Source organism: Triticum aestivum, chromosome 6B (assembly GCF_018294505.1).
Source record: "Triticum aestivum cultivar Chinese Spring chromosome 6B, IWGSC CS RefSeq v2.1, whole genome shotgun sequence".
NCBI lineage: Eukaryota > Viridiplantae > Streptophyta > Magnoliopsida > Poales > Poaceae > Triticum > Triticum aestivum.
Genome location: NC_057810.1, coordinates 718,120,580 through 718,192,668, shown reverse-complemented (window position 1 = coordinate 718,192,668; position 72,089 = coordinate 718,120,580). Strand labels below are relative to the sequence as shown.

Below are 72,089 nucleotides of genomic sequence, written 5' to 3'. Positions count from 1 at the left end.
CTCAAGATATACACGCCAAACAACGCTCACCAAAAAATTCATCACTCCCCAGTATTCAATCACTTGTCATGTTCTCTTTGAATAAGATAGGATCATTTGACAAGTAAGCATCACCAGCGAAGGCCTATCTGTCTGTGATATCAAGTTATCAACCACGCGATATTGCTCGGTGGACATTGATTGCCGTTCGATCAAAATCGAGATCGATACGTGTGTGGCGTGTGTCATGTTGGTTCGGTGGCGCGATGACTCGAAGACTCTTGGCAAACAGGGAAACCCGATGATACCCGAAGACTGTGACACGCGGCGTGCGTGTCCTGGCATTGATGCCATATGCCACCCCCTTGTCAATGCCATGTGTATCGTCATGTTCCGGACCGCTATCTCGCTCAACTCAAGACATACACGCCAAACAACGCTCGCCGACAGATTCATTACTCCCCCGCATTCAATCACTTATCATGTTCTCTTTGAATAAGATAGAAGCATTTGACCAGTAAGCATCACTAGCGAAGGCCTATCTATGTGTGATATTATCAACCATGCGATATTGCTTGGTAGACAATGATAGCCGTTCGATCGAGATCGGGATCGACACATGTGCGGCGCGTGTCATGTTGGTTCGGTGGCACGATGACTCGAGGAAACTCGGCGATGCGTGAAGACCGCAACACGCGGCGTGTGTGTCCTGGCATCGATGCCATATGCCACCCCTTGTCAATGCCGTGTGTATCATCGTGTTCTGGACCGCTATCTCACTCAACTCAAGACATACACGCCAAACAACGCTCGCCGACAAATTCATTACTCCCCCGTATTCAATCACTTATCATGTTCTCTTTGAATAAGATAGGAGCATTTCACCAGTAAGCATCACCAGCGAAGGCCTATCTGTTTGTGATATCAAGTTATCAACCATGCGATATTGCTTGGTGGACATTTATTGCCGTCCGATCAAAATCGAGATCGATACGTGTGTCGCGTGTGTTATGTTGGTTCGGTGGCACGAGGACTCGAGGACCCTTGGCAAACATGGAAACTCGGTAATACTTGAAGACCGCAACACGCGGTGTGTGCGTCGTGGCATTGATGCCCATGTGCCATCCCCTCGTCTATGCTGTGTCTATTCACTACAAGAAATATGTCAACTTGTGACCTTGACTATTGGTCACTGAAAGGTCATTGTTTTTCATTTGCGACCTTTTTTTGACCAAAAACAGAAGGTCAAAAGCTGGCGGTCGTCAACTGACTATAGCGACCTTCTCTGTGAGAAGGTCGTGGACGTTTACGACCAAAATATTCCTACTGTGACGTTTTGGTCACTAGCAACCCCCCCAGGCCACGTAGGCATCCAACGTGGCAAGATGATGTGGCACAAGATTCAGCCCGGTCCAATTCGGTTTTCTACATGGGCCTAGCCCAACAATTCAGCCTATTTGTGTTTTTTTTGTCTGTCAATTTTTGGTTGGGTTCATGGGCCAAGCCCAATATTGCAACAGCCTTTTTATTGTTGGGTTGTGGCCTTTTTGTCTAAATGAATTTAGTTTTTCTTTTTTTCCCAAAAGAAGGGTCCACTAGTGAGATGGGTCCCAGTTGTCATCGTCAATTGGCTGTAGCCTTTTCACGCGCAGTACAAAGGAATACAATTTTGCACATATATATTGTTGAGAAATTTTCATAATTTTGCTGTCAAAGCAACATGTACACAGGAATACAATTTTGCTATCAAAGCAACATTTCAAACGTACATCTTCATGACATCGTACATAAAAACCAGCAATAAAAAGATTACAATATGCCATTTGGCTCAGATCTTGCATGCGCAGCATCTCACATTCATGTACAAGAGAGGAGGAGGGGCTTGAGTTGTCCTGAAGGATACGCATTCCTGAAGGACACAAAAAGTAGAGGTATTATTTTGGACAATAAGCTCCAAGACAACATTGTAGGCTATTAACATAAAATAAGTTATTATCAGGTTAAGCCTCCTTAGTTTAGTGATTACCATGAGATAGATAGCAGTACATTTGTTATACAGAGCAGCAACAATGAAAATAACAGAAAATTAAAATATAAGTGTGGCGGCGCCTAGAACATTTGCTAGAAAGAACATGCTTCCACCTTGTTTTAACAGAACTTTTAAACTTAATAGTAATGTGCATCCATGGCATCATCAGTCTTAACCAAACCAGAGCAAGTAAAGGAGCCAATAGTCCTAATTCAGGTCATGTCATCATATCAGGTATTGCATAAAGACATGATTCACACTTTCACAGATGTGGTAGACAGAGATGCGGAAGCCTTCCTAAATTGGCGCAACTCCAATTAAATTAATCTTAGAGGAAGGCAATAAGCGAACAGTCTTAAGATGTAGTACCAAACAACAGTGAACACTAATGGGAAACATCAACCTCTCTTTTGTTTGCGAATGGGAGATATCAACCTCAGTTTGCAGCAAGACATAGTACACAGTTATCTCTTTTCTATGAAGACATGCACATTTTGATAGCCAAATGAGATAGATAGCAATACATATGCCAGCAAAAGTGTGCACATGTGGTCTACTGAATTCAAGTAAAAAATGCATTCCGGACTTGAAAAGAAGAAGGGATTGCTAAGGGATTGCTAGGTGTCAGTGGAACTGATTAAAATTAAGTGCGTTCTGCCCCTGATAATGTGTGGTCGGTTATGAAAACTGCCGCACATACCCCTGTTCCATCCTTCGTGTTGTAGTCACTCCCATAAACCGTCAGCGCAGGCCGCCTCCCAACAGCGACTTGCTGCACATAGGGCATCAGGTTGTTGGGGACTCCAAGTGGGTCGTCCCTAATGTAGCCACTCGGGTGAGCGTCGACCGGGTTGAAGTACCTCAGCAGTATGATCTTCCAGTCAGGGTCCGAGCACTGGAGGTCATGGCAGATGTCTTCAATGACAAGCTGCACAAGCAAAATCATCGACAGGAACTAGATCAGACTCTCTCAATGTACTTAGTGAGCAGCCACGCAAGAGAAATATCATTGATAGGCGACATAAAACAAGCGCTACTACTGGCTCTGGGTGGTACCTTTGTTCGACTGTAAGGGTTGGTCGCGGAGAGTGGGAACTCCTTGGTGCAGGGCACTTCCTTGGGCCACCCGTAGACAGTGGTTGATGAAGAGAACACAAGCTGTAGAGATGAATGAAAGCAGTTTATTAGCATTCAGATCAGATGATGATGACAATCATTCGATTTGGTGTACTTAATCATATGCCTATACTTGTTCCTTCACCAAGTTACCAGCATAATTAATTTGTGCTAGTGGGCTGCAAATCTGCTACATTTTATTGTGCAATGTCAGTCAGTTTGTGTAGCAGAACTGCTAACAATGAACCGAGCAAGTGCATATACACTGATCGTGAGCACGACCAATTTTTTAATCAGACTAAACAATTTCTAAATTGCTCTCACTCGCTAACTACCTTTGTAAGTACCATGCATCGATCTCTGTCTACTTAATAAATCTTTCTTATTTGACTAGTTAAGACTAAACTTTGTGAACTAATTGCTTCCACAACTTATTAACACTACCTATTACGTATTTGGAATTGCCCCTGCAAGCATTATCACAAACACCTACCAGGCAAAATCCCTTCCACGTGTGAAGTCGAACACACACTCGGAAAATCACACGGCAACTACTACTTGTCAACAAGCAGCCATCGTTGCATACATCCTCACACCATCCAATCTACTACAGCAGGCGCTCATCCGACACAGGAATCGGGAAAACAAAAATTGAACTAATAGAGGATGCAGGAGGAGGGGGGACGAGGGAGGAGGGAGGACGAACGGCGGGCGGAGGAAGAACTTGGGCATGATTAATGAAGCCAAGCGGCCACATATCAGTAAGGTCTATGCGGCTAGCACCTTGTCCATGTCGAAGCTGGTGTGGCGGCAGCACGACGGCCAAGTCCCATCATTGTAGTCCGGACACAACCCGTCTGTTCCATCAGCAGAAATCGAACCACACCAGTGAGGAATTCACATCGACTAGGAACCGAGAAAACACAAAATTAAGCATGATGTTCGCCATGCACTTACAGATCGTGAAGGTGTGGAGTGCCTCCGACCTGCAATGAGGAACACGGAGGATAAACGGTGTAAGCACATATGCGCAGGAGGGGAGAATCGAATCTCCAGAGCAACAGAAACCGCACCCCATCCGACCCGAACGAGAGCCCCCGCACGCACGGATGAGGCCGTGGTGGGGAGAGAGGAGAAGAGGAGGCGGAGCATGTACCGGCAGCAGCCGTTGACGGCACAGCAATGGCGGGCGATGCTCTTGGGCGTCCTGCGCAGCCCCTCTCGGCGGTCGTCATCGTCGATCCCCACCAGCAGCGCGCGCACTGTCAGCTCCATGGTGTCCCCCGGCGCCTTCCCGCTGCCGAGCTCCACCATAAGATCCTCCTCCTCATCGTCGTCGCACACACACGCGGCGATAGTGGCGAGGTGGGCCTCCTCGAGCGCTCCCATGGAGGCAAACGGTGTCCTTCATGCGCGCCCACCTAGTGCTGGATCTGGCCGATGGTGCTGGATCTGGCCGCTGCTGGATCTTGCCATGGCTGTGCGGTGCGGCTATGTTTAGGGCACGAGCGAGGAGGGTCCGACCGCGGCCGTGGGAGAGGAGGGGAGGGGAGTGGTCGCCGGTGGCCGGGGTTGGCGGAGAGGATGGAGGTCGGCGGCGGCGGGTTGGGTGGGTGAGCTGGGAATCGAGAGAGACAGAGGAGGAGCGGCGCTCTCCTCGCCTCTAGTGGGTTTCTAGCCAGTTGAGGGGGGGAGGCGTGGAGACTCGGGCTCCTCGCCGTCGACGCAGGGGTGGAGGCCGGCCATGGTGCGGGGGCAGGGGGCAGCTAGGGTTTTGGTGGAGAAGGGGACAGCGGTGGCGAGAGAGAAGGTGGAGAAGGTTGCGATGGGGAAGTGGGGGCGTGGGGGGTGTGGGGGTTGTGTTAGGGCTGGGTGGGTGAGAGGGCGAGGACTACCGTTGGATCCAGGAGCATCCAACGGTGCTTGATGCATGATCCGTGTGAGATGGTTATGGCCCAATCAGAACGCAGCACACGTGTATGACGTTATGACCATTTAGTATTAGATGTTATGACCATATAAAATTGGTCGTGGTCAAATAAAAATAAAGTGTAAAATCATGTCAGCATTTTATTTTTTTATGTTTTGAGTGTCCAAAATGATTTTTTTGTGAAGAAGCTATCAAATATTTACACGAGGTGCATCCTGGAACTCCAAACAATGTTGTCTAATACAGTTTTCATTTTCTTTGCACGGAAAATTCATTTTTCATTTTCCGAGTGCCCGAAATGAGTTTTTTTGTGAAGGACCGACCATATATTTGTTGCAAAATTGGACCTAATAAATTTTATAAAATACTAGGCCCATATTAAATGCACAATTGACAAAATGGTTGGGTGTCAAAAATTTTGATCCACCTCTGGTGAAAAAGACAAATTTTCGCCGATTCAGCTGGAAGCGGGTCAAATTTGAACTGTAGCTACCTCGTAGTTTGCTCTTTATTTTTTCAAAAAATTATTTTTAGGTACATAAGTATCTATTTAATCAGAGAAACACCAAAAAAATTCCAAGATTCAACCACTAGCTAGGAATGGTCATTCCCGCCGTTTTGACCGCATTTTGAAACGTGCATAAAAAATTAAAAAAAATCAAATAATTGGAAAACCTTCGCATTGTGTCATTATATGTGGCCAAGTTACCAGGAAAAATAACAAACTTGTAATACGGAAATTATTTTAAAAAAGTGTTCACAGAAACGAGCTATCACATGTGAAGATTCATGGCTATCAAGCCAAATGATCAATCTTATGGCCGTATTCTTGGCATAGTTTGTTCAAATGATCTGATATTGTGCAAAAGGGTGCATATTGGAATGGCAAAAAATTTTGCCTAAGGAAGTTTTCATTTTCTTTGGACGAAAAAACCATTTTTCATTTTCCGAGTGCCCAAAAGGAGGTTTTTTTGTGAAGGACCTCCCAAATAATTGTTGCAAAATTGTACCAAATGAATTTTATAAAATACTAGGACATATTTAATGCAAAATTGACAAAATGGTTGGGTGCAAAATGTTTTGATCCACCTCTCGTGAAGAAGACAAATTTCCACCGATTAAGTTGGAAGCGGGTCAAATTTGAACTGCAGCTGCCTCACAGTTTGCTATTTTTTTACAAAAATCATTTCTAGGTACATAAGTATCTATTTAATCACAGAAACACCAAAAAATTCCAAGATTCAACCACTAGCTAGGAACGGTCATTCCCGCCATTTTGATCACATTTTGAAACGGGCATAAAAAATTAAAAAAAAAATCAAAAAATTGGGAAACCTTCGCATTGTGTCATTATATGTGGCCAAGTTACCAGGAAAAATAACAAATTTGCAATACGGAAATTATTTTAAAAAAGTGTTCACAGAAACGAGATATCACGTGTGAAGATTCATGGCTATCAAGCCAAATGATCAATCTTATGGCCACATTCTTGGCATAGTTTGTTCAAATGATCTCATATTGTGCAAAAGGGTGCATATTGGAATGGCAAAAAATGTTGCCTAAGGAAGTTTTCATTTTCTTTGGACGAAAAAACCATTTTTCATTTTCTGAGTGCCCAAAAGGAGGTTTTTTTGTGAAGGACCTCCCAAATAATTGTTGCAAAATTGGACCAAATCAATTTTATAAAATACTAGGACATATTTAATTCACAATTGACAAAATGGTTGGGTGCAAAAAGTTTTGATCCACCTCTCGTGAAGAAGACAAATTTCCGCCGATTCGGCTGGAAGCGGGTCAAATTTGAACTGCAGCTGCCTCATAGTTTGCTATTTATTTTTTACAAAAATCATTTCTAGGTACATAAGTATCTATTTAATCATAGAAACACCAAAAAAATTCCAAGATTCAACCACTAGCTAGGAATGGTCATTCCCACCGTTTTGATTGCATTTTGAAACGGGCATAAAAATTGAAAAAATTGGGAAACCTTCCCGTTTTGTCATTATTTGTGGCCAAGTTACCAGAAAAAATAACAAACTTGCAATACTGAAATTATTTTAAAAAAGTGTTCACAGAAACGAGCTATCACGTGTGAAGATTCATGGCTATCAAGCCAAATGATCAATCTTATGGCCACATTCTTGGCATAGTTTGTTCAAATGATCTCATATTGTGCAAAAGGGTGCATATTGGAATGGCAAAAAATGTTGCCTAAGGAAGTTTTCATTTTCTTTGGACGAAAAAACCATTTTTCATTTTCCGAGTGCCCAAAAGGAGGTTTTTTTGTGAAGGACCTCCCAAATAATTGTTGCAAAATTGGACCAAATCAATTTTATAAAATACTAGGACATATTTAATGCACAATTGACAAAATGGTTGAGTGCAAAAAGTTTTGATCCACGTCTCATGAAGAAGACAAATTTCTGCCGATTCAGTTGGAAGCGGGTCAAATTTGGACTGCAGCTACCTCATAGTTTGCTATTTATTTTTTACAAAAATCATTTCTAGGTACATAAGTATCTATTTAATCATAGAAACACCAAAAAAATTTCAAGATTCAACCACTAGCTAGGAACGGTCATTCCCGCCGTTTTGATCGCATTTTGAAACGGGCATAAAAAATTCAAAAAAAATCAAAAAATTGGGAAACCTTCGCATTGTGTCATTATATGTGGCCAAGTTACCAGGAAAAATAACAAACTTGCAATACGGAAATTATTTTAAAAAAGTGTTCATAAAAACGAGTTATCACGTGTGAAGATTCATGGCTATCGAGCCAAATGATCAATCTTATGGCCACATTCTTGGCATAGTTTGTTCAAATGATCTCATATTGTGCAAAAGGGTGCATATTGGAATGGCAAAAAATGTTGCCTAAGAAACTTTTCATTTTCTTTGGACGAAAAAACCATTTTTCATTTTCCGAGTGCCCAAAAGGAGGTTTTTTTGTGAAGGACCTCCCAAATAATTATTGCAAAATTGGACCAAATCAATTTTATAAAATACTAGGAAATATTTAATGCACAATTGACAAAATGGTTGGGTGCAAAAAGTTTTGATCCACCTCTCGTGAAAAAGACAAATTTCTGCCGTTTCAGCTGGAAGCGGGTCAAATTTGAACTGCAGCTGCCTCATAGTTTGCTATTTATTTTTTTCCAAAAATCATTTCTATTTACATAAGTACCTATTTAATCATAAATACATGGTTTGGTGGCGATACGTCGAGGTTTGGGCGGTGGCCGAGGGCCCCAACTCTAGAGCGCGTAAACTCGCATGCCCGCCGCGTGATCTCCGCGTGATCGTGGCGTTGCCATGTGTTCTGGGCGGCCTAGGCATGTCTAGTGGGTTGGGCACTCCCTAGGTAGGTGCTAGGAAGAAAATTACAACATAAGATTCTTACGAGGAGACCGATCGATGCTCAAACATGAATTAGCAGCCAAGTGTTTGATTAGCGGTACGGGAAACGTACATGGCTAATGGGCGTGAGTTTTGGCTGAGGATGATCAGTTACTAAGAAGAACGTCTTCACAAATTTTCAGCTCAAAAGGAGGGGCCTAGGTGGTACTTGCTTTGCAAACTACCACACTGGACATAAATACGAATGTTGAAGCTCGGCTCAAAATAATGAATGGATTGAGATGGCATTTGGTGGAGGATGGTTATTTGGGCATAGGAAAACACTGTAGAAAATGGATACTATTTGGACATGCCAAAGTGGTACTTCCTTCACAAACTGTTGTTCTGAACAGAATAGGAAACTGAATATTTTTGAATTATTTTTGAACTAGGCAAGGAAGGTTTTTACATATTTGACGAAGATATGACCCGAAGAATTTATGAGATTTTTTTGGGAATTTTGGGAATGATAGAAATACAGGTTGCTTCACAACCTAGGACAAAAACTACCACATGGACATGACATATAGGCAAAACTGATGAGGTGGCGCCTAGTCATAGCAACCCACCACAATTTACAAGGCTATGACCATCTATATTGGTCGTTAACAACTAGAAATAAGGCAGCAGACTAGCGCTGTTTGCTTTATGACCTTTTCGTGTAAGCAAATTACGACCTTTCTGACCAAAATGGTCGCAATGGTTTAGGGTTTGGAGCCCCCGAACAACTTTTGACCAATTGGTCTGAAATGGTCATAGATCTATGACCATTTCTTCCAGGGTCACTGATAGAAGGTCACTAGTTAACATATTTCTTGTAGTGATTGTGGTCTTCCGCAGGACCGCATGTCTCGCTTACTCAAGACAGAAACGCCAAACAACGCCTGCCGACAAATTCATTACTCCCCCAAATTCAATCACTTATCATGTTCTCTTTGAATAAGATAGGATCATTTGAACAGTAAGCATTACCAACGAAGGCCCATAAATGTCCGCTCAGTGATAAAGAAGAAGGGGTGTGTGCCCGCTCAGTGCCGAGCCACACGGCCTTGCAAACGGGAGCTACATTGCCAGCTTACCGTTGAGCGATGCTATTTGTGTGTGTGACTATAAGTATGTCATATCAACCATGTGATATATCGGTAGCCAGCGTTGCATGTAAAAAATAGTCATTGCTTGGTCGACATTGATAGCTATCCGTTCAAGATCAAGATCGATACATGTGTGGCGTGTTCGTGTTTTTTTGGTGGCACGATGACTCGGGGACTCTTGGCAAACAGGGAAACTTGGTGTTACTTGAGGATTGTAACACCCAGTGTGTTTGTCATGTCATTGATGCCATATGTCACCCCTCGTTTATGTCGTGTGATTATTCGTCTTTCGGACTGCTATTTCGTTTAACGAAAGATATAAACGCTAAACAGATTCACTACTCTCCCGCATTCATCATTTATCATGTTCTCTTTAAATAAGATATGAGCATTTGAACTGTAAGAGCATCTACAACCGGACGCCTCAAACCCTCTATCATACGCCCGCGGAACCGCCCAGTCAGTGACCAGACAGGAGAGAGAAGGAAAATAATGACCCAACCAGACCCTTCATATCATCCCTATATGTCCGGGTTGTCTGCGAACCCTCATATTAAGGACAAATGTAGGGAGGATATGAGGGCCCGCGGACACGCCTAGGCGCACCGGGCAGTCTGCCACGTAGGACGCGGCCCACCCCAGACCATCTTTTTCTCTTTGTTTATCCTTTCTTTTCTTTCTCTTTCTTCTCTCGATCAATCACATGCAAGTGACCGGACATATAAGGGAGAAAATGAGAAGGGTGAATGCATGAAAGAAAACATAGGGGCTCAAAACGGACACGCCCGGTCACTGACCGGGGGGCGTCAGGTGTTTAAGGGATCAGATTTGCTAAGTTCAGTTGTAGATGCTCTAAACATCACCATCTAAGGCCCGCCAAAAAATTCATTACCCTCCCGCATTCATCACTTATCATGTTCTCTTGAATAAGATAGGTTCATTTGAACCGTAAGCATCACCAGCTAAGGCCCCTAAATGTCAACTCGGTGATGAAGAAGATGGGGATGCACTCCGCTCAGTGTCGGGCCCCATAGCCTTGCGAACGGGAGAGACATTACCGCTGATCGACTAATGCTATCTGTGTGTGCCTATATGGCTGTCATACCAACCATGCGTTATATCAGTAGCCAGCGTTGCATGTAAGAAATAGTAGTTATAGCTCGGTCCATATTGATAGCCGTTCAATCAAGATCAATATCGACACGTGTGTGGCGTGTGTGATGTAGGTTCGGTGGCGCGATGACTTGAGGATTCTTGACAAACATGAAAACTCGGTGATACCTGAAGACCACAACACACGGCGTGTGTGTACTTGCATTGATGCCATGGGCCACCCCTTCGTCTATGCCGTGTGTTAGTCCAACCGTCGCTTCATGAAGAGGCTGATGGGAATAATGCGATTAGAGTGCGCAGATATGCATCATCAGTTTTACAACTCTTTTGCCCATGGTTCTCTAATTATCATGAAGTTGGATATGACTAATGCCGCGTCATTACAACATGTTCTTGATACCCAGTGTATTAACTTGGGTTAAATGGTGATGTTGCTAAATCCCTTATTTTACTCAAGAACGTTGCTATACACACGACGGGGTGTAGACGATTTACGCACGACGCCGTTAATCAAGTCGTTGCTAGGACGGAGCAAAGTACAGGGCATCATCGGATGTTACATCGTGCATGAATCAGCCACGCCCTATCGTACACGAAGTAGTTTCGTTTACTCAACCCCAATAATGCCAATGTTGATACAAGAGCTGACATCTGCGCAGAGCTTCATATATAGAGCTGTAGATGGCGATGAAGGTGACTGCCTTAAGGATTGTTTGTGGGAGGAAAATAGATAGATACTGCTCAAAGTTGTAGCTCAATCTATATTGAGTGATCCAATGTTAGTGTTTAGGCAGCTAAAATGAGTGAATTGAAAAAAACATCGACACTTCAGGCTAGGTTTGCAAGATCCACACATATATGGAATTGTGCCAAAAAGCACTAATTTGTTTCTTAATTTTTTGCAAAAAACACTGGTTGCTCGTTTGGACCGTTTGAAGTGCGTTTATGACAGGACGGGCCCGCATCTGTCGACGTGGCAACACTGTTCACACGGAGACGCCGTTAGACGATGTTACACGCCGCTCGTGCACCGGTTCGAGCCGCTCGGGTCAAACACCCCCGAAGCGGTGCAGGCCCACCCCGCAGCCCTCACTCTCTCTCGTCCTTCTCCCCTCTCTGCTCCCGCTCGTTCGCCGCCGCCGCCCCCTCCCACATCTCCGACCGCCGTCGCCGCCGCGCCGCCATGGTGTCCTGGTCTGATGACAACAACAGCGAGAACTCTCACCAGTACGTCGACTCAGCTTCAGACGAGGGCATCATCAAGGTGAGTTGCTCGAGCTCAAGCTAGGGTTAGGGTTGGGATTTGGGTATTTTTGTGCCGAACTTGATCTGAAGTTTTGTTGGCTTTCCTTTGCACCTCCAGATCCCCGAAACCATGGATGACTCCGATTTTGAGGGCACTGATCCTGACTTTTTGTGCAATGAACACTCCCTGCCAGCAGAGAGGCGTGTTTATTTCCAAGGCATCCATACTGGCAGGAGGTTCTTTGCTTGTGCTGTGAAGGTATGTGCCAAATTTATGCTAATCTGATCATTGTTTAGTACTGATTTTATAGTTAGCCGATCCGGTGTGTTAGTTGCTTAGTGAGGTCAATGTTTATATGTGAGCATGTGCACTGTGTTGTCAGCAGATCTGTCCTATTAGTTAGGCTGTTAATTAGTTATGTATTTTCTATGATAGTGGTGGGTTAGTGAGGTCATTGTTTATATGCCAGTATGTGCATAGGGTTGGGAGCACTGATTGAGACTTGTTACTTTACAACATGTGGATTAGTGAGCACTGTAATTGTTTAACTCATTGTGTCATATAGCTCATACCTGTTTGTTTAACTCATTGTGTTACTTTATACATGTTAGTTAGTTTATAGCATTTGGATTAGTGAGCACTTTTCACCATTCGTTTAACACTAATATTACAGGAGGGAAGAAACTGTGGGCTAGTTGAATGGGTTGATCCATTTTGGCCAGCCTCAATGGAGAATGCATTGACCAAGTTGTGGGATAGGTATGAAGAGTGCAGGAGGAGCAAGATTGAGGAGAATCTGGAAAGCTCATTTGCTGTTCACAATCTGACACAAGAGAAGATCAAGCTGCAGGCAAGTTATGAGAGGTAGGTTGAAGATGCCAATGATCTCTTGGATGCCCAGGAGTAGAGGGCTCAGATGCAGAGAGATAAGATGCAGAACAAACCTGATGAGAAATATCTATAGGATAAGTATGACATGCTCAAGAACCTGATAGCTGCTCAAGCCAATGTCATTAGGAACATGAAGTTGAAGCTTGCTGAAGAGAAGATTAAGTTGCAGGCCCACATTAGTGAGCTTGAGAAGGTTGTGGAGCAGACCAAGCTGAAGCTCAATGGGATCAAGACCATCTTAGATGAATGAGCAATATAATGTAATATGCTGATTATTAGTACCACCATCATGGTTATGGGATGATGAGTACTATAATTATGGTTATGTAATGACTACTATTAGATGAATGATCTACTAAACCCTAAATTATGGTTATGTAATGTACTATATGGTACTTATTAGTTATGGTTATGTATGGATCTTCCAGTTTGCTGAATCTGATGTTGTTTGGTTGGTTTTGTCGATGCCGATTGACCCTAGCCTCATTTGGTTGGTTTTATCGATGTCGAGAGAGCCTAGACTCATTTGGTTGGTTTTGTCGATGACGAGAGACCCTAGACTCACTTTGGTGGGTTTTCCGACGCCGAGTGACCCTAGACTCACTTTGGTGGGTTTTTCGACGCCGAGTGACCCTAGACTCACTTTGGTGGGTTTTCCGACGCCGAGTGACCGCATCATCATCATCAGAATCACCAGCATCACAGCCAGCAAACTCAATCAACATGAAGTCCATCCAAAGGCAACATATAACATAAACATCCAAGACATCCAACATTTCAGGGTATCACATCCATCCAAGGCAACATTGAAGATAAACATCCAAGTTCTCACAGCCAACAATGGTTCAAGGCCAATAAAGGCATAAGCTAGTTCAAAGCCAACAATGGCATCATAGGTTCTGAAAGCCAACAAAGGCATAATATAGTTCATAGCCAACAATGGTTCAAGGCCAACAAAGGCATAAGCTAGTTCAAAGCCAACAATGGCATCATAGGTTCTGAAAGCCAACAAAGGCATAATGTAGTTCACAGCCAACACAAAGGCATCATAAGCCAAAAAAGACAAAGGCATCTAGTTACCAGAAGCAAGGAAGTACTCTTTCAACTTGTATGAAACAGTCCTTTTCTTCCACTATGTATTGGAGCTTGAAAAGTTGACCTGTTTCCTGCAGCAGAGCTAGAGGCTGCACCTACAGTGGTAGCTTTTGATGAGGCACGGACTACCAAGATGCTAATTCGTGCGTGTAGATGGCCCGATCTTTCACGACGATACTCGATCAACACCTCGACTCCCTGTTCCTCCTCGTAACCTCCAAGAACAATTTTCACCTGTGTACAAAAATACACAAACGAAAATAATGACCCCCTCGGATCAGCACGTAGGCGTCAATGTGATGATCAACCCTCCGTTGCTAGTAAATTTTCACGATGGAAAAATCACAGATAATACACAAGATATGGGCGCCCGTAACTCGGACGTTTTTCTGTATATCTCATACCCGGAATAAAACTCAAAACTAATCTCTATACAATGGCCGTAGCCTGACGATTAAATAGCCAACTCCCGTGACCCTTCCGCAAGAAAAATATCTAACGCTAGATGTTGCCGAACAAGTCGTGCGTGACTTGACTACAAAAGAAAACAAAGATCCTAACTAACTAATTAAGCGGGAGCTACTATGTGGAAACCTTCTAATAAAATATTCTAATTATCAATCATGCACGCATGCATGCCTCTTTTCAGATTGCATGTGATCATGCACTCCTTGTTTGATGGCAATTAAAATTGCACCGATCTTGACCCATCCGAGTGGAGTTCTAAACGTGGGTTGTACCTCTTCTGGTTCTGGTTCCTGATCGGCATCCGATCTGGGCCTTTGATTGTATACACATACTTTATGCCTTTCAAATACAAGAGCAATTCTAGGTCCACAAAGTTGACGTAAAACACCATCTTTTCCTCGATGAAACTCAGCCGCATGCACAATATTATTTTCCACGACTTTTCCATGACTTGATTTCTTAACGGGCTCAACATCTTTAACGTCAACAATCGATGGTGCCATGTGTGTATCATCCTTCCTCCCTTCAAGCGAAACCGTCCTCGGTTTCGAGTCTATTTTTGGTACAGCCTTCCTCTCCGGAACTTGCATCTCTATGGTTATTGCGTTGTCTCCTATTGGTTTCAGCACATGCTTCCTTCGATCATGCATGAACGTGTATGTGTTGGATCTTCCAGCATGGACCGCATCATGATCAAACTGCCATGGTCTTCCTAATAGCAACTGGCACGCATCCATAGGCACAACATCACAATCCACCTTGTCAACATAATCTCCAACCGCAAAAGTTACACGTACCTTGTGTGTAATCTTTAATTTACCGGAGTTGTATAGCCACTCCACGTGGTGCGGTTGAGGGTGCTTCCACATAGACAAACCCAATTCTTTTACAAGATCTTTGCTAATGGCATTGGTAAAACTTCCACCATCAATTATCATCTTGCATGCACGGTCCTTGATCTTGCACTGTGTTTTAAAAACACTCCACCGCTGTCCCTTTGCACCGCAATCATCTTTCACCTTCTCCACCAAAAGATTCAGCCCCTCTATCGGTGCATCGATTTCTTCCTTTATTTCTTCTTGATCTTCTCTTCTTTTCATTAAACGACTTCTCCAATCTGCAACAAATACATCCATTGGCATTGGAGTAAAACATACCCGTTGACCCTTCCATGATAGAGAGTAAGTATTTTTCCTGACGTTTCGAACAGCCCCGACGCGCGTGCACCATGGGTTCCCGAGTAGCAGATGACAAGACACCATGGGCACTGGACAAATGTGAAAAAATTCCGCGCAACAATATTTTCCCAAATCAAAAATTACTAAAATCCGGTGCGTAATTTTGATTTCACCTTTGAACCACTTCAATGTATACGGTCTTTCAAGAGGCGCCATATTCAGCCCCAACTTTTCCACTACCTCGATGCTCGCCATGTTGACCGTAGAACCTTCATCAATCGTTAAATTGACACGCCGCTCCTTCACCATGCAACGAGTGTGAAAAAGAACAACCTCGCCGATGCCTTCCTCCTCCATCAATATGTTCCTGCTCAACATGTTGATGCTTGCCACCGTAGATGATATAGCAAACTGAATCGCCGTGACTAACCTTAGCTCTGAATACCACTTGATGAGGCACGGACTACCAAGATGCTAATTCGTGCGTGTAGATGGCCCGATCTTTCACGACGATACTCGATCAACACCTCGACTCCCTGTTCCTCCTCGTAACCTCCAAGAACAATTTTCACCTGTGTACAAAAATACACAAACGAAAATAATGACCCCCTCGGATCAGCACGTAGGCGTCGATGTGATGATCAACCCTCCGTTGCTAGTAAATTTTCACGATGGAAAAATCACAGATAATACACAAGATATGGGCGCCCGTAACTCGGACGTTTTTCTGTATATCTCATACCCGGAATAAAACTCAAAACTAATCTCTATACAATGGCCGTAGCCTGACGATTAAATAGCCAACTCCTGTGACCCTTCCGCAAGAAAAATATCTAACGCTAGATGTTGCCGAACAAGTCGTGCGTGACTTGACTACGAAAGAAAACAAAGATCCTAACTAACTAATTAAGCGGGAGCTACTATGTGGAAACCTTCTAATAAAATATTCTAATTATCAATCATGCACGCATGCATGCCTCTTTTCAGATTGCATGTGATCATGCACTCCTTGTTTGATGGCAATTAAAATTGCACCGATCTTGACCCATCCGAGTGGAGTTCTAAACGTGGGTTGTACCTCTTCTGGTTCTGGTTCCTGATCGGCATCCGACCTGGGCCTTTGATTGTATACACATACTTTATGCCTTTCAAATACAAGAGCAATTCTAGGTCCACAAAGTTGACGTAAAACACCATCTTTTCCTCGATGAAACTCAGCCGCATGCACAATATTATTTTCCACGACTTTTCCATGACTTGATTTCTTAACGGGCTCAACATCTTTAACGTCAACAATCGATGGTGCCATGTGTGTATCAGCTTTCTTCCTGGGAGACCTCCTTGGAGGAGCAGCAGGTGTAGTGGCAGCAGGTGTAGCTTTCTTCCTGGGAGACCTCCTGTTGGGGAACGTAGTAATTTCGAAAAAATTCCTACGTACACGCAAGATCATGGTGATGACATAGCAACAAGAGGGGAGAGTGTTGTCCACGTACCCTCGTAGACCGTAAGCGGAAGCGTTATGACAACGCGGTTGATGTAGTCGTACGTCTTCACGATCCGACCGATCCAAGCACCGAACGTACGACACCTCCGAGTTCAGCACACGTTCAGCTCGATGACGATCCCCGGGCTCCGATCCAGCAAAGCTTCGGGGATGAGTTCCGTCAGCACGACGGCGTGGTGATGATGATGATGTTCTACCGGCGCAGGGCTTCGCCTAAGCACTGCTACAATATGACCGAGGTGTAATATCATGGAGGGGGGCACCGCACACGGCTAAGGAACGATCACGACGATCAACTTGTGTGTCTATGGGGTGCCCACTGCCACCGTATATAAAGGAGTGGAGGAGGGGAGGGCCGGCCCTCTCTATGGCGCGCCCTAGGGGAGTCCTACTCCCACCGGGAGTAGGATTCCCCCTTTCCTAGTCCAACTAGGAATCCTTCCAAGTATTAGGAGTAGGAGACAAGGTAGGGGGAGGGAGAAGGGAAGGAAGGAGGGGGTGCGGCCCCTCCCCCTAGTCCAATTCGGACTAGGCCATGGGGGGGGGGGGCTGCCCTAGGCAGCCCCTCTCTCTTTCCCGTATGGCCCAATAAGGCCCAATACTTCTCCCCGGCGAATTCCCGTAACTCTCCGGTACTCCGATAAATACCCGAATCATTCGGAACCTTTCCGAACTCCGAATAAAGTCGTCCAATATATCGATCTTTATGTCTCGACCATTTCGAGACTCATCGTCATGTCCCCGATCTCATCCGGGACTCCGAACTCCTTCGGTACATAAAAACTCATAAACTCATAATATAACTGTCATCGAAACCTTAAGCGTGCGGACCCTACGGTTCGAGAACAATGTAGACATGACCGAGACACGTCTCCGGTCAATAACCAATAGCGGGACCTGGATGCCCATATTGGTTCCTACATATTCTACGAAGATCTTTATCGGTCAGACCGCATAACAACATACGTTGTTCCCTTTGTCATCGGTATGTTACTTGCCCGAGATTCGATCGTCGGTATCCAATACCTAGTTCAATCTCGTTACCGGCAAGTCTCTTTACTCGTTCCGTAATACATCATCTCGCAACTAACTCATTAGTTGCAATGCTTGCAAGGCTTAAGTGATGTGCATTACCGAGAGGGCCCAGAGATACCTCTCCGACATTCGGAGTAACAAATCCTAATCTCGAAATACGCCAACCCAACAAGTACCTTTGGAGACACCTGTGGAGCACCTTTATAATCACCCAGTTACGTTGTGACGTTTGGTAGCACACAAAGTGTTCCTCCGGTAAACGGAAGTTGCATAATCTCATAGTCGTAGGAACATGTATAAGTCATGAAGAAAGCAATAGCAACATACTAAACGATTGGGTGTTAAGCTAACGGAATGGATCATGTCAATCAGATCATTCAACTAATGATGTGATCCCGTTAATCAAATAACAACTCTTTGTCCATGGTTAGAAAACATAACCATCTTTGATTAACAAGCTAGTCAAGTAGAGGCATACTAGTGACACTCTGTTTGTCTATATATTCACACATGTATTATGTTTCCGGTTAATACAATTCTAGCATGAATAATAAACATTTATCATGAAATAAGAAAATAAATAATAACTTTATTATTGCCTCTAGGGCATATTTCCTTCAGTCTCCCACTTGCACTAGAGTCAATAATCTGGTTCACATCGCCACGTGATTTAACACCAATAATCATATCTGTATATGATTAACACCCATAGTTCACATCGTCATGTGACCAACACCCAAAGGGTTTACTAGAGTCAGTAATCTAGTTCACATCGCTATGTGATTAACACCCAAAGAGTACTAAGGTGTGATCATGTTTTGCTTGTGAGATAATTTTAGTCAACGGGTCTGTCACATTCAGAGCCGTAAGTATTTTGCAAATTTCTATGTCTACAATGCTCTGCACGGAGCTACTCTAGCTAATTGCTCCCACTTTCAATATGTATCCAGATTGAGACTCAGAGTCATCTAGATTAGTGTTAAAACTTGCACCGACGTAACCCTTTACGACGAACCTTTTTTTCACTTCCATAATCGAGAAACATATCCTTATTCCACTAAGGATAATTTTGACCGCTGTCCATTGATCTACTCCTAGATCACTTTGCACTCCCTTGCCAAGCTTAGTGGTAGGGTATGCAATAGATCTGGTATACAACATGTCATACTTTATAGAACCTAAGGCTGAGGCATAGGGAATGACTTTCATTCCCTTTCTATCTTCTGCCGTGGTCGGGCTATGAGTCTTACTCAATTGCACACCTTGTAACACAGGAAAGAACTCTTTCTTTGACTGTTCCATTTTGAACTACTTCAAAATCTTGTCAAGGTATTTACTCATTGAAAAATCTTATCAAGCGTCTTGATCTATCTCTATAGATCTTGATGCTCAATATGTAAGCAGCTTTACCGAGGTCCTTCTTGGAAAAACTCCTTTCAAATACTCCTTTATGCTTTACAGAATAATTCTACATTATTTCCGATCAACAATATGTCATTCACATATACTTATCAGAAATGTTGTATTGCTCCCACTCACTTTCTTGTAAATACAGGCTTCACCGCAAGTCTGTATAAAACTATATGCTTTGATCAACTTATCAAAGCGTATATTCCAACTCCGAGATGCTTGCACCAGTCCATAGATGGATAGCTGGAGTTTGCATATTTTGTTAGTACCTTTAGGATTGACAAAACCTTCTGGTTGCATCATATACAACTCTTCTTTTAAGAAAACCATTAAGGAATCCAGTTTTGACATCCATTTGCCAGATTTCATAAAATGTGGCAATTGCTAACTTGATTCGGACAGACTTTTAAGCATCGATACGAGTGAGAAAATCTCATTGTATTCAACACCTTGAACTTTGTCAAAAACCTTTTTCGACAAGTCTAGCTTTGTAGATAGTGACACTACTATCAGCATCTGTCTTCCTCTTGAAGATCCATTTATTTAACATGGCTTGCTGATCATCGAGCAAGTCAATCAAAGTCCATACTTTGTTCTCATACATGGATCATATCTCAGATTATATGGCCTCAAGCCATTTTGCGGAATCTGGGCTCATCATCGCTTCCTCATAGTTCGTAGGTTTATCATGGTCTAGTAACATGACTTCTAGAATAGGATTACCGTACCACTATGGTGCGGATCTTACTCTGGAAGACCTACGAGGTTCTGTAGTAACTTAATCTGAAGTTTCATGATCATCATCATTAACTTCCTCACTAATTGGTGTAGTAGTCACAGGAACAGATTTCTGTGATGAACTACTTTCAAATAAGGGAGCAGGTACAGTTACCTCATCAAGTTCTACTTTCCTTCCACTCACTTCTTTTGAGAGCAACTCCTTCTCTAGAAAGGATCCATTCTTAGCAACGAATGTTTTGCCTTTGGATTTGTGATAGAAGGAGTACCCAACAGTTTCCTTTGGGTATTCTATGAAGACGCACTTCTCTGATTTGGGTTCGAGCTTATCAGGTTGAAGCTTTTTCACATAAGCATCGCAGCCCCAAACTTTAAGAAACGACAACTTTGGTTTCTTGCTAAACCATAGTTCATAAGGTGTCGTCTCAACGGATTTTGATGGTGCCCCTTTTTAACGTGAATGCAACTGTCTTTAATGCATGACCCCAAAACGATAGTGGTAAATCGGGAAGAAACATCATAGATTGTACAATATCCAATAAAGTACGGTTATGACGTTCGGACACACCATTACGTTGTGGTGTTCCGGGTGGCGTGAGTTGCGAAACTATTCCGCATTATTTCAAATGTAGACCAAACTCGTAACTCAAATATTCTCCTCCACAATCAGATCGTAGAAATTTTCTTGTTACGATGATTTTCAACTTCACTCTGAAATTCTTTGAACTTTTCAAACGTTTCAGACTTATGTTTCATTAAGTAGATATACCCATATCTGCTCAAATCATCTGTGAAGGTCAGAAAATAATGATACTTGTCGCGAGCCTTAACACTCATCAGATTGCATACATCAGTATGTATTATTTCCAATAAGTCAGTTGCTCGCTCCACTGTTCCGGAGAACAGAGTCTTAGTCATCTTGCCCATGAGGCATGGTTCGCAAGCATCAAGTGATTCATAATCAAGTGATTCCAAAATCCCATCAGCATGGAGTTTCTTCATGCGCTTTACACCAATATGACCTAAACGGCAGTGCCACAAATAAGTTGCACTATCATTATTAACTTTGCATCTTTTGGTTTCAATATTATGAATATGTGTATCACTACGATCGAGATCCAATGAACCATTTTCATTGGGTGTGTAACCATATAAGGTTTTATTCATGTAAACAGAACAACAATTTATTCTCTTACTTAAATGAATAACCGTATTGCAATAAACACGATCAAATCATATTCATGCTCAACTCAAACACCAAATAACATTTATTTAGGTTCAACACTAATCCCGAAAGTATAGGGAGTGTGCGATGATGATCATATCAATCTTGGAACTACTTCCAACACACATCATCACCTCGCCTTTTTACTATTTTCTGTTTATTCTGCAACTCCCGTTTTGAGTTACTACTCTTAGCAACTGAACCAGTATCAAAATGCCGAGGGGTTGCTATAAACACTAGTAAAGTACACATCAATAACATGTATATCAAATATACCTTTGTTCACTTTGCCATCCTTCTTATCCGCCAAATACTTGGGGTAGTTCTGCTTCCAGTGACCAGTCCCTTTGTAGTAGAAGCACTTAGTCTCAGGCTTAGGTCCAGACTTGGGCTTCTTCACTTGAGCAGCAACTTGCTTGCCGTTCTTCTTGAAGTTCCCTTCTATCCCTTTGCCCTTTTCTTGAAACTAGTGGTCTTGTTAACCATCAACACTTGATGTTCTTTCTTGATTTCTACCTTCATCGATTTCATCATCATGAAAAACTCGAGAATCATTTTCATCATCCCTTGCATACTATAGTTCATCACGAAGTTCTACTAACTTGGTGATGGTGACTAGAGAATTCTGTCAATCACTATCTTATCTGGAAGATTAACTCCCACTTGATTCAAGTGATTGTAGTACCCAGACAATCTGAGCACATACTCACTAGTTGAGCGATTCTCCTCCATCTTCTAGCTATAGAACTTGTTGGAGACTTCATATCTCTCAACTCGGGTATTTGCTTGAAATATTAACTTCAACTCCTGGAACATCTCATATGGTCCATGACGTTCAAAACGTCTTTGAAGTCCCGATTCTAAGCCGTTAAGCATGGTGCACTTAAACTATCAAGTAGTCATCATATTGAGCTAGCCAAACGTTCATAACGTCTGCATCTGCTCCTGCAATAGGTCTGTCACCTAGCGGTGCATCAAGAACATAATTCTTCTGTCCAGCAATGAGGATAAACCTCAGATCACGGATCCAATCCGCATCATTGCTACTAACATATTTCAACATAGTTTTCTCTAGGAACACATATAAAACTAACATTTGAAAGCAACAACGCGAGCTATTGATCTACAACATAATTTGCAAAATACTACTAGGACTAAGTTCATGATAAATTAAAGTTCAATTAATCATATTACTTAAGAACTCCCACTTAGACAGACATCTCTCGAGTCATCTAAGTGATCACGTGATCCAAATCAACTAAACCATAACCGATCATCACGTGAGATGGAGTAGTTTTCAATGGTGAACATCACTATGTTGATCATATCTACTATATGATTCACGCTCGACCTTTCGGTCTCTGTGTTCCGAGGCCATATCTGCATATGCTAGGCTCGTCAAGTTTAACCTGAGTATTCTGCGTGTGCAAAACTGGCTTGCACCTGTTGTAGATGGACGTAGAGCTTATCACACCCGATCATCACGTGGTGTCTGGGCACGACGAACTTTGGCAACGGTGCATACTCATGGAGAACACTTCTTGATAATTAGTGAGAGATCATCTTATAATGCTACCTTCAAACAAAACAGAATAAGATGTATAACAGATAAACATCGTATGCAATCAAAATATGTGACATGATATGGCCATGATCATCTTGCGCCTTTGATTTCCATCTCCAAAGTACTGTCATGATCTCTATCGTCACCGACACGACACCATGATCTTCATCATCTTGATCTATATCAATGTGTCGTCACATGGTCGTCTCGCCAACTATTGCTCTTGCAACTATTGCTATCGCATAGCGATAAAGTAAAGCAATTATTTGGCACTTGCATCTTATGCAACAAAGAGACAACCATAGAGCTTCTACCAGTTGCCGATAACTTCAACAAAACATGATCATCTCATACAACAACTTATATCTCATCACGTCTTGACCATATCACATCACAACATGCCCTGCAAAAACAAGTTAAACGTCCTCTACTTTGTTGTTGCAAGTTTTACGTGGCTGCTACGGGCTGAGCAAGAACCGTTCTTACCTACGCATCAAAACCACAACGATAGTTCGTCAAGTTGGTGATGTTTTAACCTTCTCAAGGACCGGGCGTAGCCACACTCGGTTCAACTAAAGTTGGAGAAACCGACACCCGCCAGCCACCTGTGTGCAAAGCACGTCGGTAGAACCAGTCTCGTGTAAGCGTACGCGTAATGTCGGTCCGGGCCGCTTCATCCAACAATACTGCCGAACCAAAGTATGACATGCTGGTAAGCAGTATGACTTGTATCACCCACAACTCACTTGTGTTCTACTCGTGCATATAACATCAAACCATAAAACCTGGCTCTGATATCACTGTTGGGGAACGTAGTAATTTCAAAAAAATTCCTACGTACACACAAGATCATGGTGATGACATAGCAACGAGAGGGGAGAGTGTTGTCCACATACCCTCGTAGACCGTAAGCGTAAGCGTTATGACAACGCGGTTGATGTAGTCGTACGTCTTCACGATCCGACCGATCCAAGCACCGAACGTACGACACCTCCGAGTTCAGCACACGTTCAGCTCGATGACGATCCCCGGGCTCCGATCCAGCAAGGCTTCGGGGATGAGTTCTGTCAGCATGACGGCGTGGTGATGATGATGATGTTCTACCGGCGCAGGGCTTCGCCTAAGCACCGCTACAATATGCCCGAGGTGTAATATCATGGAGGGGGGCACCGCACACGGCTAAGGAACGATCACGAAGATCAACTTGTGTGTCTATGGGGTGCCCCTTGCCCCCGTATATAAAGGAGTGGAGGGGAGGGCCGGCCCTCTCTATGGCGCGCCCTAGGGGAGTCCTACTCCCACCGAGAGTAGGATTCCCCTTTCCTAGTCCAACTAGGAATCCTTCCAAGTATTAGGAGTAGGAGACAAGGAAGGGGGAGGGAGAAGGAAAGGAAGGAGGGGGTGCGGCCCCTCCCCCTAGTCCAATTCGGACTAGGCCAGGGGGGGCACGCGACCTGCCCTAGGCAGCCCCTCTCTCTTTCCCGTATGGCCCAATAAGGCCCAATACTTCTCCCCGGTGAATTCCCGTAACTCTCCGGTACTCCGATAAATACCCGAATCACTCGGAACTTTCCGAACTCCGAATATAGTCGTCCAATATATCGATCTTTATGTCTCAACCATTTCGAGACTCCTCGTCATGTCCCAGATCTCATCCGGGACTCCGAACTCCTTTGGTACATCAAAACTCATAAACTCATAATATAACTGTCATCGAAACCTTAAGCGTGCGGACCCTACGGTTCGAGAACAATGTAGACATGACTGAGACACGTCTCCGGTCAATAACCAATAGCGGGACCTGGATGCCCATATTGGTTCCTACATATTCTACGAAGATCTTTATCGGTCAGACCGCATAACAACATACGTTGTTCCCTTTGTCATCGGTATGTTACTTGCCCGAGATTCGATCGTCGGTATCCAATACCTAGTTCAATCTCGTTACCGGCAAGTCTCTTTACTCGTTCCGTAATACATCATCTCGCAACTAACTCATTAGTTGCAATGCTTGCAAGGCTTAAGTGATGTGCATTACCGAGAGGGCCCAGAGATACCTCTCCGACATTCGGAGTAAGAAATCCTTATCTCGAAATACGCCAACCCAACAAGTACCTTTGGAGACACCTGTGGAGCACCTTTATAATCACCCAGTTACGTTGTGACGTTTGGTAGCACACAAAGTGTTCCTCCGGTAAACGGGAGTTGCATAATCTCATAGTCATAGGAACATGTATAAGTCATGAAGAAAGCAATAGCAACATACTAAACGATCGGGTGCTAAGCTAACGGAATGGGTCATGTCAATCAGATCATTCAATTAATGATGTGATCCCGTTAATCAAATAACAACTCTTTGTCCATGGTTAGGAAACATAACCATCTTTGATTAACAAGCTAGTCAAGTAGAGGCATACTAGTGACACTCTGTTTGTCTATATATTCACACATGTATTATGTTTCCGGTTAATACAATTCTAGCATGAATAATAAACATTTATCATGAAATAAGGAAATAAATAATAACTTTATTATTGCCTCTAGGGCATATTTCCTTCACCTCCTTGGAGGAGCAGCAGGTGTAGGAGCAGTAGTTGATGGAGATGGCCTCTTCCTTGCTGGTGCAGCAGTAGTTGAAGATGGCCTCTTCCTTGGTGGTGCAGCAGCTGTAGATGCATTTGTTGTTTGAAAGAACATGCGGTGCCCCCATGTTTGGTTTTGGTAATTGATGACAATCTCTATGGACTAATGGTTGCCTTGAGTTATATTTGAAGGTTTTTTCCATAGGCTTTTCTTGAAGTCCATGTGTTGGTTTCAAGGAGTTTATGAGTTGACCAAGGTGCTATTAAGGAATTATCCAAAGATTGGTCATACATCACCAAAATGAAGAGAGTTGGAAAGATTCAAGTTGATCAAGACTAAGTCAAGAGTGAATCAAGTTGATCAACTCACAAAGTTTAGAGGATGTACCGAGAGGGATCAAGTGATCCCATGGTATGGTAAGCATTGTCAATTACGCTCTGTGTACTAACCCATGGTCTTTGTGAGAGTTCTTTGTGGGGTTAGGATGCAGTGTGCAAGTTCAAGTGATGCATCAAGAAGAGATCAAGTGCTTGAAGCTTTCCGCCCATTGTGGTGACAATGGACTTGTGAAGATGAGCCTAAAAGTGGCTCACCCATAGTGGACTATGGGGGAGTAATCATCTAGTCTTCATCGAGCCAACGCAATCAAGAAAGGTGGTCCAACTTGAGGGAGTCAAGATCGTCATCATCTAGCTCAAGTGGCCATGTGCAAGGCAAAGGTTTTCCCTTGATAGGTTTTCTATTTTACCGGTCTCATGGTGGTAGTTGGGAGACCGGGTTATAGGATCGTTTGCCGTACTATCAAGGGGGGCTCTCAAGTTGATAACTTGATCGTATCGTTAGTAGAGATCTCAAACCGTTGCATCCTTGAATCTTGTTTCTTGGTTCTTGTTTGGTTCTCTTTGTGAGTCTTAGAGCTTATGGTCATCTTGATGACAAGCTTGAGTTCATCGAAAACGGAGTTCGCATGCGTCTTCTATGATGTTTTCGATGTTGGAGGTTTTACCGGTCTTATCCGAGGAAGGGTTCTCACCATTTTCTTATGGGCCTTTTATAATTTGCTTCTTATTGATATTTCTTTCAAGATTGTGTTATCCCTTGTCGCTAGCTTTCCAACAAACTTGGTTTCATCGAATTCGGAGTCCGTTTGCAAAAGTTGTGGCAGTTTTGGTGTTCTGAAAAGGTTGCAGCGGTACTACCGCGAATTGGAGCGGATGTAATTTTTTACTACCCTCCAGCCGCGGTAGTACCGCTCCGGACCAAAAACTCGTCCCAAGTCCTGCGGTGGTTGGCCCAGATGTAATTTTTTAGTACCGCTCGCAAGCAGTAGTACCGCTATCCTTAGCAGTAGTACAGCTACCCCTAGCGTTAGTACCGTGAGGTCAAGCGGTACTACCGCTCCAATGGTTCTTCTGGCCTTTTTGCCTCCTTGCTGTTGTGTTTCGAAGGGGTACTACCGCCCTAGCGGTAGTACCGCTCCTTGGAGCGGTAGTACCGCTCTGTGCGGGCTGTGAGCATAACGGTTGGATTTTTCCCCACCTATAAAAGGGGGTCCTCTTCCCCATTGAACCTCATCCCTTGAGCTCGTGTTCTTCCCCCATTGTTGACCTTCTTCGAGCTTGCTAACTCTCAATTCCTCCATGGATTCTTGCTAGTTTTTGAGGGAAAAGAGAGAGGAGATCTAGATCCACATTTCCACCAATCACTTTCTCCTCTATGTGAGGGGAACCCCCACTAGTGCAGAACCGGCCTTTAGTGTCGGTTCGTGACGGCCTTTAGTGCCGGTTCGCCAACCGGCACTAAAGAGTGGGGACTAAAGCCCCCCCCCCCTTAGTTCCGGTTCGTCACGAACCGGCGCTAAAGTGCAAACACGTGGCACGAGCCAGGCCCGGGTGCAAGTAGGGCTTTAGTACCGGTTGGTAACACCAACCGGTACTAAATGTTTGGTTTTTTTATTTTTTTTCCTTTAATTTTGTGTTTTCAATTTAATTTAGTGATTGTTTTACATTATAATGAGTTGTTAAATCCATATCCATATTATACTTGATCACCTAATTAGGTGATCAAGTATAATATATATGGATATGGCATATATACTTGATGACTTAGATAGGATCCATCCAGATGAAACTAATCTGTGGGTTCTTTCATTAAATGATATAATAACTCATCATCATATCATCATATTAATATAAAAACTCTTGCATCATATCATCAACATGAGTATATATATACTCTAGCTAGCTAGCTAAAAATCATCGTAGTCGTCATTATCACTATTTAATCATCATAGTCATTACCGCTATCTAATCACCACCAACACTAGCTCAAAGAAGAAACATTCACTTGTACCAGAAGAAAAAATATCATCGAGTTCAACATGATTGTCATGATATTATAAGCGTTCATATATAACACCACAAAAGCAAATCACTCTTTGAGATTAAGTTCAGAACGAAGAACACGGACATGAAAGGACGAGTACTAAGAGCATGAACTAGCTAAATCACTCCTACTGCTCTCTCTCAGGTAAAATAGCATAGAACATGTATAGCTCTCCTGATTCATCATACTGGAGCATGCAGATGAACCTGTCTCCTAATCGTGGGCTGCGCTTCTCATTGCTGCCCCCTAGTACTTCTCTGTGATCGTTAACAATTTTCCTCCAATCTTTCACTATTAAGCATTCATCGCTTCTAGAAATCCTGAATGTACTCATGTGCAATGCAGGATATCTTGGCCGTAAGCTAACAATTGACATGCGACCTTTAGTCTCGATCCCCTGAGGCACAACTGTCATCGGGAGTCCCTGTTGAAGAACATCGTATAGTACTTAATTAATTAATATACTTAGCAATGAAAGTTTAGCAAAAAAATTATGTATGCAAAAGATGCACTAAGGACAAATAGTAAAAATCTTACCATCATTCCTAAATAGATGTGACCGTAGTTCAATACGATGACTATTGGTCGCACGTTTTGAGTACTAACATTTCTAAGTCCAGGAAGAAAATTTGTCTTGACAGCATGAAGATCCTCAAGCCATGAAACATAATGACTTATCTCCTCGCAGTTTAGTTCAGCTCCGGGACAGTAGTAGGTCCTGTCTACCAAGCGTCGGACATGTTTGCTTGAACGGAAATAAGCTGTCAATAGAAATTAGTTGTCAATTATTTTTGAATAAGCAATATCAATGACAAAAATATAGTTGAGAAGAACTCACATAATGGTAGAACTGGAGGCGTCTGCACATCGACCCATATGTCTCTATTACCTTTAATATCATCTTCCGGACGAATATCAAAGGTGATAACCATATCAGGCTCAAATGCATAAGCCTTGCATAGTGCTTGCCAAGTTTTGCATTCAAAATAGGTGTACGTCTTTGCATTGTATACTTTGACGTTGAAAGTATAACCATGCTCAGTTTTCAGGTAAACTCTCTTTACCTCCATAGTTTCCATATCATTGAAACCTATCTTAATCAAGACAAAAATTCTTGCATGGCAGGGGATGCGCTAGTAGAATAGTGAAAATTAAAAATTATAAGTCAGGCAAATGAAGCATATATAAGTCATGCTTAATTACGAAAACAGACTTGTTGTTGTGACTTACTGTATCGAATTCGAAGGTCTCATCCAGCTTGATGCTGAATCGCCTATCATCAACAAGGAATTTTCTGTCGCACATGCCGCGCTGGTCTTCACAGTATTCGCACATAATGAAAAATTTTCCGTCGTCAGACGACATTTCCTATATATGTTCATATAGGCGAAACATTAAACATTTACTAATTCAATTAATTTAACTAATTCAACTAAGCATTTACTAAAAATAAACTAGTTCTATTAATTCAACTAGTTCAAATAATCTCATATACCTAAATTTTCTTACTAAAAATAAACTAGTTCTATTAATTCCACTAGTTCAAATAATCTCACATACCTAAATTTTATTACTAAAAATAAACTAGTTATATTAATTCAACTAGTTCAAATAATCTCATATACCTAAATTTTCTTACTAAAAATAAACTAGTTATATTAATTCAACTAGTTCAAATAATCTCATATAACTAAATTTTCTTACTAAAAATAAACTAGTTCTATTAATTCAACTAGTTCAAATAATCTCATATACCTAAATTTTCTTACTAAAAATAAACTAGTTCTATTAATTCAACTAGTTCAAATAATCTCATATACCTAAATTTTCTTACTAAAAACAGAAAATAAGTAAAAAAATAGAAAACAGAAAATAAATAAAAAAATGTGTGTGTATGTGTGTACGTACATGTGTGTGTTGTGTGTGTGTGTACGTGTGTGTGTGTGTACGTGTGTGTGTATGTGTGTTTGTGTGTGTATGTATGTGTGTGTGTATGTGTGTGTGTATGTGTGTGTATGTGTGTGTGTGGGTACGACAAGCGGGCGTACGGGCGGCGGGGGCGGCGAGAGCGGCGATGAGGACGGGCGACGGGGGCGCACGGCGACGACGGGGACGGCGACGACGGGCGGCGGGGGCAGCAAGGGCGCGGCGGGGACGGCGGCGACGTACGTGCGGCGGGGGCGGCGATCAAGGGCAGCGGGGGCGATGGCACGATGGTGTCGGCGTCGTCGTCGGCGATAGATCAAGTAGCGCGGCGAGAAGTGGAGAAGTGGTCGACGATGGAACTAATTTTTCGTAAGTGTAGTATTTATAGGAGGGGCCTTTAGTATCGGTTGGAGCCACCATCCGGTACAAAGGCCAATTTTGGCCAGGCCAAGCGGCGGGAAACAAGGGCCTTTAGTACCGGTTGGTGGCTCTAACCGGTACTAAAGGCCCCTTCATTAGTACCGGTTAGAGCCACCAACCGGTACTAAAGGCCGTGCGCCGCCACCCGCGGTGCGCTATTTTTAGTCCCACCTCGCTGAGCGAAGGACAGCCGCACTGATTTATAAATCCAGCCGCGGCTGCCCTTTCGAACTCCTCTATATAGCAGGCTTCTGGGCCTAACTCCGGCGCGCTGGCTTCTGGGCCTAACTCCGACGCGCTGCCCTGTGAGCCTGCTGGCCCTTCTAGGCCTGAATTTGCACACCCTAGGTCTGGCAGGCCCACCGGGCAGCGCCCCAACAATTTTTTTATATTTTTTTCTTTTCTGCATTATGTATTTTTGAGTAATTTTTATATAGTTTTTTCTTTTCTGCTTTATTTGTTTTCTTCTATTTATTTCTGAGTAGTTTTTTTTGCTGTATTTAGTTTCTTTGTGAATATTTTTGCTTTATATAATTTTTTTCTTTTCTGCATTATTTATTTTCTTCTATTTATTTTTGAGTAATTTTTTATTTAGTTTTTTTTTGCCGTGACCCTCTCTACTCTTTCGCACATGATATGCGGGTGAAATGATGATACCTTCAACATTTTTGAAGTTTGTTTTGTAGTGATTTTCATTTTCACGGTCATTCAGCTCTGATCTAAACAAATCGGTGATTGAAAAATAGCAAATGATGTCAGAACGTGTTGGAAGACCAAATGCTTGTGATAGTTTGAGAAGTAACATATTTAAATTGTGCATCTGAATACAGAAAAATACATTGATCAGTACCGCCTTTCATCCAAAACGTGCTACTGCTATAGAGAAGTACATAAAAAATACATTGATCATCAATGATCTTTTTGTATATAATCTAAATTGTCAATAGGAATCTACCACCGATTTAAGAACCGGCGAAGACTCCTATTGCAGCCACAAATCCTACACATAGAGTTTAATGAAGACCAAATGCTTGTGATAGTTTGAGAAGTATCATATTTAAGGTGGTCAAAATCTTGCTAGGGGAGCGAGGTGGGACTAAAAATAGCCCTGCCACAACCTCTTTAGTACCAGTTCGTGCTAGGGGAGCAAATGATGCCAGAAAGGGTTGAAAATTGATGACGTGGCTTAGAATGGTGCGTACTGAACGCAAAAAAGTCTGGACTTGTAATAAGTTTAAAAAATGAAGTGCCGGTGTAACTGATGAGTTTTCGTCCGAAACCGGCCCTGATACTTCGAAAGAGATCGTCCAGTTTGTATACGAAGTGCATCCAGTTTTTGCCGTCACACAAGAAGTCCGGAGTTCTAATAAGTTATTAAAAATAAAAGGCGCAATGCTCGTTAATTAGCTTCAAGCCTTTCGGAATAGGGTAGACTACACTGCACATAGCTCTGTGCAATCTATACTATCCCGAAAGGCTTGAAGCTAAGCAACCTACAGGTGAGCATTGCGCCTCTCCTTCATCGTCTCTGCACTCACTGAAGGAAATATGCCCTAGAGGCAATAATAAAGTTATTATTTATTTCCTCATATCATGATAAATGTTTATTATTCATGCTAGAATTGTATTAACCGGAAACATGATACATGTGTGAATACATAGACAAACATATAGTCACTAGTATGCCTCTACTTGACTAGCTCATTAATCAAAGATGGTTATGTTTCCTAACCATAGACATGTGTTGTCATTTGATTAATGGGATCACATCATTAGAAGAATGATGTGATTGACATGACCCATTCCGTTAGCCTAGCACTTGATCGTTTAGTATATTGCTATTGCTTTCTTCATGACTTATACATGTTCCTATAACTATGAGAAATATGCAACTCCCGTTTACTGGAGGAACACTTTGGGTACTACCAAACGTCACAACGTAACTGGGTGATTATAAAGGAGTACTACAGGTGTCTCCGAAGGTACATGTTGAGTTGGCGTATTTCGAGATTAGGTTTTGTCACTCCGATTGTCAGAGAGGTATCTCTGGGCCCTCTCGGTAATGCACATCTTTATAAGCCTTGCAAGCAATGTGACCAAATGAGTTGGTTACGGAATGATGCATTACGAAACGAGTAAAGAGACTTGCCGGTAACGAGATTGAACTAGGTATTGGATACCGACGATCAAATCTCGGGCAAGTAACATACCGATGACAAAGGGAACAACGTATGTTGTTATGCGGTTTGACCGATAAAGATCTTCGTAGAATATGTAGGAACCAATATGGGCATCCAGGTTCCGCTATTGGTTATTGACCGAGAATAGTTCTAGGTCATGTCTACATAGTTCTCGAACCCGTAGGGTCTGCATGCTTAACGTTACGATGACAGTTTTATTATGAGTTTATAAGTTTTGATGTACCGAAGTTTGTTTGGAGTCCCGGATGTGATCACGGACATGACGAGGAGTCTCGAAATGGTCGAGACATAAAGATTGATATATTGGACGACTATATTCAGACACCGGAAGTGTTCCGGGTGATTTCGGAGAAAACCGGAGTGCCGGAGGGTTACCGGAACCCCCCCGGAGAGTTAATGGGCCACATGGGCCTTGGTGGGAAGAGAGAGGGGCGGCTAGGGAGGGCCGCGTGCCCCCTCTCCCTCTGGTCCGAATTGGACTAGGAGGGGGGCGGCGCCCCCCTCTTTCCTTCCCCCCTCTCCCCCTTCCTTTCCCCTCCTAGTAGGAGTAGGAAAGGAGGAGTCCTACTCCTACTAGGAGGAGGACTCCTCCTCCTGGCGCGCCCACAAGGGCCGGCCGGCCTCCCCCCTCCCTCCTTTATATACGGGGGCAGGGGGGCACCCCAAAGACACACAAGTTGATCTACGGATCGTTCCTTAGCCGTGTGCGGTGCCCCCCTCCACCATATTCCACCTCGGTCATATCGTCGTGGAGTTTAGGCGAAGCCCTGCGCCGGTAGAACATCATCATCGTCACCATGCCGTCGTGCTGACGGAACTCATCCCCGAAGCTTTGCTGGATCAGAGCCCGGGGATAGTCATCGAGCTGAACGTGTGCTAAACTCGGAGGTGCCGTACATTCGGTACTTGGATCGGTCGGATCGTGAAGACGTACGACTACATCAACCGCGTTGTGCTAACGCTTCCGCTTACGGTCTACGAGGGTACGTGGACAACACTCTCCCCTCTCGTTGCTATGCCATCACCATGATCTTGCGTGTGCGTAGGAATTTTTTTTGAAATTACTACGTTCCCCAACATTGGCATCAGAGCCTAGGTTTTATGCGTTGATGTTATATGCACGAGTAGAACACAAGTGAGTTGTGGGCGATACAAGTCATACTGCTTACCAGCATGTCATACTTTGGTTCGGCGGTATTGTGAGATGAAGCGGCCCGGACCGACATTACGCGTACGCTTACGCGAGACTGGTTTCACCGTTACGAGCACTCGTGCTTAAAGGTGGCTGGCAGGTGTCTGTCTCTCTCACTTTAGCTGAATCGAGTGTGGCTACGCCCGGTCCTTGCGAAGGTTAAAATAGCACCAACTTGACGAACTATCGTTGTGGTTTTTATGCGTAGGTAAGAACGGTTCTTGCTAAAGCTCGTAGCAGCCACGTAAAATTTGCAACAACAAAGTAGAGGACGTCTAACTTGTTTTTGCAGGGCATGTTGTGATGTGATATGGTCAAGGCGTGATGCTATATTATATTGTATGAGATGATCATGTTTTGTAACCGAAGTTATCGGTAACTGGCAGGAGCCATATGGTTGTCGCTTTATTGTATCAAATGCAAACGCCCTGTAATTGCTTTACTTTATCTCTAAGCGGTAGCGATAGTCGTAGAAGCAATAGATGGTGTAACGACAACGATGCTACGATGGAGATCAAGGTGTCGCGCCGGTGACGATGGTGATCACGATGGTGCTTCGAAGATGGAGATCACAAGCACAAGATGATGATGGCCATATCATATCACTTATATTGATTGCATGTGATGTTTATCCTTTATGCATCTTATCTTGCTTTGATTGATGGTAGCATTTTAAGATGATCTCTCACTAATAATCAAAAAGTGTTCTCCCTGAGTATGCACCGTTGCGAAAGTTCTTCGTGCTGAGACACCACGTGATGATCGGGTGTGATAGGCTCTACGTTCAAATACAACGGGTGCAAAACAGTTGCACAGCGGAATACTCAAGTCATACTTGACGAGCCTAGCATATACAGATATGGCTTCGGAACACGGAGACCGAAAGGTCGAGCGTGAATCATATAGTAGATATGATCAATATATTGATGTTCACCATTGAAACTACTCCATCTCACGTGATGATCGGACATGGTTTAGTTGATTTGGATCACGTGATCACTTAGATGACTAGAGAGATGTTTGTCTAAGTGGGAGTTCTTTAGTAATATGATTAATTGAACTTAAATTTATCATGAACTTAGTATCTGATAGTAGTTTGCTTGTCTATGTTTGTTTGTAGATAGATGGCTCGTGTTGTTGTTCCGTTGAATTTTAATGCATTCCTTGAGAAAGCAAAGTTGAAAGATGATGGTAGCAATTACACGGACTGGGTCCGTAACCTGAGGATTATCCTCATTGCTGCACAGAAAAGTTACGTCCTGGAAGCACCGCTGGGTGCCAGGCCTGCTGCTGATGCAACTGACAATGTTAAGAATGTCTGGCAGAGCAAAGCTGATGACTACTCGATAGTTCAGTGTGCCATGCTTTACGGCTTAGAACCGGGTCTTCAACGACGTTTTGAACGTCATGGAGCATATGAGATGTTCCAGGAGTTGAAGTTAATATTTCAAGCAAATGCCCGGATTGAGAGATATGAAGTCTCCAATAAGTTCTATAGCTGCAAGATGGAAGAGAATTGTTTTGTCAGTGAACATATACTCAAAATGTCTGGGTATAATAATCACTTGATTCAACTGGGAGTTAATCTTCCTGATGATAGTGTCATTGACAGAATTCTTCAATCACTGCCACCAAGCTACAAGAGCTTCCTGATGAACTATAATATGCAAGGGATGAACAAGACTATTCCCGAGCTCTTCGCGATGCTAAAAGCCGCGGAGGTAGAAATCAAGAAGGAGCATCAAGTGTTGATGGTTAAAAAGACCACCAGTTTCAAGAAAAAAGGGCAAAGGGAAGAAGAAGGGGAACTTGAAAAAGAACAGCAAGCAAGTTGCTGCTCAAGAGAAGAAACCCAAGTCAGGACCTAAGCCTGAAACTGAGTGCTTCTACTGCAAGCAGACTGGACACTGGAAGCGGAACTGCCCCAAGTATTTGGCGGATAAGAAGGATGGCAAAGTGAACAAAGGTATATGTGATATACATGTTATTGATGTGTACCTTACTAATGCTCGCAGTAGCACCTGGGTATTTGATACTGGTTCTGTTGCTAATATTTGCAACTCGAAACAGGGACTACGGATTAAGCGAAGATTGGCTAAGGACGAGGTGACGATGCGCGTTGGAAATGGTTCCAAAGTCGATGTGATCGCGGTCGGCACGCTACCTCTACATCTACCATCGGGATTAGTTTTAGACCTAAATAATTGTTATTTGGTGCCAGCGTTAAGCATGAACATTATATCTGGATCTTGTTTGATGCGAGACGGTTATTCATTTAAATCAGAGAATAATGGTTGTTCTATTTATATGAGTAATATCTTTTATGGTCATGCACCCTTGAAGAGTGGTCTATTTTTATTGAATCTCGATAGTAGTGATACACATATTCATAGTGTTGAAACCAAAAGATGCAGAGTTAATAATGATAGTGCAACTTATTTGTGGCACTGCCGTTTAGGTCATATCGGTGTAAAGCGCATGAAGAAACTCCATACTGATGGGATTTTGGAATCACTTGATTATGAATCACTTGGTACTTGCGAACCGTGCCTCATGGGCAAGATGACTAAAACGCCGTTCTCCGGAACTATGGAGCGAGCAACTGATTTGTTGGAAATCATACATACTGATGTTTGTGGTCCAATGAATGTTGAGGCTCGCGGCGGATATCGTTATTTTCTCACCTTCACAGATGATTTGAGCAGATATGGGTATATCTACTTGATGAAACACAAGTCTGAAACATTTGAAAAGTTCAAAGAATTTCAGAGTGAAGTAGAAAATCATCGTAACAGGAAAATAAAATTTCTATGATCTGATCGTGGAGGAGAATATTTGAGTTACGAGTTTGGTCTACACTTGAAACAACATGGAATAGTTTCGCAACTCACGCCACCCGGAACACCACAACGAAATGGTGTGTCCGAACGTCGTAATCGTACTTTACTAGATATGGTGCGATCTATGATGTCTCTTACTGATTTACCGCTATCGTTTTGGGGTTATGCTTTAGAGACGGTCGCATTCACGTTAAATAGGGCACCATCAAAATCCGTTAAGACAACGCCTTATGAACTGTGGTTTGGCAAGAAACCAAAGTTGTCATTTCTTAAAGTTTGGGGCTGCGATGCTTATGTGAAGAAACTTCAACCAGATAAGCTCGAACCCAAATCGGAGAAATGTGTCTTCATAGGATACCCAAAAGAGACTATTGGGTACACCTTCTATCACAGATCTGAGGGCAAGATTTTCGTTGCTAAAATCGGATCCTTTCTAGAGAAGGAGTTTCTCTCGAAAGAAGTGAGTGGGAGGAAAGTAGAACTTGATGAGATAACTATATCTACTCCCTTATTGGAAAGTAGTTCATCACAAGAACCGGTTCCTGTGACAACTACACCAATTAGTGAGGAAGCTAATGATATTGATCATGAACCTTCAGATCAAGTTTCTAGTGAACCTCGTAGGTCTACCAGAGTAAGATCCGCACCAGAGTGGTACGGTAATCCAATTCTGGAAGTCATGTTCCTTGACCATGATGAACCTACGAACTATGAGGAAGCGATGATGAGCCCAGATTCCGCAAAATGGCTAGAGGCCATGAAATCTGAGATGGGATCCATGTATGAAAACAAAGTATGGACTTTGGTTGACTTGCCCGATGATCGGCAAGCAATTGAGAATAAATGGATCTTTAAGAAGAAGACTGACGCTGATGGTAATGACTTGTTGCGAAAGGTTTTCGACAAGTTCAAGGAGTTGACTACGATGAGACTTTCTCACCCGTAGCGATGCTTAAGTCTATCCGAATCATGTTAGCTATTGCTGCATTTCATAATTATAAAATTTGGCAAATGGATGTCAAAACTACATTCTTGAATGGATTTCTGGAAGAAGAGTTGTATATGATGCAACCAGAAGGTTTTGTAGATCCAAAAGGTGCTAACAAAGTGTGCAAGCTCCAGCGTTCCATTTATGGACTGGTGCAAGCATCTCGGAGTTGGAATAAACGCTTTGATAGTGTGATCAAAGCATATGGTTTTATACAGACTTTTGGAGAAGCCTGTATTTACAAGAAAGTGAGTGGGAGCTCTGTAGCATTTCTGATATTATATGTAGATGACATATTATTAATTGGAAATGATATAGAATTTCTGGATAGCATAAAGGGATACTTGAATAAAAGTTTTTCAATGAAAGACCTCGGTGAAGCTGCTTATATATTGGGCATCAAGATCTATAGAGATAGATCAAGACGCTTAATAGGACTTTCACAAAGCACATACCTTGATAAAATTTTGAAAAAGTTCAAAATGGATCAGGCAAAGAAAGGGTTCTTGCCCATACTACAAGGTGTGAAGTTGAGTCAAACTCAATGCCCGACCACAGCAGAAGATAGAGAGAAAATGAAAGATGTTCCCTATGCTTCAGCCATAGGCTCTATCATGTATGCAATGCTGTGTAGCAGACCTGACGTATGCTTAGCAATAAGCTTGGCAGGAAGGTACCAAAGTAATCCAGGAGTGGATCAGTGGACAGCGGTCAAGAACATCCTGAAATACCTGAAAAGGACTACGGATATGTTTCTCGTATATGGAGGTGACAAAGAGCTAGTCGTAAATGGTTACGTCGATGCAAGCTTTGACACTGATCCAGACGATTCTAAATCGCAAACCGGATACGTGTTTTTATTAAACGGTAGAGCTATAAGTTGGTGCAGTTCTAAACAAAGCGTCGTGGCGGGATCTACATGTGAAGCGGAGTACATAGCTGCTTCGGAAGCAGCAAATGAAGGAGTCTAGATGAAGGAGTTTATTTCTGATCTAGGTGTCATACCTAGTGCATCGGGACCAATGAAAATCTTCTGTGACAATACTGGTGCAATTGCCTTGGCAAAGGAATCCAGATTTCACAAGAGGACCAAGCACATCAAGAGACACTTCAATTCCATTCGGGACCAAGTCCAAGTGGGAGACATAGAGATTTGCAAGATACATACGGATCTGAATGTTGCAGACCCGTTGACTAAGCCACTCTCACGAGCAAAACATGATCAGCACCAAGACTCCATGGGTGTTAGAATCATTACTATGTAATCTAGATTATTGACTCTAGTGCAAGTGGGAGACTGAAGGAAATATGCCCTAGAGGCAATAATAAAGTTATTATTTATTTCCTCATATCATGATAAATGTTTATTATTCATGCTAGAATTGTATTAACCGGAAACATGATACATGTGTGAATACATAGACAAACATATAGTCACTAGTATGCCTCTACTTGAGTAGCTCATTAATCAAAGATGGTTATGTTTCCTAAGCATAGACATGTGTTGTCATTTGATTAATGGGATCACATCATTAGAAGAATGATGTGATTGACATGACCCATTCCGTTAGCCTAGCACTTGACCGTTTAGTATATTGCTATTGCTTTCTTCATGACTTATACATGTTCCTATAACTATGAGAAATATGCAACTCCCGTTTACTGGAGGAACACTTTGGGTACTACCAAACATCACAACGTAACTGGGTGATTATAAAGGAGTACTACAGGTGTCTCCGAAGGTACATGTTGAGTTGGCGTATTTCGAGATTAGGTTTTGTCACTCCGATTGTCAGAGAGGTATCTCTGGGCCCTCTCGGTAATGCACATCTTTATAAGCCTTGCAAGCAATGTGACCAAATGAGTTGGTTACGGAATGATGCATTACGGAACGAGTAAAGAGACTTGTCGGTAACGAGATTGAACTAGGTATTGGATACCGACGATCAAATCTCGGGCAAGTAACATACCGATGACAAAGGGAACAACGTATGTTGTTATGCGGTTTGACCGGTAAAGATCTTCGTAGAATATGTAGGAACCAATATGGGCATCCAGGTTCCGCTATTGGTTATTGACCGAGAATAGTTCTAGGTCATGTCTACATAGTTCTCGAACCCGTAGGGTCCGCACGCTTAACGTTACGATGACAGTTTTATTATGAGTTTATAAGTTTTGATGTACCGAAGTTTGTTCGGAGTATCGGATGTGATCACGGACATGACAAGGAGTCTCGAAATGGTCGAGACATAAAGATTGATATATTGGACGACTATATTCGTACACCGGAAGTGTTCCGGGTGATTTCGGAGAAAACCGGAGTGCCGGAGGGTTACCGGAACCCCCCCGGAGAGTTAATGGGCCACATGGGCCTTGGTGGGAAGAGAGAGGGGCGGCCAGGGAGGGCCGCGCGCCCCCTCTCCCTATGGTCCGAATTGGACTAGGAGGGGGGGCGGCGCCCCCCTCTTTCCTTCCCCCCTCTCCCCCTTCCTTTCCCCTCCTAGTAGGAGTAGGAAAGGAGGAGTCCTACTCCTACTAGGAGGAGGACTCCTCCTCCTGGCGTGCCCACAAGGGCCGGCCGACCTCCCCCTCCCTCCTTTATATACGGGGGCGGGGGGGGGGGCACCCCAAAGACACACAAGTTGATCTACGGATCGTTCCTTAGCCGTGTGCGGTGCCCCCCTCGACCATATTCCACCTCGGTCATATCGTCGCGGAGTTTAGGCAAAGCCCTGCGCCGGTAGAACATCATCATCGTCACCACGCCGTCGTGCTGACGGAACTCATCCCCGAAGCTTTGCTGGATCGGAGCCCGGGGATTGTCATCGAGCTGAACGTGTGCTGAACTCGGAGGTGCCGTACATTCGGTACTTGGATCGGTCGGATCGTGAAGACGTACGACTACATCAACCGCGTTGTGCTAACGCTTCCGCTTACAGTCTACGAGGGTACGTGGACAACACTCTCCCCTCTTGTTGTATGCCATCACCATGATCTTGCATGTGCGTAGGAATTTTTTTGAAATGACTACGTTCCCCAACACTCACGGCTTATAAACCGCTCCTACTGCCTCTCTCCTCGCGAGGTGGGACTAAAAATCAGCTTAATAAGAAACTCTAGTATCGGTTCATGCCATGAACTGGTACTAAAGGTGTTCGTGGGGCCCACAGCCTGACACGGCCTCATTAGTACCGGTTTGTGGCATGAACCGGTACTAATTGTTGCCCACGAACCAGTAGTAATGATGTCCGCCCGCCTAGCCGTTAGAACCGGCACTAATGGACACATTAGTGCCGGCTCAAATTCAAACCGGCACTAATGTGCTTCACATTTGACCCTTTTTCTACTAGTGCCCTTGGATCTAGATCTTGGAGTTCTTGGTGTTCTCCTTCTTGTTCTTCCTCTCATCTTCCTCCCTAGCATTAGTTGCTTCGGTGGGATTTGAGAGAGAAGGACTTGGGCACTCCGTGTGCCCTTGCCATTGCAATTGGTGCATCGGTTTGAGTTCTCCACGTGATACGTGGAAGTTACAAGTTGAGAAGCTTATTACTCTTGGGTGCTTGGTACCCTTGAGCTTGTTACTCTTGGGTGTTTGGACACCCTAGAGCTTGTTCCTCTTGGGTGCCTTGGCGCCCTAGACGGTTGGTGTTGTTCGAAGCTCAATCATTGTGGTGTAAAGCTCCGAGTAAGCATCGGGGTCTCCAATTAGGTTGTGGAGATCGCCCTGAGCAATTTGATAGGTACCGGTGACCGCCCCCAAGGGTTGCCAAAGTGTATGGGTTCGGTGACCGCCCCAAGGGTCGCCATTTGTACGGGTTCGGTGATCGCCCTCAAGGGTCCCTTAGTGGAATCACGACATCTTGCATTGTGCGAGGGCATGAGGAGATTATGGTGGCCCTAGTGGCTTCTTGGGGAGCATTGTGCCTCCACACTGCTCCAAACGGAGATTAGCATCCGCAAGGGTGTGAACTTCGGGATACATCGTCGTCTCCGCGTGCCTCGGTTATCTCTTTCCCGAGCCCTTTACTTATGCACTTTACTTTGTGATAGCCATATTGTTCTTTGTCATATATCTTGCTATCACGTAGTTGCTTAGCTTGCTTAGCATAAGTTGTTGGTGCACATAGGTGAGCCTAGTTGTTTTAGGTTTTGTGCTTGACAAATTAACCGCTAGGTTTATTCCGCATTTGTTCAAGCCTTAACCGTAATTATTTTAAAGAGCCTATTCACCCCCCCCTCTAGGCGACATCCTCAATCTTTCGAAGTAGAAGCCTGTGACCTGTTTGGCTGCATTTCAAAAACAGTTAAGGAATGTGAGTAATAGATGCCATCCTAGAGATAATTGAGGTGCTACTCTAACTAACCTGATGCTGCTTTAGTCTCATAGCAAGAGCTGGCTTGAGGGGCTTGGAGCAAACATTGTATCTAGGCCCTACAAGTTTGCAGTTGATGCAAGTAATAGATGCCATCCTAGACGTATCTCTTGGTGCTGGCTTCTCAAACTGGTTTTTCCTCCTCTTTGTTTGTTGCTTCCTAACCTTCTCTTTGAATACTGGAGGCTCTATGTCCTGAGTTCTTGTCCTCGGCCACAGGTTTGGACCAGGCACAGGAAATATGATATGTGCAAATGCTTTTCTGTACATTTTCTTTTTGAAGAAATCAGACACAAAGTCCTCTGGCTGCAACTTAGCTTTCACTATTGCAGAAACTGGATGATTGCATGGCATAGAAGTCATATCCCATTTCCTACATCCACATGTTCTGCCCAGCAAGTTCACTGAGTAGGTGTTTTCTCCACTAGTCACTTGGTAAATGTTAGGACCAGCCATCAAAGTCTGGCACCACCTTGAGTTGTACTTTGTCTGCTCTAACATTTCAGCATAGGTAGGGAAATCTCCCAATTTGTTGTCTCTGTCTTAGTTCTATTTTTGTTAAATTTGACCATCAATTTTGTCCTAATTCCTTCTATCATGGTTACTATTGGCTTGCCTGTGACATCTAATATCATTATATTAAACACCTCACTGATGTTTTCACTACCAGGTCAGTTTTGCAATTAAAATCCATAGCATGCCTAGACCAAGTATGAACAAGTATTTTGTGAAGCCATGTCCAAGCAGCCTTACACTCTCTTTTCAAAGCATTCATTGCATCAAGGTGTTCATTCTCAATATAAGAGTAGCTAGCTACATCCATGTGTTTCTTTAATTCATCACCTCTAAAACCAACAGTTTGGAAATTCTGATAGATATGTCTAAGGCAGAATCTTTGTGGACAATTGGGGAAAACATGGTTTATTGCATTTAACAGCCCTCGTTTGAAACAATAGGAAATAAAGCTAAGCATTGGTCCTATGAAATAAAGCTAGAGCAATGTGCATATGAAACATTGGCAATATTGTGTGAGAAGAGATGTTTACCTTCTGCCTATCAGAGATGATGGTATAATAACCAAACTTCCCACTTTCTCCACCAAGTGCATCTTTAAGCTATGTTAAGAACCAGGTCCAGCTGTCTTTGTCCTCTTTGTTAACAACTCCAAATGCTATAGGGTAGATATTATTGTTCCCATCCCTTCCTATTGCAGCAAGGATCTGTTGACCTGTTGACAGCTTGATAAAACAACCATCTACACCTGCAAAGCTGGCAATTGTGAGAAGATAGTGTATGTAATGTGAGCACATAAACAATTCACAACTTAGTAAATAAAATGTACCTATGAATGGCCTGCATCCATTCAAAAACCCTTCTTTGCAAGCACTTAGACAGAAAAAGAGGCCATGAAACCTAGGGTTTTTGATTGGGTGCAGTGGTAGATACCTAGTAGTCACAACACATCTAGAGCCTGGGTTTGTATCCAACACAGCCTGCAAATAATCTCTTATTCTAGTGTATTGTCCTCTCTGATCTCCTTGGACAACCTTCAATGCTTGCTTCCTAGCCCTATAGGCCATATGGGTGGAGATCTCTACTCCATATTTCTTCCTCAGTGTCTACATTATTGTGGTGACTGGTGTGCCAATATCAACTCTCATCATTGCCTCACACTGGCGGGCAACCCATTTTGTAGTGACCTTGGTGTTCTCTCCTACTGCTGGGCACGTGTGCACAAAATTTGCCTTCCTAATATCAAAAGTAGTCTCATTTGCAACAACAGAAGCTGCAACAAAGAAAGGGCATTTTGCATTTGTGTGCACAACTATGATGATGTCATTGCAGTTTCTGTGGAACTCATAATTCCTATTATGAGTTATGTGCAATGTCTGAATTGCTCTCTAAACTGATACACATTGAGGAAACAAAGTTTTCTGCAAAACCGCTCCTCTGGGTTCTCTCTCTCCTCACTGTACTAGATCCTTGGCAAAGATCTCACTGATCTGCTCTTGCTTCCATTGGGCAGAACAAATTTTACTTCCTCAGCTCCATCATCATATTCCTGCTTCAAAAGACCAAGATCTTCCTCCTCATCTGATGATGGTGCCCAAACATCCTCAAATCTCTGTTCCAAGCTAGAATGTGACCTCTCTGTTGGCCCTTTTCTAGCTTTCTTCTTCTTTGTAGGCACATCTTGCTGCTCCACCTGCTCATCTTGCTCCACCTGCTCCTCTTGGTGCACCTGCTCCTCTTGCTCCACCTCCACATGCTGCCCTTGCTCATCTTCCTCATACACTTCATCCACATCAGTGTCTCCATCAAAATGAATGAGTGGATCCTCTCTTTGCTTCCTCATTTCATTAAGCCTCTGAAGATAGTCCTCATCTGCATCCAGATCTGAATCATCTTCAGTTAGCAGAATTGGGAGCTTCTGCTTAACCTTATTTACATGCTCAGCTGCAATCTTATGTTTCCTAAATTTGGCAATCTTTGTTCTCCTCTTCAACTCCATTATTGTCTCCAGTTAATCCTGATCTACTACAATGCATTGTTCCATGGCAGCATCTGTATCCAAAGGAACCTGCATATTATGGTTTGTGCTCTGCTGTGTGGTGTAGAACTGCAGTGGCTCTGGTTGACTCTGTATTATACTTTTTGGTGGTGATCTTAAGAGAACACCAGAAGGATCTACTACATACACATGTTTCTCTCCTAATTGGCTCAAAGGAAGCTGCTCCTCATACAGACAGCTTGAGTTCAAACCTGCAGGTCTTGGATCAGTGCCCCTAACCACTGTCAAGTTAACTACATTCTGATCATTGTTATCAATATGGTCAAGCATTTCATCCACCTTATCATCATCACAAATTTCATCCATTCCTGTAATCCCTACACCAGGATCCCTCACAAAATACATGAAATCATTCAGCCCATACCCCTCTGTCTCTATCAGGGCAACCAAATTATAATATGTTATGTCTGAAATGCAAACTGATCTCTCCAAGTTGTCTCTGTCATGGAAGTGCATTCTAACTTGCCAAACATCATCATTCAAACTGCACACAAATAATTAAAATATCTTAATTAACAGAGCACTAAAACAGAATATCTAAATTAACAAAGCACTAAAACAGAGCAAAAATGTACTGTAAATAAAAATGCATAAACTACATCACTAACAGTGCCAAAAAACCTAAATCCTAACCCTAAATCCTAGAATCACAATTAACAGAGCACTAAACTACATCAACCACAACTAAATCCTAACCCTAATCCTAGGAATCACAATTAATAGAGCACTAAACTACATCACTAATAGTGCCAAAAAATCAAACCATAACCCTAGAATCACAATTAAGAGAGCACTAAATTACATAACTAACAGTGCCAAAAAACCTAACCCTAACCCTAGAATCGATCTACAGGAAGAGGGAAGAGGGAAGATGGAAGAGGGAAGAGGGAACTCACTAGACACCGCCGAATGACGAGGCAATCCGGCGGCTCTCCATCGGATTCTCCTTCACTGCCCTGGCCCAAGATCTTGCCGCCGCATATTCGAGACAGTGCTTGGGGCTCTGGCTGGGGCTGCTAGTATCCGACGGCCAGCTAGGGTTTGAGCTCCCGCATACAATCTCCCACCGGTGGACCATCTTCTCCAATGCCGGCAGACCCGCTGCAGTCGCCGCCTGCGCCGCCAGCCGTCGCCATGACTCAGAGGAGAGAGTGCGGGGGGAGGAAAAGAGAGGGATAGGAGCGCTACGGGCCCGAGCGGCTCGAGTACTCGAGTACTAAGCGGCCCGGCTCGAACCGGTGCGCGAGCGGCGTGTAACGCCGTCTAACGGCGTCTCCGTGTGAACAGTGTTGCCACGTCGACAGATGCGGGCCCGTCCTGTCATAAACGCACTTTAAACGGTCCAAACGAGCAACCACTGTTTTTTGCAAAAAAATTAAGAAAAAAAATTAATGCTTTTTGGCACAATTCCGTATATGTGTGGATCCTGCAAACCTAGCCTGAAGTATCGATATTTTTTGCAATTCACTCCAGCTAAAAGAGGTGTGTAGATGTACTGCAAAGGAGATCTCTCATTTTTAGTATGCCCGAAGGAACGGAGGGATGTGATTCCACGATCTGCATCTGTTTTTTTTTTCGGGTAATGCATCTGTCTATATTGGCTATTTTAGCAACACAAGTTTGGCTTCTCTAAAAACCAACAACAACAACAGATTGCGTTGCCAGCGGCAGCTCCAACAGACCAGCGAACCGACGGCCCCCGATCCCCTCCGACTCTGGTCTTCTTCGTCGACTCGCAGCGGCGGCAGTGGAGGCGCCGATTCCCACTCCCCCGCCCCTCGACTTCCTCGTCGTCACGGCCAGGGCATACATCAGGAGGAGTGGCAGAGCCGCCGTGGGACTTTGTGAATCTCTTTATCGATCGGGAGGCAGCGACAAGAATCCAGCTCCTCCGTCGTTTCGGCGCGGTAGTAGAAGCCCAGTTCTTTTCCCAGAATATAGGGATTCTCCTAAAATCCGGCCCCTACACAGCTTCTTTCAAACAGGATTGTAAAACAAATGAGGCTCAAATATTCTGAGAGAAGTTAGGTAGGGATCGAATTCTGGGAGAATCCCAGATTCTGGCAAAAGAACTGGGCCTTAGAACCGATAGCTGTGCTAAATCGAGAGGGGAAGGGACGCCGCCGAGAAGAAGCTGCTGCTTGTGAGAGCCGCATCTGACGCCATGCATGGAGGCCTTGAGCGAGGAGTGCCGCGTACAACGTCTCCTGGCGGCCGGCTCGGCGTGGGATGGTGTATATGCATCGTACTCTCTGGATTCCATAGCGTTACCTTCGTGAACCAAACAAAATCAGTTTTCACCCATTCCATTTGCGACGACGCGCGTTGTATTCTCAAACCGCTACGGTTACCATTATAATTTTTGCAACCAAACACCTCCAGGATGCATCTGTAGTTGTAGCATTCTTTATGGGGAAAACATGAATTACAGTAGTATTCAAACCACTGTCTCTGTTTCTAACTAAGTTTATTGCTGCATGGTAACGCATGTAGTGCATTATCTAAGTAGTCTATAGCCAAGATTCGTGCAGCTCCGGCAGGAAGGATCGAGCAAGCATATGTGCATCTAGCCAGCGGTGGTTTTATTGAGCACCACAAAGGACACCTCCTTCAGTTTTTAATTCTTTTGGTAATATATATATTTTCACCCAAGACAAAGACCGGGCCACTTGTCGGCCATTCGTTTGGGGGTTTAAGGCCTCTTTCATATACTAGTGTGTAGTGGTCTGGGGTTCAGGGCCTGCACATGCGTGCGCGTGCAGCAGCGTGGACTTCTCCAATGCACATTTTCTTTGCTCCTTCCACACCGCAGCTCACGGTAGTACCTCCCCTTGCCTTCATTTCCTGTCTCTGCTTCTTTTCCCATTGCAATGCTCTCCGGGTAGCCAGCTCGTCGTGATCCGGATGGGCCGGCGACCGCGGCGGAGGCATGGAGGTATGTACATGTGCTACTAGATCTGTGATGCAATGCAACTCTCTCTGGGTAGCTTCTGGTGATCTGATCCTACATATGTTTGCTCATCTAGGAGTAGGGGTAATTAGATCTGTGGTGACGGATGATGCTCAACATGTTATTTTCCTATAATTTGTCCATCCTGCACATCTGTAGAGGATTTTCCAAGCTAATGGCAAAGATGTAAACTTAGTCACTTCCGTCCATTCAAAGTTACATGGCATGCATGAACATAAATTGGGTTCTCACAAGAAAAAAAGTTGATTTATTTTTTGTTCAAATTGACCTGCTTGGCTGGTCTAGTTAAGCTACATGGGGATTTCATTTTCATGACCTAAATTATATTAATGTTGCAGGTGCATAACTAAGGAACGGATCAGATCTGGAGTAAAGGTTTTTTTTGGGGGTGCTGAAGCAAAGAACAACAGCAAGATATGACAACTGCAATAGTGGTGGGTGTTTCTACCGGCGCCATGAAACCTGTTCTCGATAAGCTGTCCATTCTTATGGGAGGCGAGTTCTCGAAGATGAAAAACGTGCGGAAGGATGTACAGTTTCTCAGTGATGAGCTTACAAGCATGAAAGATCTTCTTGAGAACCTTGCACTTGTGGACGAGCTAGATCCACAAACCAAGAGATGGAGAGACAAAGTAAGGGACATGTCTTATGACATTGAGAACATTATTGATGACATCAGGCGAAAATTTGTGGAGAAAAATGAAAAGGAAGGGCTTGCCAAGAAGACTGTTCGGTTCCTTCAAACTTTCAGAGCCCGTTACCAGATTGCTGGCCAGATTGAAGGGATCAAGAAATTAGTGCTTGAAACTAGTGACAGACGCAACAGGTATAAGTTCAATACTCCTCCGCCAAACGATGTGGCCATTGACCCACGAGTTGCCATACTCCAACAAGATGCAGATAGCTTTGTCGGTTTGAAAGTGCCAACTGATGAGCTCGTCGACTGGTTAAATGACAAGGAGATGCATTTGAAGGTGGTATCCATTGTGGGATTTGGAGGTCTGGGCAAAACTACACTCGCCAATGAGATATACCGTCAACCCGATGGAGGATTTGAATGTCGTGCATTTGTCCCAGTGACACAAAAACATAACATCCCAAAACTTATTCGTAGTTTACTATCTGAACTTGGGAGTGATGCATGTTCTTATGATTGTGAAGTAAATGTTCTTCTCAACAAACTCAAAGAACATCTACAAAAAAAGAGGTACATATTTTTTTATGGGAAGAGGTACTTATTTTAGTTGGGATACTTTGTTTGTGGTGCCCTTTCTCTGTTGCACGAGCAAACACTCTGGAGAAAATCACTAGATGGTCTCTAAGTAACACAAACAAGAAAAAAAATTGTGAACAAAAATATGCATTTAGGTATTTAGTAAACATGTGTAGTAGATTATTTTAATTCATTTTTTGTTAAGTTTCATATGGATGGACTACATTTCTTAGGCGATAGTGGCAAAGCCATGTTATGATTTTTTTTCAAAAAAAATAGTTTAATAAATATTACAAACTAATTAATGTGGTCCATCCATATGAGATATGATTGAATAAAACAAATTTTCTTACAAAATTAGTACACTTGATTTAACACTATTTTTACATCTTGGCAGGTACTTGATTGTAATTGATGATCTATGGGAGAAGTTACCATGGGATGTTATTAAAGGTGCTTTCCCAGATAATGGCCTTGGCAGTAGAGTAATAACAACCACAAGAATACATGATGTGGCTAAGGCATGTTGCTCCCATCCTCGTGATTATATTTTGGAAATGAAGCCACTTAGCGATGAAGACTCAAGAAGACTGTTCTTTAATAGGATATTTAACTCTGAAGAAGCTTGCCCTTGCCAGCTTCGGGATATTTCTACTGAAATTCTCAAAAAATGTGATGGTATGCCCCTTGCAATTATTACTGTATCAGGCATGCTAGCAAGTGAATGCTTAGACCAACAGGATTGGGAGCATATACGGAATTCACTAGGTTCTGGAACAAATTTCACGTTGAAAGGGATGAGAAAAATCTTAGATCTCAGCTACAAGAACCTTCCTCCTCACCTCAAGACATGCTTGTTGTATCTTGGTATGTATCCCGAGGACTTCAAAATACAGAGGCATCATTTGGAACTTCAATGGATTGCCGAAGGCTTTATTAGTAAAGAGAATGGGCAAGATGTGGAGAAGGTTGCAAGAAGTTATTTCAACGAGCTTGTCAATAGGAGCCTTATTCAACCTATAAGATTTGACAACTGTGGGTTGGTCACGCATTGCAAAGTTCATGATATGATGCGTGATCTTATCTTGTGTAAATGTGCAGAAGAAAATTTTCTCACCATAATAGATGAACCTGAAGCCATCACAAAACCGGATAACAAGGTCCGTCGATTGTCTCTCCACCTGCATGATGATGAAGTTAATGGAACAGAGTTATGGGTTAACATTAGTCTGTCCCAAGTTCGGACTTTTATGATCTTTGGTGACCGTGATGGTATGCCTCCTCTGTCACTGTTCAAATTCCTTCGAGTTCTGCATATCGACCTCACTTGATCGTATGTTTTTGACCTCACTGGACTGTCCAACATGCACCAGCTAAGATATTTAGCGGTTGATGATGAGTGGGGTGCGATGAAGGTTGGGATGAAGGTGGAGCTACCAACACAGATCAGAGGGCTACTACACTTGGAAACACTTGATGTACGTCATAGTATCCATCATCCATTCGATATAGTTCATCTACCATGCCTGATGTTCTTGAATGTGGATTGGCGTCTCGCTCAAACACCTTATGGCATCGGCAACATGAAGTCCCTGCGATATGTAAAACAATTCGATTTGATTCACAACTCACCAGATAACATCGAGAGTCTTGGAGAGCTAGCCAGTTTGAGATTTCTATCAGTACGCGGCTACCTGCCTGATAGGATACGCATGGATGCTCTGTGCTCTTCTTTGGGGAAAATGTGTATCAGCTTGGAGTACCTTGGTTTGTATATCGAAGGCTGCATGGATGCCTTGATGGACTTGTCACCTCCTCCTCGCCGCCTTGAGAGACTCTGGATGGGTGATAGGGTAGAATATTACTTTATCTGGCAACTTGATAGTTGGCCGGCAGAAATGGGTGAGTGCAGCTGCTTTTTCAAGATCCCTGGTTGGAGCGCAGAAGCGGATAAGTGCTGCTTCTTTTCCAGGGTCCCTAATTGGATGGGGGAACTCTGTAACCTCAAAGAATTGGAAATCAATGTCTTCAAGCCTGACGTTGGCATTCTGGCAGAATTGCCTGCCCTCACTTTTCTCAGAATATACATCATCAAAGGATTAACAGAATTCTTTGTCATCCACGCGAGAGAATTCCCTGTTCTAAAACGTTTAGAACTCCGATTGAGCACCACATCGTACCTGGCCTTCCAGGCTGGTGCAATGCCCAAGCTCCAGTGGCTCGGGCTGCAGTTCAGCAGTCTAGGATGGCACCAATGCATGCGTGGACCAGGCGGCATCCAGCACTTGTCAGCGCTTGAAGATTTCTTTGCAGTAATTGAGACCGGCAGTGCTACGAGGTATGAAAAGACATGTGCTGAGTTTGCCTTGAAGAGTGCTATCAAGTTGCATCCCAATCATCCTCGCCTTCACATCAACAGTTCGCTTCTTGGTGGTTTTAAGTTGGTGCTCTCCCCATCTGATGATTCTGGTGGCGCGGCGGCGCCTCTGAACCGGAGTCCTGACGGCGTCTGATGATGACTCCTATTGCTGTGCTACCATACGCCCATACCCCATCAACTCAAGTCGGAGCCGTTGGAGAAGAGCTCAGCAGTATGCAGCAGTTTGCAATCAGCCTCTGCATTGTATCATTTCTTATTTCCGTGTGTTTATTTTCCACTTTTCTTTATTATCATACTGAATGTTATATGTTTGTGTAATAAACTGAATGTATTCTCTTTCTGTAATAAACAAACTGGATGTTATCTGTTTGAAGTTTTAACCTTGTTCAAAGTAGTACAATCTAGCTAGCTGTTTAATTCGCTCATCAGTTCCGCTGTAGGTTTGCTCCGAGAAAAGTGCACTCACATCAGCTTGATATATAAACGTGTCTTAGCTGCTCCGTCCTACTTTTCCATTATACTTCACCATTTCTTTTGTCAGCCGGCTCAAAGAAGAGCGGCAACGGAAAGTTCGCATCTGATCCTGAGCACGGCTGATCCTGAAATCACGTTCGATGGCTCTTCTCGGGATGCATGCGTTCTCCGTATTCCACACTGTATGCGACAAACGTATTGCCAAAGTATTTCAGGGCAGGGCCCACACATTAATTTGCTGCTCAGCAACTCCGTCAGACTGGTACAGGATACTCGTGGATGGATCAGGTCTCTTCTCGGGCCTCCCTGTTCCGTTGCAACGCTGTGTGTTTGACGGATGCAGCGAACGGCGACCTACCAGCCGGTGGGTGGATAAGTAATCGTAGGTCCCTAGTCCCCACCCCCTCCACAGTTGAGAAAAATCCATTCCCGCCGCCGCTACTAGATCAGGAGCCATGTCCTCCTCTCGATCTTCTTCACGTGCGCGCAGCACGCATACAACCACGTAAGCCAATTTGACACGGAACAAGTGCAGTCAAATTAGGGCATCTCTAACCGCGACCCTCAGACCTCCCACAACTATTCGCATCGCGCTGTCCGGACAGCGGAAACCATTCAATGGGGTCCTTCCGTAAACCACCAACTAAAAACCCGTCACCCGTTCCTTCCAGGCTTTTATTTCTGATGCACGTGACGCTTACCGCGCCACATTCATGCCGGCCGCTTCAATGCGAACATGACGTACCAACTCCGGCCGTTGTGCCACATTGACCGGCCCTTCGCATGGTCTGGCCATGATTATTTAAGCCACGCTCCGGCGCCGTTCACATCAGATTCTCCTCCTCCCCTTCCCGGCCAGCTCCCTCCACATCTTCGACGATGGGCAACTCCTGGGCATCGGCGCCGACAGGCGGTTCCGAGGCGGGATCTACCGGATTGTGGCGACGCCGCTCTCGAACCCCGGGGCCGTCGTCCTCATCGGCTGGCGACGACTCGACTCGACGCGGGCGGAGATCTTCATCTCCTCCGGCGACGTCACCGAGCGGTCCAAGACCCAGGCGTACGCCAACTCTGGGTCCGCCGCCGCCGCAGTCCGCCCCGGCGGTGCTTGTAGCTCTACACCGCCACCGACGGGAAGTTCGAGGAGCAGATGGAGCTGATGCTCCGTCGTCCACATCAACGGCCCGGCTCTGCCACCGGGGGCGCTCCTCCCAGTGAAGTCTGAGCCGGCATCTCCTCCACGCTCTCCATCGCCCCGCAGTCGCGGCGTCCAAATCGGACGCCATGTGAAGAGCGTCTCTTGCCGCTGCCCCGGTGTGTCGTGAAGGAGCAGCACCGCTCACCGCCCCGGCGCTTCATGAACGAGGAGCGCCACGCGCCACTGCCCCTGCCCAAGGCGCGCGGTCGCCTTCTCTACTACCTTGGCAGCGGCGACAATTGTTCATCCTCCTGAAGCGCCATGACGGCGCAGAAGTATGCTGACCGGGAGCAGCGCTGGCGTGATAGCCGCCATGCCGCACGCTGGTCCAATTTTGCGGACTCAGACAGCCCCACCACACATCGCAGCGGACCCGGACCTGGCGTATGCCTGGGGCTTGGACCGCCCGATGACGCTGTCGGAGACGACCAAGCGCCATCTCTACCGCCTCGACGGGAAGATGGCCAGGTACGACAAGGAATGGTCCCTCGCCGAGATCAACGCGTCCAACAACGCCTCCTCCAATGACCGCCCCCTCCCCCCAAGGCCACGTCCTCGATGACCGCGGCCACACTTCACACGGCGCAGGAGGAAGCGCAGAGTATCATCCGCGAACATCAGGCGGCCGTCCAGAAGCCCTGCCGCAACGCCACCACCTTCCATCGCCCGAAGCCCGACGACGACACCGCCACCGGATCAGACGCCGATGACGAAGCAGGAGTCGCCAGCCAGACCGGCATGGCCTACGAGATCACCGTCAAGTATAGGATAATTTAGTGTTTTACGTTAAGGTTTTTAGTTCACCAGGTGAAAATATCGTCCAGTTTTATATACAAATTATATTAGTTTCAATGAACCGCCTTGTTTATATCGAAATTCGCCCGATTTGATCGAATTCCGTCCGGTTAGTTTCAGTTGTTGTGAAAATGTATGCAGCTAAGGTTGGATGGTGGACTGCCCCCCCCCCCCCCCCCCCCCCCCCACACACACGAAGCGGGAGGGTTCTTGTGGGTTGGGTTGCCGTTGGAGATGCCCTTAGTGCATCAACCAATCTAGTGCAGCCTGCATAACCCACACACCACTAGTACTAGTGTAGCCGATGATGCTTGTCTATCAGAAAGACATAAACTAAAGCAGTGTATGTATAGCCGATAATTACTAGCCAGTGTACAAAAAGACACAAGATTCAGTAAACTCAACGTTTTGCTTGCTTTCTTGCTCATTCAGAAATACACAAGATTTAGGGGTGTCTACGTCTTATCCATGGATGGTGCTCTGCATGTGCACCAACTCTCCTTGACTCCTGCTCCATTCTCCATTTCTTGGCTCCTTCCGCGCACCGCGGGAGCAGAGCAGTTCGTCCCCTTCCCTTCACATCCTGGCTCTGCTTCTTCTCGCACTGCGACTCTCTCCGGGTAGCCAGCTGGTCGTGTTCCGGATGGGCCGGCGATCGTGGCGCCGGTGACCTTGGCCGGAGGAGTTGAGGTATTTACATGTGCTAGCTAGCCTTTTAACTTATTTTTGCTCTTTTTTTCTAAATGAGGGTCAACTCATCTGCTCTGCATCGGTTGATGCACTCACATAATCATATAGGATTAAGGCTAACTAGATATGTAATCACGCATGATGCTTAGCATGTTCTTCTCATTCCTCCGCCATGCATCAACCAATCCGTAACAACTTTTGTTGTCCAAAGAATCCCCATGTAGCAAAATTAGCTGGCATGATCTGTAACAACTTTCTTTGTTCAAATTGATCGACATGGCTGGTCTTATAATGCTACGTACATCGGTATTCAGTTTGCTTGGCCTAAATGATGTTAATACTGCAGATGCGTAACTAGGGGCCGAATCAGATCTGGAGTACCAGAATTTTGTTTCTGAAGCAAAGAACAAACAGGAAGACATGGCAACTACAGTAGTGGTGGGTGTTTCTACCGGCGCCATGAAACCCGTTCTTGAGAAGCTGGCCACTCTTATGGGAAGCGAGTTCTCCAAGATGAAGAACGTGCGGAAGGATGTAAAGTTTCTCAGTGATGAGCTTACGAGCATGAAAGATCTTCTTGAGAGACTTGCACTTGTGGACGACGAGCTAGATCCACAAACCAAGAGATGGAGAGACAAAGTAAGGGACATGTCTTATGACATTGAGAACATCATTGATGACTTCGGGCGAAAGATTGTTGAGAAAAATGAAAAGGGTGGGCTCGTCAAGAAGGCTGTTCGATTCCTCAAAACTTTCAATGCTCGTTACCAGATTGATGGGATCAAGAAGCTAGTGCATGAAACTAGTGACAGACGCAACAGGTATCAGATTGTTACTCCTCCACCAAACGATGCGACTATTGACCCACGAGTTGCCATACTCCAACAAGATGCAGCTAGCCTTGTCGGTCTGAAAGTGCCAATCGATGAGCTCGTCGGTTGGCTAAATGACGAGGAGATGCATTTGAAGGTGGTATCGATTGTGGGATTTGGAGGTCTGGGTAAAACAACACTTGCGAATGACATATACCGTCAACCCGATGGAGGATTTGAATGTCGCGCATTTGTCCCGGTGACACAAAAGCATAACATCCCAAAACTTATTCGTAGTTTACTATCTGAACTTGGGAGTGATGCATGTTCTTATGATTGTGAAGTAAATGTTCTTGTCAACAAACTCAAAGAATATCTAGAAAAAAAGAGGTACTTATTTTAGTTGCTATACTTTGTTTGTGGTGTCATATACATAGATTACATTTCTTAGGCAATAATAGCGAAGTAATGAATTATGATTCCCCACCAACAAATTTAGTTTATAAATATTACTAGCTAATTATGTGCTTGTTTTAATTGTCGATCAGAACAGCGATTTCGTTGATGAGCAAAATTATCCTTTTCATAATAAACTAATCCACTTGACTTAACACTATGTTTTACTCCCTGGCAGGTACTTGATTGTAATTGATGATCTATGGGAGAAATTACCATGGGATATTATTAAAGGTGCTTTCCCAGATAATGGCGTTGGCAGCAGAGTAATAACAACCACAAGAATACATGATGTGGCTAAGGCATGTTGCTCACATCCTCGGGATTATATTTTGGAAATGAAGCCACTTAGCGATGAAGACTCAAGAAGACTGTTCTTTAACAGGATATATAACAATGAACAAGCTTGCCCTCGCCAGTTTCGGGATATTTCTACTGAAATTCTCAAAAAATGTGATGGTATGCCACTTGCTATTATTACTATATCAGGCATGCTAGCATGTGAACGGTTTGACCAAGAGCATTGGGAACATATACGAGATTCTCTAGGTTCGGGAACAAATTTCACGTTGGAAGGGATGAGGAAAATCTTAGATCTCAGCTACAAGAACCTTCTTCCTCATCTCAAGACATGTTTGTTGTATCTTGGTATGTATGCAGAGGACTTCGAAATACCGAGGCATCATTTGGAACTTCAATGGATTGCCGAAGGCTTTATTAGTAAAGAGAATGGACAAGATGTGGAGAAGAATGCAAGAAGTTATTTCAACGAGCTAGTCAACAGGAGTCTTATTCAACCTATAAGATTTGACAACTGTGGATTGGTCACACATTGCAAAGTTCATGATATGATGCGTGATCTTATCTTGCATAAATGTGCAGAAGAGAATTTTCTCACCATAGTGGATGACCCTCAATCCATCACAAAACTGGATAACAAGGTCCGTCGACTGTCTGTCCACCTGGATGATGATGAAATTGATGGAATAAAGTTATGGGGTAACATTAGTCTGTCCCATGTTCGGACTTTTATGATCTTTGGTGCGTATAAGGGTATGCCTCCTCTGCGATTGTTCAGATTCCTTCGAGTTCTACACATTGAAATTTATGCATATGATACTGTTGACCTCACTGGACTGTCTAACATGTACCAGCTGAGATATTTAGGGGCTGGTGGTGGATGCTCGGGGGTCGAGCTACCAACACAGATCACAGGGCTGGGACACTTGGAAACACTTGATGTACTACCCTTTTATTTGCTTCATCCATTCGATATATTTCATCTACCAAGTCTGCTGTTCTTGAATGTGGATTGGCGTCTCGCTCGGACACCTTATGGCATCGGCAACATGAAGTCCCTGCGATATGTAAAAGAATTCGATTTGATGAAGAACTCACTAGATAACATCGAGAGTCTTGGAGAGCTACACAGTCTGAGAGTTCTATCAGTATACGGCTACCCGCCTGATGCGACCAGCATCAAGAGCCGCATGGATGCTCTGTGCTCTTCTTTGGGGAAAAACTGTATCAGCTTGGAGTACCTGGGTTTGTATATCAAAGGCTGCATGGATGCCTTGATGGACTTGTCACCTCCTCCTCGCCGCCTTGAGAGACTCTGGATGGGTGATAGGGTAGAATATTACTTTAGTGAGGGATGTGATTCTATTGATCAGCCGGCAGAACTGGGTGAGTGCAGCTCCGTTTTCAGGCTCCCTGGTTGGATATCAAAAGCGGATGAATGCTGCTTCTTTTCCAGGGTCCCTAATTGGATGGGGGAACTAAGTAACCTCAAAGAATTGGAAATCAATGTCCGCAAGCCTGATGTTGGCATCCTGGCCGGATTGCCTGCCCTCACTTTTCTCAGAATATACATCATCGAATTTTTAAGGGACTGGTTTTTCATCCACGCGAGAGAGTTCCCTGTTCTAAAACATTTAGAACTCCGGTTGAGCAGCCCATCGTACCTGGCCTTCCAGGCTGGTGCAATGCCCAAGCTCCAGTGGCTCGGGCTGCAGTTCCGTGTTCGAGGGTGGAACCAGAACGTGCCTGGACCAGCTGGCCTCCACCACTTGTCAGCGCTTGAAGATTTCTTCGCAATAATTCTGACCGAAGGTGCTACGGAGTATGAGAAGACATGTGCCGAGTCTGCCTTGAAGACTTCTATCAAGTTGCGTCCCAACCATCCTCGCCTTCACATCCAAAGTTCGTGCGATGATGATTTTAGGTTGGTGTCTTTCCCGTCTGATGAGTCTGGTGGCGTGGCGGCGCCTCGGAACCGGGGTGCCTGATGAGTCTGGTGGCGTGGCGGCGCCTCTGAACCGGGGTGCTGACGGCATCTGATGATGTCTCCTATTCCATCTGCTATCATACCCCATCAACTCAAGTCTGAGCCGTTGGAGAAGAACTCAGCCGTATGCAGTCAGCCTCTGCATTGTATCGTTTCTTATTCCGGTGTGTTTATTTTCCAGTTTTTATTATCAAACTGCCGTTTGTGTAATAAACTGAATGTTTTCTCTTTGTGTAATAAACAAACTGGATGTCATCTTATCTGTTTGAAGTTTTAACCTTGTTCAAAATTGTAAGACAATAAGTTTTGGGGGAACCAGCACAACCCTCTAGGAGTGGCTTATCTCATTATATATAATGGATGTGTTACAATACGTACAATATACGTACATAAGTACAGAAGCTATACATAGTCTAACACCCTCCCTCAATCTTAGCCACTTTCTAAAGAACTGAGAAGGGTAAGATTGCGCCTACAAGCCTCAAACTGTGGCAGAGGTAAAGGCTTAGTGAAGATGTCTGCAAGTTGATCCTTAGATGAGATAAACTTGATCTGGAGTTGCTTCTGTGATACACGTTCCCGTACAAAGTGATAGTCAACTTCAATGTGTTTCGTTCGGGCATGAAATACTGGATTTGCAGAAAGGTATGTAGCACCGATGTTATCACACCAAAGAATAGGAGGCTGTGGTTGAGACAAACCCAACTCCTGAAGCAAAGACTGCACCCAAATAATCTCTGCAGTAGCATTAGCCACAGCCTTGTACTCAGCTTCAGTACTGCTACGTGACACAGTAGCCTGTTTCCGAGCACTCCAGGCGATCAAATTAGGGCCAAAGAATACTGCATAACCCCCCGTGGATCGCCTGTCATCTAGGCTACCAGCCCAATCTGCATCAGAGAAGGCCGAAAGGACCCGAGAGGAAGTCGGCCGAATATGCATACCAAATGTCAGGGTGAACTGAACATAACAAAGAATGCGTTTAACAGCAGCCCAATGAGTATCTCTGGGAGCCTGAAGATACTGACAAACCCTGTTAACAGCATAAGAGATATCTGGTCTCGTGATCGTCAAGTACTGAAGTCCACCAACAATGCTCCTGTACTCTGTGGCATCCGCAGGAGACAAAAGCTCACCATCAACAGCTGTTATCTTGTCGGTAGACGACATGGGTGTGGTGGTCGGTTTGCACTTCAGCATGCCCGCTCTTTGTAACAACTCCAAGGAGTACTTCTTCTGCGTAAGGACAAGACCAGTAGCACGGGAAGTGACCTCAACTCCAAGAAAGTAGTGAAGCTTCCCAAGATCTTTGACCGCAAAATCAGCACCAAGAGAGCAGACAAGAGCATCAGCAACATACTGAGAAGAGCTGACAAGGATAATATCATCAACATATACCAAAAGATACATAGTGACTTCTGGCTTCTGTAGAAGAAATAATGAAGTGTCAGCAGTGGACGGCACAAACCCATGAGCACGAAGGGCAGAGGCAAGGCGGGCATGCCAGGCACGAGGAGCTTGCTTCAAACCATATAGTGCTTTGGAGAGACAACAGATATAGTCAGGACGATCAGGATCAGAGAAACCAGGCGGCTGTTTCATATAAACCTCTTCCTCCAAAAATCCATGTAGAAAAGCATTCTGCACATCAAGTTGACGAAGTGACCAACCACGAGAAACAGCAATGGAGAGAAGAAGCCGAATAGTGGTAGGCTTGACGACAGGACTGAAGGTGTCCTCATAGTCAAGACCATGGCGCTGCCGAAAACCGCGAGCAACAAGTCGCGCTTTGTAACGCTCAATAGATCCATCTGAATGCTTCTTCACTTTGAATACCCATTTTGAGTCAATAACATTTACCCGTGGTGGTGGAGGAACAAGAGTCCATGTCTTGTTACGAAGGAGAGCATGAAACTCCTGCTCCATAGCCTCTCGCCAATGTGGGATGCGCAGGACAGCCTGATATGAGCGAGGCTCAGAAGATGGATCCGCAACAGCAGCAGCCAAACAAGCAGCCAACCAAGCAACTGTACCATCCTTACGTTCCTTAGGTTTAAAAATGCCACTGCGACTGCGTGTATGTGGTCGGGACACAGGAACCACCGAGGTCGACGGAGCAGCCTGCAGCGGGCTGGAGGACGGCGATGTTGACGAGTCAGCGGGTGACGAGGAGCCAGACACAGTAGCCTCGGGCTCGGTCGGCGAAGAAGGCCGGCCCACCGACGAAACCGGCAGAGCAGACGAAGTAGCTGGCGACGCCGGCGTCACAGACCGGGCCGATGGCGAGCCCGGCATAGTGGGCCGTGGCGCGGCCGGTGTCGCGGGCCGATCCGCGGATGAAGGCGACGTGAGGACGGCGTCGCGGACCCGAGCTGCAGGCGAAGATGGCGTGACAGGCCGATCCGCTGAAGACTCGGCGGCCGCTGGCGAAGAGGGCCGAGCCGCTGGAGACTCGGTGGTGGCTGGCGTAGCGGACCGAGAAGTGGAGATGCTCGGCGCGACGGGCTCTTCGGGTGACCATGCATGGGCACGCGAATCGATGCCATGCAACATAGGGCGATCGACGTGCCCATCAGAAGGCGGCGATGATGATGGTGAATCTTCCAACAGCTCCAAACGAGCCCCACGGCCGGTTCCTGCACCATGGTTAGGTAACAGCAACGGAGAGTATGCAACATCATCAAATTGGTCAGAAGCAACAGAGGATGAATGCAGAGATGGTGGTTCGACAGTGGACACGGGAAGTTTGGCAAAAGGAAAAACATGCTCATCAAACACGACGTCCCGAGATATATAGACACGATTAGTGGGAACATGAAGACATTTGTAACCTTTATGAAGAGAGCTATAGCCAAGAAAAACACACTTCTTAGAACGAAACTCAAGCTTGCGCTTATTATATGGACGAAGATGCGGCCAGCAAGCACACCCAAATACCTTGAAAAGGGTATAATCAGGTTGTTCATTAAGGAGAACCTCAATGGGAGTCTTCATGTTTAAAACACGAGTGGGAGTACGGTTGATGAGAAAGCATGCAGTGGTGAAAGCATCACTCCAAAACCGAAACGGAACAGATGCATGGGCCAAAAGAGTAAGACCAGCTTCAACAATATGACGATGCTTACGTTCGACTGAACCATTCTGCTGATGTGTATGTGGACATGCTAAACGATGAGCTATCCCAAGCGACTGAAAGAAGGAGTTGAGGTTGCGATACTCGCCCCCCCAGTCCGACTGGACATGAACAATTTTGTGCTTAAGAAGATGTTCAACATGTTTTTGAAACTGAACAAAAATATCAAACACATCAGATTTGCGTTTAATAAGGTAAAGCCAGGTAAAGCGACTATAAGCATCAACGAAACTGATATAGTAATTATGACCACTGACAGAAGTCTGAGCAGGACCCCATACATCTGAAAACACAAGTTCTAAAGGATGTTTCACCTCACGACTGGACTCTGAAAAAGGAAGTTGATGACTCTTCCCTTGCTGACAAGCATCACACACTGCTACATCTTTATTACTAGACAAACTAGGAAGCTCATGACGACGCAAAAATATGACGGACAATAGGTGTGGCCGGGTGACCAAGACGAGCATGCCACTGTGACGGAGAGACCCGAACTCCACTGAAAATACGGGCGACGCCAGGATGCTCCAGACGGTAGAGGCCCTGGCACAACCGCCCACTAAGAAGAATGTCCCTCGTGCCCCGATCCTTAATAAAAAGATCAAAAGGGTGAAATTCACAAAGCACATTATTATCACGTGTGAGTTTAGGAACTGAAAGAAGATTACGGGTCACAGATGGAACTCGAAGAACATTGCGAAGCTGAAGACTCCTATTGGCATGTCTAGTGAGAAGAGATGCTTGACCAATATGAGAGATGTGCATACCTGCTCCATTGGCGGTGTGGATCTTGTCCGAGCCATGATAGGGTTCACGAGTGTGAAGCTTCCCCATCTCGCTGGTCAGATGCTCTGTCGCCCCAGAGTCCATGTACCAGTGTGGATCGATGGAGTAGGACTGAGTGTGTCCCTGTTGCTTCTGCGGCGCGGGACGATCAGCCATGGCGACCTGACGGGCATTGTTGCGTGTATCTTTGCCGTCATTGCCAAGACCAAGAAAGCTTCGCTGAAAGCGCTTATGACACTTGGAGGCCCAGTGCCCATCGCGGCCACAAAGCTGGCACACACGTGGGCCGCCAGCCCCCGGTAAGGTCGCAGTAGGTGGGGGGGCCGAGGCGGGCGACGGTGGCAGCCCCAAGGGAGACTGGGGTGATGAAGAAGAGCGGCCACCCTTGGTGGCGGCGTTGACCGAGAGGGAGCCAGTGCCCCTGGAGCGGCGTGTCTCAACCCGTTGCTCAGTGAGAAGGAGCCGAGAGAAAACCTCGTGTGCCAGCATGGGTGTCGAGTTGCCCCGCTCGTTGATGATCTCGACTAAGGCATCATACTCCTCATCAAGACAATTGACAATAAACGAGTTGAACTCGGAGTCGGTGAGGGGCTGTCCAATGGAGGCCAATGTGTCGGCGAGGCCCTTGACCTTGTTGTAGAACTCAGTGGCGGTGGAGTCAAGCTTCTGACACTCTCCAAGCTGACGACGGAGTGCAGAGACACGAGCCTAGGACTGCGCTGCAAAGGTGCGCTCAAGGATGGTCCAGGCCTCATGAGACGTCTTCGCGAAGACAACAAGTCCGGCAACTGCCGGCGAGAGCGACCCCTGGATGGAGGAGAGGTTCGCCTGGTCCTGCCCCGTCCAGACGCGATGGGCCGGATTGTAGACCGGACCGTGCACGTTGTCTACCAGTGCGGGTGGGCAGGGAAGCGATCCGTCGACGTAGCCTAGCAGGTAGTGACTCCCCAAGAGCGGGAGAACCTGCGCACGCCAGAAGATGTAGTTGTCGGCGGAGAGCTTGATGGTGATGAGATGACCGAAGTGAAACGGCGGCGACGAAGACGATCCCATCGAGGGGGCTGCCTGGGGTGCAAACACCATGGAGGCAGCCGGAGGCACCGAAGCCGATGCGGGAGGAGGCGGGACCGTAGCCAGGGCGGACGCCGCAAAGCTCGCGGCCGGGTCGGACGCCGCAAGGCCCGCGGCCGGGGCGGACGCCGCCAACCCCGCCAGCGGGGCGGTGTGATCCGCTTGCGGCAGGAGCGGCGGGACGACGCCCGCGGAGTCCGCAGCGGACGGCGGCGCCGCGGTGTGGACCACGAGGTCGCGCCCAAGCGAGGGCGCCGGCGGCGTGGAGTAGACGGAGCCGATGCTCCTGGTCCCGATCGGAGCCGGAACGGCGACGGCATCGAGCGGGAGGTTGAGCAGAGCCGCAAGAGAGGCCGGGAGGAACCCCGCAGCAGTGGAACCGGTGGTGGCGGCGCTCGACATGGCGGCGGTGAAGGCGGCGGCGGATGCGGCGGCGGTGCGGGTATTAGGGTTTGGAAGCGGAAGCGATCGTAACCTAGCGTGATACCATGTAAGACAATAAGTTTTGGGGGAACCAGCACAACCCTTTAGGGGTGGCTTATCTCATTATATATAATGGATGTGTTACAATACGTACAATATACGTACATAAGTACAGAAGCTATACATAGTCTAACAAAAATATACAATCTAGTAGTGCAATTCGCTCATCAGTTCTGCTGTAGGTTTGCTCCCAGAAAAATGCACTCAAATCAGCTTGTTATATAACAAGTGTCATGGCTGCTGCTTCCTTTCCTACGTGCTACTTCACCATTTCTTTTGTCAGCTGGCTCAAAGAAGAGCAGCAACCTCATACCTTTCCCCCCACCGAAACCAAATGTTGCCTGCCCACTCGCCAATCGGCCGAGATCATAGCCTTCCCTATGAAAGAAACAACAGCTAGCTAGCTAGCTATATCTATCTGTCCCCACTCACCAGATGCAGCACGCATGCATGTAACAGGAATCCCAATCCCAGAAATCATACTGACAGATAAAATGAAGAAGCGAACCCCGGTCACATGTTTCACAATTTGTACTGAAAGGTCCGAATGGGCCATGCATCCAGCTTGCTGATTTTAATTATTATTATTTTGAAGAAGGCTAACCATAGCCTCTAAACATAACCATATATTACTATCTAGTATTAACCAATATTAAGCAATGATGCCAACCAAATCAAATTACAGAAGAACATAGCCCGAGTTAAATAAAACTATACATATATTTCTTGCGGACCATCGCCACAAACCTACCACCAAACATGTGACCAGAATCAACCTGTCGAGCAACATGTGACCGAACAAAGACGCGAGACTCCAAAACATCTTCAGAAATCACAACTCACACGCTGATATTGGCTCATCCAATCTAAAGTCAAATATGACGCTAATACCCTAACCCCAAAGTAGAATTTCAAGTTAAAACCTTCAACAAAAAATGGAAACGACGCACATGCATCAACACTGCTATATCTCGCATGAAGGCTAAATCATGGCTTTTCATCTGGAGATAAGAACCTCTGTGCCAATCACTCAATCATCCATGTCGTCATCCACCACTCATCCCTCACACATAGCCGGCCAAAGGAGAATTAGTTGGAAGAAAAAAGGACATGACGTCTCTTCCGAGCGCTATCGCATCACCAATTAAACTCATTGATTTTTTCCATTTAAAAAAATATATGTAATTTTAGTCATGCTCATAATCAATACAAATACCCCCTCCGATCCAAAAAAAAAAGTGTTGTGACTTCAGTTCGGCTTTAGTTCAAATTTAAACTAAAACCACGACACTTTTGTTTGGATAGAAGGGAGTACATTGTTTTGGATCTAACGTCCGAAAAGACAAAAAGTATTCCCTATGTAAAAAAACATATAAGACATTTTAGATCACTAAAGTAGTGACCTTAAACATCTTATATTTGTTTATGGAGGAAATAACTCTTACGAGTAAGAATTACAATAATATCTCTTCTAGATTTTGCTCCATGGTATCAATCGCTGCAAGATGAAATACTCCCAAGACTTTGGTGAAGAGACTGCAATTAGATTGGGGTGATGATAATGTCACTCGTTCACCTACACGAACTTGATTACCAATAAAAGCTTCTCAAAGCCCCTTGAGTCGCCCATCTATAGAGGTGAGAGGTCTTGAGCGACGAACATATACTTGTGTCAGGAAGATCTCCTAATAGTGCAGGCCACCTCTCCACCTCATTGAAAGTGCCGTCACCGCAGTCGTCCATATAGCCGAGCCTTCCACTGTCGGCGCCGCCACGGATATCTCCCAAGTATATAGAATCTTTTTTGTTAAGTTAAAATTTAATTATGTGCATAAAAAAAGTTATTTACATGTACAACACAAAAAAATATAAAATTGCATCTTATGGTGAATCTAATGAGGTCCTGGTTTATTGGTCTTCTTCGTATTTTATCCCAAAATTTGATCATATATTTAACTGGTAAAATGTTAATGCATGTGATAAAGAAATTATATCGTTGGCTTCATATTGTTTTAATGATACTATTTTTTGTGACATGCATTAACATTTTGCTAATTAAATCCATGGTCAAAATTTGTCACAAAATACTAAGGGGGCCAACAAACCAGGACGGGGTAGTATATATATGGCATTCTAGATGTAAATGTATTTCTTCACAAACTTTATCAAATTCTATGAGGTGAAACGGAGAAGTAATAGTAGGCTAAATTTATTAAACTAACCATTAATCGAAACAAGATTGAACTAATCATCGCACGAGATAACGAAGCCATCTCGAAAGCAACCACTATAAAATACTATCGGCGAATCCCCTCAAATCAATTTTTTTTAAGAAAATCATTGGAGAACGGATCCGATTTGTTGGCCACATGAGGTGACGTGCCGCCACGCGGTCACCCCCCCCCCCCCCCCCACACACACACACACTCGCACTCTCTCCAACCGTACTCCTCTCCCTCTCCACGCTGCCATGCGGCCCCGCTGTTACGTTGGTCCCACATGTCATTCTCTGGAAGGGAGCATCCTGTGGTACAGGCGGCAGCGTGCACCTATATAGCCGATAGATGTGGCGCCGCAGGGATGGACCGGACTCGCTCACTCCCACCACTCCACCTCATCGAGAATGTCGTCGCCACAACCGCCGGCAGCCGAGCCCGCCACCCCCACCGCCGCGGAGATGTCGCCGCCGGAGGCGCGGCTGGCGATGATGGAGCTGGCGAACATGATCGCCGTCCCGATGGCGCTGACGGCCGTCATCCGGTTGGGCGTGCCGGCCGCGGTGTGGGCGGGCGGCGCCAACGCGCCGCTCTCGGCCGCGGAGCTGCTCCCGCCGGGCCACCCGGACCCGTCCGTCCTCGAGCGGCTCCTCCGCCTGCTGGCATCCCGCGGCGTCTTCTCCGAGCACGCCGCCGACCCCTCCGGCGGCCCGGAGCGCCGGTACGCGCTGACCGCCGTGGGGCGCACCCTGGTGCCCTCCGGCCCCTCCGGCGCCTCGTACGCCGACTACGTGCTGCAGCACCACCAGGACGCGCTGGTGCTGGCGTGGCCGCGCCTCCACGAGGCCGTGCTCGACCCCGCCGGTCCCGAGCCCTTCGCGCGCGCCCACGCCGGCGTCCCCGCCTACGCCTACTACGGGCAGGACCGGGCGGCCAACGAGGTGATGCTCCGCGCCATGACCGGCGTGTCGGAGCCCTTCATGCAGGCGCTGCTGGACGGGTACGAGGGCGGGTTCGAGGGCGTGGCCACGCTGGTCGACGTCGGCGGCAGCTCCGGCGCCTGCCTGGAGATGATCATGCGCCGGGTGCCCACCATCCGGGAGGGCGTCAACTTCGACCTGCCCGACGTCGTCGCCGCCGCGCCCCCCATCGCCGGTGAGACCCTCGATCGATCCCCACCAATTCCCCTCTACCCTGCCCACCTCATACAGCTTGCACGGACATAGCACCACAACTGACGGTGACAATGGCACGAGCCATCGGTCGACGGATCGATCACAAGAATGCCTCCCCAGTCCCCACCAACCAGCCGACCGGAGCAGACATGGCACACGTGAGTCACGAGATTGTGTTTGTGGTAGCGTACACCGGCAGATCGTGGATGTACCGCCACCACACACGGAGATAATCTAAAGAAACAGATGTTGTTTTCGACGGCGTCGACATCAGTAGCAGACGGGTTTGATAATGAGGTTTCCGAGCGCACTTATTAGGGTAAACTATGCATGATGCACTCATGCCCATGCTGGCTTGAGAATTTTTTACCTCTTCAGACTTCGGCAGCAGACGTGCTGGGTTTTTGGGCAGTTCTTGTCCCTACCTAACATGCTGACAATGAAATGGTAGGCATGGTTTTTGGTGCATTTTTTTGTTTGTTGGATTTGGATTTGTAGCGCACTTGTGGTAGATTATGTAATCCTTACTATCTTGGGTTCAGAAGTTTTACCTGTTCGGAGTTCAGAGTGTCAACATCAGCAGTAGATGAGTTTGATAGTGAGGTTGGTTTCAGAGTGCACTTATGGTAAACTATGCTGCCCTTGCCATATTGGCTTCAGAAAAATCCACATGTTCATAGTTCAGTCTGATTGCGCTGGTCACATGAAGCAACCACAGCTCTCCAGATTTTCAGTCCATTTTGTCCCTGCCTAACCTGCTAAAATGGTAGTAGTATTTAAATTCACAGTATCAAGACATGCATATTTCTGAATAACAATGGTGACACCTGCAAATTAAAATGCAGGAGTAAAGCATGTTGGTGGAGACATGTTCAAGTCCATCCCCTCCGGCGACGCCATCTTCATGAAGGTGTGTGTGTATCACGCTGTGAAATTCAGACACCCCCGGTCACATATTGCCGAAATCAAACAAGATTTGATCTGATCCACATCTTGTTTTAATCCCTCCAGTGGGTTCTGACGACATGGACCAACGACGAGTGCACGGCGATCCTCAAGAAGTGCCACGAGGCGCTGCCGGAGGGCGGGAAGCTGATCGCGTGCGAGCCGGTGGTGCCGGAGACGACGGACGCCAGCACGAGGACGAGGGCGCTGCTGGAGAACGACATCTTCGTCATGACCACCTACCGGACCCAGGGGAGGGAGCGGTCCGAGGAGGAGTTCCGGCAGCTCGGCCTCACCGCCGGCTTCGCCGGCTTCCGGGCCCTCTACCTCGACCCTTTCTATGCCGTCCTCGAGTATGTCAAGTGATCGGTGGCTTATTAGATCTCACCTCTCCACCCAATTGTTTTCTCCCATGTAAAAGAATTTGAACAAGGAGGTCGGGTGTATGACTCCTGTTAGGTTGGACATGCGTTTTGAGTTCTGAGATGTTATCTTGAGATAGAGTGAATCAAGCGCATTTGTCGGAACTCGAAAAAAGTTACACACATGTTGAATTAAGGGCATTTGTATTACCCTAAAGTAAAAAAAAAAAAGAACAAAGAAAACTTCAAGCAAATGGTGACAAAAAGTTACACACATATTGCATACAACTTGCATTGTGTGGCAACGACCATGGTGGCCAGAGCCAGGTCGCGGCTTGTCCTTCTGATGTCGACAGTCCGGTGCGCCAATGGGTGTGCCTATACTGATATCTAGTTGTGACAGAGAAGTCGAAGCTGCGGGGTTTTTAATGGGCGGTGCTTTCCGAACGTTACGCTGGAGTAGGACGGTATGAGGCTTGCAACTATCATATGTGAAGCTGTTAGCAAAATCAGAGCTGCCTTGTCCTCGATGCTTTGGTTTATTGTTTGGAGTTTGTGCCTAGGCCGTCCGCATGTGTCCCTTGTAGGGTTTGTAATCTATTTTTTGCCCGGTTTTCCTCTAATTAACCGGACAACTCTTTTCTTCTTAATCAATGAAAATGGTAATTTTCTTTGCCTCATTTCAAAAAAAACTTGCATTGTGTAACTTCCATTTTTCTTTAAATCACATATAACTGTATCCAAAGCTCGACAACCATTACCAGTGCTATATTTGGATCATAGACCCAAGAAATTGCAAAGTAACTCATGACTAAAAATTACAACAAAATCTCTCAAAGACTTATTTTCCATGGCAACAAGCTCCGCAATATGAAATACCACGAGATTTCAACGAAGCCATAGCAATCTGATCGTATTAGCGGCACCACCAACCATATACATGCACAAAGTTGACTACCTTCAAAGGTTCTCGAAAGCTCCATGACCCGCCATCCAAAAAGATGAGCAGTCGTGAGTGTTGAATGTACTTGGGGGCGGGACCACAAAATCTTCACCAAAGTACCATTGAAGTAGTCCATAGACACAAAATATCAGACCAACAAAAGCACCAGAGACTAACACAATCTCACCATATCTACATGACCACATCTACGAGGACATAAACCCATATTCCGCAAGGCCAAGCTTGCGGAGACAAGACATTGTTGGCTCCATGGGGCTAACTAGTAAGGCCTCACAACAAGAGAAGAACCAAAGTTAATTTGTTCTCGATGGTGCAGCTCCCTCTGCCTGATCATCGCTGACAAACATGCCTAGAAGGATCAGAGGACCCCCCCCCCCCCCGCACCTTGCCGCGTGCGACTGGAGGTGAGTGAATCTGTGGGATCGCAAACAACCCTCAAACCCTAGTCACTGATGCCTGTCTTCCATAAACTTCTCCATTGTGTAACTTTCATTATTTGTACACAAATCACATAGAACTTGTCTGTATGCATCCTGTTGGGGAACGTAGCAGAAATTCAAAATTTTCTACGCATCACCAAGATCAATCTATGGAGATTCTAGCAACGAGAGAGAGGGAAAGGATGAGCATCTTCATACCTTTGAAGATCGCTAAGCGGAAGTGTTACAAGAACGCGGATGAAGGAGTTGTACTCTTAGCGATTCAGATCGCGGTTGATTCCGATCTAAGCGCCGAAAAACGGCGCCTCCGCGTTCAACACACATGCAGACCGATGACGTCTCCCATGCCTTGACCCTGCAAGGAGAGAAGGAGAGGTTGGGGAAGACAACTCCAGCAGCAGCACGACGGCGTGGTGGTGTTGGAGCAGCGTGGTACTCCGGCAGGGCTTCGCCAAGCACCGCGGAAGGAGGAGGAGGTGTTAGAGGAGGGAGGGGCTGCGCCAGGGAAGAGGTGATGCAGCCCTCCCACCCCCCTCTATTCATAGGGTGAAGGGGAGAGGGGGCCGGCCCCTCTAGATCCCATCTAGAGGGGGGCGGCGGCCAGGAGGGGAGGCTTGCCCCCCAAGCAAGGTGGAGGCGCCCCCCTCCCCTAGGGTTTCCAACCCTAGGCGCCTTGGGCCCTGGGGAGGGGCGCACCAGCCCACTAGGGGCTGGTTCCCTCCCATATTCAGCCCATTAAGTCCTCCGGGGCAGGTGGCCCCACCCGGTGGACCCCCGGACACCTTTCGGTGGTCCCGGTACAATACCGATAAACCGGAAAACATTCCGGCGACTGAAACTGGACTTCCCATATATAAATCTTCACCTCCGAACCATTCCGAAACTCCTCGTGACGTCCGGGATCTAATCCGGGACTCTGAACAACATTCGGTAACCACATACTAATTCCCATAACAACTGTAGCGTCACCGAACCTTAAGTGTGTAGACCCTACGGGTTCGGGAATCATGCAGACATGACCGAGACATCTCTCCGGCCAATAACCAACAGCGGGATCTGGATACCCATGTTGGATCCCACATGTTCCACGATGATCTCATTGGATGAACCACAATGTCGAGGATTCAAGCAATCCTGTATACAATTCCCTTTGTCAATCGGTACGTTACTTGCCCGAGATTCGATCATCGGTATCCCAATACCTCGTTCAATCTCGTTACCGGCAAGTCACTTTACTCGTTCCGTAATGCATGATCTCGTGACTAACTACTTAGTCACATTGAGCTCATTATGATGATGCATTACCGAGTGGTCCCAGAGATACCTCTCCGTCACACGGAGTGACAAATCCCAGTCTCGATTCGTGCCAACCCAACAGACACTTTCGGAGATACCTGTAGTGCACCTTTATAGCCACCCAATTACGTTGTGACATTTTGGTACACCCAAAGCATTCCTACGGTATCCGGGAGTTGCACAATCTCATGGTCTAAGGAAATGATACTTGACATTTAGAAAGGCTCTTAGCAAATGAACTACATGATCTTGTGCTATGCTTAGGATCTTGTCCATCACATCATTCTCCTAATGATGTGATCCCGTTATCAATGACATCCAATGTCCATGGTCAGGAAACCATAACCATCTATTGATCAATGAGCTAGTCAATTAGAGGCTCACTAGGGACATGTTGTGGTCTATGTATTCACACATGTATTACAGTTTCCAGTTAATACAATTATAGCATGAACAATAGAAAATTGTCATGAACAAGGAAGTATAATAATAACCATTTTATTATTGCCTCTAGGGCATATTTCCAACAGTCTCCCACTTGCACTAGAGTCAATAATCTAGTTCACATCACTATGTGATTGCAATGAATCCAACACCCATGGGGTTTGATCATATCTCGCTTGTGAGAGAGGTTATTAATCAACGGGTCTGAACCTTTCAGATCTGTGTGTGCTTTACAAATCTCTATGTCATCTTCTAGATGTAGCTACCACGGGCTACTTAGAGCTGTTCCAAATAACTGCTCTACTATACGAATCCGGTTCACTACTCAGAAGTGTCAAAGTTTGCATCGACGTAACCCTTTACGACAAACTCTTTTACCACCTCCATAATCGAGAAAATTCCTTAGTCCACTAGTCACTAAGGATAACCTTGACCGTTGTCCTGTGATCCATTCCTGGATCACACTTGTACCCCTTGACTGACTCATGGCAAGGCACACTTCAGGTGCGGTACACAACATAGCATACTGTAGAGCATACGTCTAAAGCATAGGGGACGACCTTCGTCCTTTCACTCTCTTCTGCCATGGTCAGGTCTTGAGTCTTACTCAATACTCACACCTTATAACATAGCCAAGAACTCCTTCTTTGCCGATCTATTTTGAACTCCTTCAAAATCTTGTCACGGTATGTATTCATTTGAAAGTACTATTAAGCGTTTTGATCTATCCGTATAGATCTTGATGCTCAATGTTCAGGTAGCTTAATCCAGGTTTTCCATTGAAAAACACTTTTCAAATAACCCAATATGCTTTTCGGAAATTCTACATCATTTCTGATCAACAATATGTCAACAACATATACTCATCCGAAATTATATAGTGCTCCCACTCACTTCTTTGGAAATACAAGTTTCTCATAAACTTTGTATAAACCCAAAAATCTTTGATCATCTCATCAAAGTGTATATTCCAACTCCGAGATGCTTACTCCAGTCCTTAGAAGAATTGC

The 72,089-nt window shown here is 45.1% G+C and overlaps 2 protein-coding genes and 1 pseudogene across 5 annotated transcripts; all 3 read left to right on the top strand.

The window, feature by feature from the left end:
* Positions 1-47,249: 47,249 nt before the first annotated feature.
* Positions 47,250-51,508, top strand: LOC123135173 (disease resistance protein RGA5-like; annotated as a pseudogene).
* Positions 51,509-53,885: 2,377 nt separating this feature from the next.
* LOC123139981 (disease resistance protein RGA5) lies at positions 53,886-58,144 on the top strand. 4 transcript variants are annotated; one of them, XM_044559708.1, is made up of 4 exons: positions 53,888-54,209; positions 54,556-55,411; positions 55,656-55,936; positions 56,138-58,144. In XM_044559708.1, exons 2-4 carry the CDS (start codon positions 54,630-54,632, stop codon positions 57,763-57,765), a joined length of 2,691 nt encoding a protein of 896 aa, XP_044415643.1. In that variant the 5' UTR covers positions 53,888-54,209; positions 54,556-54,629; the 3' UTR covers positions 57,766-58,144. The 4 variants fall into 4 exon arrangements, with proteins under 4 accessions (XP_044415644.1, XP_044415643.1, XP_044415645.1 ...); XM_044559710.1 differs by having other exon boundaries at positions 53,899-54,209; positions 55,656-56,530; positions 56,632-56,997; XM_044559709.1 differs by having other exon boundaries at positions 53,886-54,209; positions 54,556-55,030; positions 55,656-58,144.
* Positions 58,145-65,813: 7,669 nt separating this feature from the next.
* On the top strand, positions 65,814-68,114 carry LOC123139980 (nicotinate N-methyltransferase 1). Its single transcript, XM_044559706.1, has 3 exons — positions 65,814-66,608; positions 67,474-67,538; positions 67,640-68,114. The coding sequence occupies exons 1-3, from the start codon at positions 65,861-65,863 to the stop codon at positions 67,937-67,939; spliced, it is 1,113 nt and encodes a 370-aa protein (XP_044415641.1). The 5' UTR covers positions 65,814-65,860; the 3' UTR covers positions 67,940-68,114.
* The last annotated feature ends 3,975 nt before the right edge of the window (positions 68,115-72,089 follow it).

Bases quoted from the DNA above. Each gene is read 5' to 3' on its own strand.
- LOC123139981 (XM_044559707.1), top strand. From the start codon at position 54,630: ATGGCAACTACAGTAGTGGTGGGTGTTTCTACCGGCGCCATGAAACCC. The intron at 55,412-55,655 runs GTACTTATTTTA...ACTCCCTGGCAG, and splicing joins GAATATCTAGAAAAAAAGAG to GTACTTGATTGTAATTGATG.
- LOC123139980 (XM_044559706.1), top strand. From the start codon at position 65,861: ATGTCGTCGCCACAACCGCCGGCAGCCGAGCCCGCCACCCCCACCGCC. The intron at 66,609-67,473 runs GTGAGACCCTCG...ATTAAAATGCAG, and splicing joins CGCCGCGCCCCCCATCGCCG to GAGTAAAGCATGTTGGTGGA. The intron at 67,539-67,639 runs GTGTGTGTGTAT...TAATCCCTCCAG, and splicing joins GCGACGCCATCTTCATGAAG to TGGGTTCTGACGACATGGAC.